This window comes from Emydura macquarii, unplaced genomic scaffold, assembly GCF_026122565.2.
Source record: "Emydura macquarii macquarii isolate MOO-44397 ecotype Brisbane River unplaced genomic scaffold, CSIRO-AGI_Emac_v2 contig_1045, whole genome shotgun sequence".
In the NCBI taxonomy this organism is placed as follows: Eukaryota; Metazoa; Chordata; order Testudines; family Chelidae; genus Emydura; species Emydura macquarii.
The window spans coordinates 7,554,197-7,615,144 of NW_027131182.1; the positions used below are offsets into that span (position 1 = coordinate 7,554,197).

At 39.2% G+C, this 60,948-nt stretch overlaps 1 protein-coding gene across 1 annotated transcript; it reads right to left on the minus strand.

Annotated features, from left to right (window-relative positions):
- Positions 1 to 3,315: 3,315 nt before the first annotated feature.
- MBD2 (methyl-CpG binding domain protein 2) lies at positions 3,316 to 60,514 on the minus strand. Its single transcript, XM_067545416.1, has 7 exons — positions 60,263 to 60,514; positions 40,785 to 40,944; positions 33,879 to 34,016; positions 20,679 to 20,769; positions 19,672 to 19,849; positions 7,978 to 8,119; positions 3,316 to 3,793 (listed from the first exon to the last, which is right to left on the minus strand). The coding sequence occupies exons 1-6, from the start codon at positions 60,373 to 60,375 to the stop codon at positions 7,990 to 7,992; spliced, it is 810 nt and encodes a 269-aa protein (XP_067401517.1). The 5' UTR covers positions 60,376 to 60,514; the 3' UTR covers positions 3,316 to 3,793; positions 7,978 to 7,989.
- Positions 60,515 to 60,948: the final 434 nt, after the last annotated feature.

Below are 60,948 nucleotides of genomic sequence, written 5' to 3' on the forward strand. Positions count from 1 at the left end.
GCTGTTCTCGGTGGTAGTAGATGACAGAACAAGGAGCAATGGTCTCAAGTTGCAGTTGGGGAGGTCTAGGTTGGACATTAGGAAAACGTTTTTCACTAGGAGGTGGTGAAGCACTGGAATGGGTTACCTAGGGAGGAGGTGGAATCTCCATCTTTAGAGGTTTTTAACCTGTGTCTTGACAAAGCCCTGGCTGGGATGATTTAGCTGAGATTAGTCCTGCTTTGAGCAGGGGGTTGGACTAGATGACCTCCTGAGGTCCCTTCCAACCCTAATCTTCTATGATTCTATTTAACTTAAGCTGACAACAGCTATTTCTGGCAGTGTACGGAATTTAAGAGGACCCATCTTCGTAGGGTGGCCATATTTCCCTATGCTAAATATGGGACATCTGATAAAATTACTTTGGGGGGGGGGGGGCACTAAGACATGGGTACATTATGCAGTGTAGACATACATGAAGTTCTTTTATGAATGAGCTTGCAAACAACACCTTAACCCTGAGTACTAATACAAGACAGACACCATTTACTACAACTGTCTTATGTTTCAATGGCGTTTCAAGGGATCCCCAGCTATACATGCTAGAATCCCTTCAATGAAATGGTCTCAGGTGGGCCTGAGCCCAGGGTATAAAGAATGCATATGATAATGCACAGTAGCATTGAGGGGGCACCGGAAAGGAAGTTTTGTTCAAGGAGAGCAGTGAAAACCCCTTTTCTTATGAGGAGAGCTATGAAGTCTTTAATATTCTTGCAGTGCGGACTGGATCTTGTTTAAGATCTCATCTGAAACCAATTACCCTATCTCCCAACACTAACCTGTATGGAAGCCAGTTTATTTTCCTGTGGAGGAAAAGAGGACTGAGTTGTCCAAGAGAGAGGCAGCAGATCCACTTCTCAGGCTAGAAGCCAGGGGAACTGCATTCTGTTCCAAATTCTTTCACCAACTTACTGTACAGCATTAGACAAGTCACTTTACCTTTCACTATGCCTCAGTTTTCCCCTGGGGAAGATAACGTTCACCTTTCAAAAAGTGCTTTGAGAGCCTTAGATGGAAAGTGCCACATAAAGCTGATCCATAGACCACTAGGCCATTCTTATCTTTGTTAAAAACACAAAGCTCAGCCAGTTATTTAGTATTGGAATCCTGCTGCAGTTCAGACTCACAACCAGGGCTGGATGACAGTTTTCAATCAGAACACTTTTTTGTTGGAAATTTTTCATTTACTCAAAAAATCAGTTTTCATGGAAAATGTCTGCTTACCTCAATTTTTTATTTACCAACTCCCCTTAAACATTTGCTCGTTTTCAGCTGCTGTTTTGACAACTCAGCCCTGCCGATTTGAAAAGGCTAAAATGAAGAAAACAAATGGCAGTGGGCCCCACTCAAAAATCAAATGAACCATAGCATAAATTGTAATACATACTGTTTATTACCATTTGGGAAGAGCCCTGACTGCATTCTACAATCCTTCTGCTGTCAGGTTAAGTAACATTACAGTATCTGTCATAAATTGGAGAGCAAGACTCCCCACCTCCTCAGTTTTAAGTAAAAAGGTCTGGAATGCAGCCTGAAGCATTCAAAAAGGGTTAGCACAGTAGCATAAACAAACCATAAACCACTAGTTAAATAATTACTATTAAGAAAAAACTTCCTTTTGAATGAGCTGCGTCTGCTTTTAGGTCTTACATTAAACACATTTAGTTGGGACAGTTTCTTTAAAGTCATCTCTGTGCTGGTTTTATTGCATTTACTTTCATTGTTCACATGAGTGCATATCATGACTTTATATTTGCTGTATCATTTCTACCAACTGCATCTGAGGAAGTGAGCTGAAGCTCACGAAAGCTTATGCCTGCTGAAATTAAATTTGTTAGTCTTTAAAGTGCTACAGAATTCTCGGGTTTTTTTTTTTTTTCTTTTTTATATTTTAGTCTCTCTAATGAGAATGCATTGCACAGCAGCACAGAACTAAGCCTGGATGGAATTTTTGTCAGATTTTTATGAACTTCTTGCTCAATAAGAGTTATCTAGAAACAACTTAAACCAGAAAATCTGCATTAGAAATGGTGAGATTTAAGATTAACTCTTAAAACTAGCATCATTTAAGACACATTCTAAGGCCCCTGGAAGATTTATTCACCACTAAGTCTTATACCTTCCATAAAAAGTTACTGTGTAGAAGAGTATATTTTCACCTCTTATATAGAAATCTTAGTTATTAGATTCAATAGCTATCAGACCGATGATAGGTTCTGCCTGGGGTCTGGTTCTGATCTCACAGCAGTGTAGGTTAGGAGTAGGCCCCAAATCTCTTGTCCTAATCATCCTCTCTATTTTTGAGCAAATAGGACAGTTTGGGTGGAATCTGGGGTGGGAGGAAAGAGATTAAAAGAGACTGCCATATCCAAGACATTGACACACTTTCCTCCATTTCTTCTGAGCCCATGAGGTTCCTTCTGAAGTTGAATAGGAAGCAGGCTCTGCAGGGCAGGAGGAAACAAAGCCAGGAACAGGGTCACTGACCACTGGTCCCCACCATCACCCCAGAAACTCAGCAGGATTGCTCCTGTAAGACACTGCTGACCCCATCAGTATTATCTTAAGTATAAAGAGATACTAAGCAAAGGAACGCTCCCAGTTTGGACAACAGTTGTCAGCAGACAGCTATAAGGTGGCCAGAGAGGCATAGAGACAATGGACTCATTTTGACCTTGAAACAGCTCCGGCTTTTGCCATGCAGCTTAGTCCCCTAGTCAAGATGGAAGGTGTGGGGAAAGCCCTTCCCTTGGATTGATTCATCAGAACTAAGAGAGAGTTCCCAAAGTTAATCCACGTAAATAAGAAACGCCATTACATCTATCATTAGAAGTCCTTGCAACGCTGGAGACATTTGTCTACTTGGATTGTAAATGTCATAAGTCAGGCACTGTGACACCTGCTGTATTTTGTATTGCACTGAGGAAACTTGCTGCTCAACCTTTTCCCTTACAGTTTATATTTTAACCCATGTTCTTTAAAAGCGTTACCTTGTGAAGCCATGTTGGCTACCTATTTTTTCCATTCTTTCTCAGAGGAAATTTAATCTGTAGTACTTTAGCTGTATTTCCTTTTAGGTGTAAATCCAGCAGCTGCTGCTAAGTTCAGACAAATTTCCCCAGGCACTGTGTGGGTAACAAAAGCACATATGGACATATATGCCTTTCTCCGGCTTACCCAATCTCTGCTGAGGGAACAAGGAGGCACTAGAACTGGAAGCAGGGACACAAATTCATTGCTTGCTCTATCCCATAACACAACAATTTTCAGTCACTCTGAATATAATCATTTATTTATCTTTACAGTGATGATGGAAGAATGTACAGGTGCTTTCACTCAACAGCAGTATAAAAATCTTTTTATATACACTGAGTCACAATAATCTTTAAATCTCCTGATCCATCCTTGTTCTCCTGATCCATCATTATTATAAACCACAGGAAAAACAAATATTAAGTACAGGCAATATAATTCCAGTAGGTTTGCAACCTGGCGTCAAAAGCTCAGCTTTAGATTAAGGGTACAGTTTTATATTTTAAAAAAGACTATTTTAAGTCATAGGACACAAAATAAAGTTTGTTTTTCAAATAAGATATATACATCAAAAATAGGCGTCTAAAAAGGCATTGGTTTTAATGCTATTAGAAAGCTATATAAATGTGCATGGGTCCATTTCTTCTTACAATGAAAGACCGAAGGAGAAAGTGCCTCTGTTTTTCAGGAAATTCCTCCTGGGACAAGTCAGTTAAAGTACCTAGATGGTAGAGAGGGGGGTAAATAAAAAAAAAAGTAAAATTATTTCTTTGGAGAAATGATAGGTTGATCACAGTCTGAATCAGAATAAGTTTGTTGAAACATATGGCTGAGTTTCAGTCACACTTCACATTTAGGGCACACTTCTAAACAAAAGGCTTGACAAAAGGCTAATAAATAATTGACGTTTTAATAAATGGTTAATCAACTGTTAGAGTCCAACAGGTCAATAAGTTATTTAAAGCCATCTATAAACACTTTAAACTGATGTGCTTATAACCATCTGTAACTTTACTCACATACATAACATGCTTATAACATCTAACCCTTTATATGCTATTTCAAAATATACCCTTAAGTGGGACCTGCTTTATAGCATTTAGTTATCTTGCTCCTTAACTTAATTTTTCATTTTTCCAATAACGAGCTTCCATTTCACATATATTACATAATATATATGTTCATTTCAATAGCACATTTTCTTCCAGTTTAATGTTTTCAAACAACCAACCACATACACAAACTTATCACTTATTCAAAATCCTACTTAAGTCTGCAGTTAAAAACGTTGTTAGAAGAAGAAAACAGAATAGAAAGATAGCATGCAGGCTATGTATATATAACAAATCCATTTCTGATGCAACTGTAGCAAGGTCTATTATTAAGTTTAAACAAGTCAAATTTCTGCAGAATTAGCCTATGAAAATAAGGATAGTCACTATAAAACACAATAGGTCTCAACACCATAACTTTAAAGGTTAGAAGTTTTGCATATATAAAGAATGCTAAAATTCTTGCATTTGTCAACCCTCCAGAATGTCCATAATTAATGTCTCATCACACTGAAAGACATTATTACCACTTCTGGCAGTGAATGAAAATTTAATGGCAAATATCTGTGGCCTGAATTCGTTAGATCAACTTATAACAACCTACCATTTATAAATTCAAGCCAGTTTGGAAGAAAGAAATGTGAGTCCTCCTCTTTTTGAAAAGTGAAGGACTCTATTTTGGCTTATACTCTACAGAAGAACATTTGGGGTGGATGGGACTCTTTTGAAGGAAGTTAACTGTAGAAACAAAGTTTCCATTCTTGAGTAGAGCAGATATAACTTTCACTCCATAGAGGGTTGCATATGTACATTGCAGCTACCGTATACAGCCTCATAGGATTGCTCTGAGCTTATCTGCGATGCTGAGAGCAGTGGGATGAAGGGGAATATAGAGGAACTATGGAAACAGAAATCACTGTGGGTTTGTCTACACTGCAATTAAACACCCGTGATTGCCTCATGTCAGCTGATGCGGGCTTACAGGGCTTGGGCTACAGGGCTGTTTAACTTGCAGTGTAGACGTTCAGGCTTGGGCTGGAGCCCAGGTTCTGGGACCCTTGGGGCACCAGCCCAAGCCTGAGCCCAAACATTTACATTGCAATTAAACAGCCTAAGTCAGCTGACATGGGCCAGCCACAGGTGTTTGACTGCAGTGTAGACATACCCTATGAAAGCTGCAGATTTTTGTTTAAGCCACATGTTTTGTGGGGATAGAGTGTCATTTCTATTAGATGGGATCTGGAAAAGCCTGAGTCCTGCCTGTTTGCTACACTCTGACGGCTCTTGGGAAGAGGAGAAGCACAGCCCCTGAGCTACCCCCAACTGTACAGCCTCCAATGAAAGCGGAAGAGGAGAAGACTTCACAGTTGACAGAGAAGGCCTGTGTCAGAGAAGTATCTTGGTGCTTACAAAAATATTTATAAAATTTGCTAGGTGATTTGAGTAGAATTAAGCAAAGGAAGAAAAGTATGATCATAATAGTCCATGTAGACCAAACACAAATAATTTCACACACACACACACACACACACACACACACACACACACACACACACACACACCCTCTTCTTTCACTCCCCTCACCCCCACCCCCCAAAAAATAAAAAATTTTTTTTAGAAAAGTCAGTAACCTTTTTCAGTACAAAGGGCTAAAATCACTCTTGTGCAGTAGTGAGTGGTTCACTGGCTTAGAACAGAACCTTTCTGCACAGGCATGATTTTTATCTAAATATTTTATTAAGTTGTGTGTTCTTCTATATCAGGAATTTTTTTTTTAAAGTCTGAGAACCTTTAATATGTACCCAACTCCAATTGGCTTCAGTGGGAATTGTGAATGTTCATGAGAGCAATGTGGTTGTCCTCAAAAAGTTAAATCAAAAAAGCACAAATACAAAATTCGGAATAACCGGCTACGCAGCAGTACTGCAGAAAAGAATCTGAGGGTTATAGTTGATCGCAAATTGAACGTCAGCCAACGGGGTGATGCAGTCACCAAGGCTCATATCTCTCTGGGGTGTAAGTAAGACTTGGGAAGTAAGTGTTCTGCTCTGCTTGGCACTGCTGAGGCCTCAGATGGAGTACTATATCCAGTTCTGGGTGCCACACCTGAAGAAAGATGTGGACAAACTAGAGAGAGTCCTGAGGAAAGCAATGACTAAAAATGTTTAGTCTTGAGGAAAAAAGAATGAGGGGGGACCCGATTTCTTCTTCTTCTTCCCCTTATCCTATCATCTGGGGTTGGGTCCTCAGGCTAACATCCGCCATCTTCATCTGTCCGAGGCAGCACTATCACTGATGTTTACCATCATCTTTGATGCAATCCATCCATTGCTTTTTGGCTGTCCTCATGGCCTCTTTCCTACCACCCACTCCTGCCATTTACCAGGTCCTCTTCATTCATCCTCTGTATATGTTTGAACCAGCAAAGTTGTGCTTCCTGGATTTTGTCAGCTGTATCACAGACTTTGACTTCCATCCTAAGGCTTTCATTTTGAAATCTGTCTCTTTGTGTAACAATTTTCATAGCATGGAGACATCTCATCTCAAAATACCAGTAGGTGTTGAACCTGCCATCTCTTTACTGCCATGCTTCTGCATCATACTGCATTGCAAGGGACACCATTGTTCTATACAATTAGGCTTTCAGTTTCCGTGTCATATGCTTGTCATACACAACATCTGCGATGTTATTCCACATTCTTCCAGCACTCCCCAGTCTGGACTGTATCTCAGCATTCAAGCTCGCTGTCTTCCAGGGACCGGCTTCCTATATTGTGTCAGGGAGGTTTTCAGGGACCGGTGCCAGTCCATAGATTGGTCATTTGAGAAACAGTGCTCTAGAGGGATCTGATAACAGTCTTCAAACACATATACGCTGTTATAAAGCAGAAGGTGATCAATTGTTCTCTGTGTCTACTGAAGGTAGGACAAGAAGCTTAATCTGCAGCAAAGGAGATTTAGAAAGTTTGTCCTAATATCTAATCTAACTATAAGGATATTTAAGGCCTGGAATAGGTTACCAGGAGAGGTTATTGAATCCCTGTCATCTGAGGTTTTTAAGAACAGGTTAGACAAACACCTGTCAGGGAGGGTCTTAGATGTACTTGGTCCTGCCTCAGCACAGGGAGATGAACTATGTGGCCTCACAAGGTCCGTTCTAGCCCTGCATTTCTGTGATTCTATAAATTATATATCACTGCTGAATGAATGAATTAGAACCCTCTTGTCCTGTGGCACGGGACGTTATTTTGGAAGAAACACCAAATGCATTTTTATAAAAGAAAAAAAAAAATCAAACTGGATAAAATGTAAACCCTTTGTAGTTCTGTTAATTCTGTACAACAGATAATGGTCAGGGACAATTGAAATCCAAGGATGAGGAAATTATGAACTCAAGCAATTTTCACAAAGAAAATGGAGAAATAATTAATTTTTGTCGAATGTTCACAATAAGTTGAAGCCTTAGATGTTAGTGTTGCAGAATTTAACCACTATTTTCAATCAGTGCCCACTTTGTATTCAGACAGACTATTTGCATGATTAAGGGTTTTCAGGATTGGGCCAAAGAATAATGTTTTCCTCTTCTGTTGCATTGGTGGCCTAGAGTCAGCATATTTCTGACATTCTGTGCTTTAGTATGCACGCAAAGGGTCCAATTTAGTATTTTGTTAGTCCCAGTGTATGTTCACTGATACTTGTATGGAAGGAAGCAGGGCTCAACTTTTGAGTAAGATGTAAGTGCCCACCAGGTGACTTAGTGACAGTGTTAAGATCAACAGTTGTTCAGATCAACACTGCTAATAACTACAAAGTTTTGCTATCTCAGAAGTACCACCTGAAGTTCTGGCTTTACCTGATCCTTTTCTTATGCTTCATTTCCATTGTCCATTTCCACATCCATATCTTTTGTTGTATCAGCAGCCCGTGACAAGATGTCTGCCATAAGTGCCTCCTCCAGTTTTTTACGCACCTGTTGCACCCGCTCTTCTTGTTTTCTGTTTCAAAAACAGAGCGACAAACATTTGAAATAACAATCCTCTAAGTATATTAACATAAGACTATAACATTTGCCTAAGCATTCACTCATAAGAAAGGGTTTGCAAGACTTGTATTTTAGTCAAAACAGAAACATCTTAAAGCTGATTCCATGAATCCTACTACAAAACTGACTTTCACAGCACCAAGTAGAATGATTTTCTGGCTTCTTTGTGGAAAAGGCTCTCCTGTAAATAGTCAGCTACCATTTTAGGTTTCACAGAGCTATCACTCAAAAACATCATTACATAATTTCTCAGGACTCACCAGCTGTGGCACAATAATGCAAGACCGACTGTATCACAGTATGGAATAGAGGAAAGAATTATGAGTGCTGTGCTAGACTGCATTATTTTTTTCTGAGGCTTTACCAGGAAACATAAATTCTTTCACAGCAAGTGTAAAAGAGCACCTTCCAAATATTCATTTCTAAAGTAATGTTAAAAGCACTGCAGAAATCATGTTTTCCGATATGACAGTTCAAATTTTTAGTCCGCAAATGTGATCTACTTTAGAGAGTTATAATTTGATGGGAAAATTCCTCCAGGTTCTAAATGTCACTCCACAGCTGAGAACATTTTTAAATAGCCACTAGTTTATTAAGCCCCATAATACATATTTTATTACCCATCTAACTTGTTCTGAGCAAAAGTTAAAAAGGAAGCAACAAAATTAAGACCCAAAATCTAAATTTTGCAAGTTTAAGAGGATTTTACAAAACCCAATTTAAAAATAGACAGTTACTGGAGTTTTATGTTTAGAAGAAAATGGGTTAATATTCAAACATTCCCTTCCCAATCACCACAGTTGGAAACTATAGAGTGAAAACCAAACCCTAAAACTGACTGGTTCAGTTTCATTATTCAAGCTGAGTACAATGTAACAGAACAGTATAGTGACTTTTTAATATTTTATATTATCAGAACTGAATAAGCTGAAGTGTTAGTACAACAAGCCAGATTTTAAAAGTACTATTTTTATCTGAACATTGTCTTTAATTGAACCTATACCAAGTTCTATTCTGACTTCAGATAAAAATGTTAGTTCAAAAAAAGGTTTAATGCTACAAAAGAAGCTGCTAAACAGACAGCTATGTTAATTTCAACTTCATTTAAGAGAAAGAAAACAAGCCACCAATACACAGACAATTTACATCTATTAAAAATAAGTATTTTAAAACACTGGATGAAATTCTGTCCTGTGTCTTGTAGAGTTTTCCAAATTTTAAGAGAATGTTACAAAACCCAGTTTAAACAGACAGTTCTCTTAGAGCCATAGCACCGAACTCTTAGCCCAGGGGGAGGGTGACACTGAAGTGTCTGCACTCTCTTGATCCTGGGCTGTCTGGGAGGCTAGAGAGGCCCCCAGTGTAAATTACACACCCTAGGGCCCTCAGTTACAGAAACCTCTCTATAGCTTCAGTGCTGTGGCGCCACCCCTAACATACTGTGATGGTATGCAGAACCCCTGGGGTACTACCTGGGATACCACTGAGCCCTCTGTCTCATCAGCTTGGGCTACCTCTCATACTGTGATGATGTGACAAGCCACAAACTCCCAGCTTACTCCCAGGTATTACACTTACATAGCCCTCCACAGGCAGGGACTACACCCATCTTAGTTCAGTGAATGCTTTCCAACCACTTGTGAGAGAAACTCCAGCTTGTTCCTCAGCCCAGAATCATAGGACCACAACATCTACCCTGGTGAAAGACCCTGACTAGTGGAGATTATTATCCAGTCCACCCTTCCCTCGAGTGGAAGGAATTGCACCAGCTTTTGTTACTGAGCAGTTTGTCTAGACACTTCACTCAAAGACACACTGGTTAAGATAAAACACTAAACAAGTTTATTAACTACAGAAAAATAGATTTTAAGTGATTATAAGTGGCAAGCGTAAAGAGATTAAAAGAAATTACCAAATGAAATAAACACAAGGTCGCAGTCCTTCACTGTAAGCAATCGCTGGTAGTGGAATCTGTCCTAGATGGCCCAATAGCACATCTGGCCATTTCACTATTGTACCTGAAAAGCTGGTTTAGGTGGTTCCCAACTCACAACATGTTCTAGTAGCATTTACAACAATATTTTATAACTCACATCCTATGGTAGCACCTAAATCCAATTGGATATAAATGTTTAGCAGATCTAGTCTTTTTAAATAACACCACACAAGGCATACTTTGTACAGAACATATCGTAATTATATGACATTGGTGAATATGGGGGTTTTGGGGTGTTGTTTTCAGACATAGGGTGTCACAGATACCCCTCCTTGGATTCAGCCCCACTACCAGTCTGTGAGGGGTTACTTAGAAGGCAGTCTTTTGTCTGTCTTCTACAGTGCCCGAACCAGGGGATTCTTTCCCTGGCTAGATACGGGGCTTTTAGAACCTCTTTATGCTGCTCTGACCCTTTTACCCAGGGCCAGAGCAGGGATGAGGATCTCACTCTGCATTAACCTAGGTACTTTATTAAGCTACAAGCTGCATATGGATACCACGTGAGAAAAGTGTGAGATGTAATAAGCTTCATTTCAAGTTTTATGTTAAGTTCACATTGTGAACATTGTGAAAAATGGGTCTGTTAAAGTTTAAATAATAAAGATTGCTTATGTTCACATAAACTTTGGTATCTTTCTGCTCTGTACATCATGTTGGGTTGTACTTTAATAGTGTTGGGTACAGTAACATCAGTGCTAATGAATGTAATTTATTTTTAAGCAAAGCACAGGCAATATGAACTAGCCCTCTAAAGTACAAGTCAGGAAATTCAAAAGAGATACAGATCAGTTAGTCAATGGACCTAAAATTGTTCTCTAACACCAGTTTTACACAGGTGTAGTTCCATTTCCTTCAGATTTTCACCAATATAAATCAGAGCAGAATCAGAGTCCAGTGCATGTCCAGATCCTCTGATGATGGCATTCTCTGCCTTATAACCCAGCCATACCTAGGACATTTTCCTCTGAAAACTTTCAGTTTTGACAAGATTGTATTTTTCAGCAGAAAAGCATTTGCACAAAAAATGTATACCTACAATCACTAGAACTGGTCAAAGGTAGAAGCCAATCTGGACAGTAAGAAATGTGTGCTAGATTACATTCATAGAGGATCCAGTGCCTTTGTGTCCATTTGATATGGTAGCAGAGATATTAAGGAAATCTGCCTCAAGAGAACATATGAGGATGTCATTGGGGCTGCTCAGCTGAACAGATGCACTCCCTAGCACTCCCCAAAGTACTTCTGTGAAGACCCTCCCTTCCAAAAGGAGGAGGAGGAGGACAAAACAAAGCAGCAGCGGTCAGTATAAAAGCTGATATAACACCAGTGACAAAGTTTTTTTTCACTCTAATTTTCTTACTTCCCTCTAGCATATTGACTCAGGCCTGATTTGCACATAAAAGTTAGGTCAGAATAGCTATGAAAAATTCACATCCTTGAGCGCCATAGCTATGTTGACAGAAGAATCTTGCCACTTGGAAAGGTGGATTACCTATAGCAGTGGAAAAACCCCTTCCATTGTTGTAGCAGCATCTCCACTAATGAACTACAGAGGCCATAACTGTGCTGCTATAGCACCTGTAGATATGGCCTGCCTCGGAGTTGATTACTCACAATTACAATATCATTGCAGAAACTATTGCAAGTGCCTGAATACCTTTGGGGTGGATTTTGATGGTATCAGTGGATTCCTCTCTGATAACACATCCTACAATCAACTACTTCAGGGATTACTGCCTAACTCAGTTCATTTTACCTGAAATGCTCACACATTAGCTCTTGCTAGTGACATCTGGTGGCCCAATTTACCAGCTGACGAGATAACAGCAACAGTCAAAAGGGTTTTTAAACACTGTGAGCAGAAAATTGTGTTTTAAAGAGCAATGTGCAAAGCACAGTCTAGGCTGTGGGTTCAAATCTTCCTGTAAAATTGCCCCCTAAACCAGTTAAGCCGAGATGTGAAAACTGGTATGCTGCTACTGAACCCCGTGCATAGTACATTACTTTTTATTCGAGTTTTGTAGAGAAGCAAATGAAAATTTAACAGAAGTGTTAAAGGAGTTGAAACGTCTGCTGAACCATTCAGGAATGTTACAGATTCAACTTGACTTAATCGCAAGGAATAGCAAAGAGCTTGTTGATTTAATCAAATAGTTTGAAAGCCATGAGATTTGTGTTCATCAAGTGTACAGTAAAGTTGCTGACTTAACACATATTGAGCACTTAGAGGTGAGCAATGCAGGGATTCAAAACCTATGTATTAAAATTTTTATGGAAATTGCAGATAAGCTTCCAAACTACTATTTTCACCATCACAGTGAAAGAAAATCCCATTTCATCTAACCAACAAACCAGTTCCTTAAACATCCTTGTAAAGATGTTTGACCCCATGCAAATTTGTATGTTAAACTTGGATGCCCTCTCACTGGATTCCATACCTGGTTTCCACAAGAGATGCAAAACTGAATTAGAAGGCTACCAGTGTTATGTAAAGGAATGCAGCAGTGCCCTTTTGCTGACTGCTTTTTGGAGATCTGCAGAACCATGCTTTCCCTACACAACAAAACTGGCCAAGTGATATTTATCTGTTTTCTACAACTCTGTGGACACCGTGAGAAGTATTTTGGCATATGGGCAGATTGTTCCTGTGCAAAGGCAATCCATGAAAGAAGAACAAGTGAACTGACTAACGATGCTTAACTTAAAATCAAAAATAGAAATAGAAATAATTGAACATTATTGAATATAGTAGACTATATGCTTGTGTTTACTGACAATTTTAGATATAAAATTAATTAAAAATTTAGTTGTAAAATTAATTCCATGCATATTCCACGAAATTTTGTGCTTTCCCTTTTACATTGTCATGGATTTTCTAAAAAATTAAAATCATGATTTACATAGGTCCCTAATTTATATGCTATTCCTATATAATATAGGCTCAGAGAAGAAAGTGTTCATAGAACAGAAAAGAAGACATTAACTTGGAACATCCTAGGGCCTTGGGCTTTCCATGCCCATTCTTCAGTAGCTCTGCTCTCTGAACACAGAAGCCAACAAAGGTGACAGTAAAAACATTCTTTACAAATACCTATGACCTTTCCCCCATACAACTTCAGGAAACTAAAGAGGAAAGATACACAATATTCACTTAGAAGTTTAAGTCATCTTGTCATAACCTGCAACAATTAATTAGGAAATAGTTATTTGATGCCTGTAGGTAAGTATATCCAATCACATTTTAAAAAATCATGACAGATTTACCCTGAAAGGTATGCTTCTACTGCCTGGCCTCAGGAAGTTAAAATTGTTTCCCCTTCCTGGTTTATAAAACATTCCTTCCTTCCACTTCAAAGAAACTAGATATAACTCTACAATGTTAGTCAACTGTTACAGTACTCAGAAATGACCTGTACTGGAGTCAGCCAGTCCTCTCCCCACTGCAATAGGCCAACCCCTTGACTGGTTCCCATACTCCAATCCAGAGGCTAGAATTTCGCACTGCACCACATCTTTCCCAGGTATTATCCACCTCGAACTAGATAATCTCCTAAGGGATCATTAACCAGAGGGCTGCTTCTTTCAGCTTACTTACAGCATTCCTATTCCTGAAGAAAAAGTGCTGGTCTCATGCACAGCAGTCCTTTTAAAAAACAAGTATATAAACAGCTGACCACAGTGCAATGCCTTAAGCATATATTCTTTGGAAACACAGCAAGCGGATTCAGCTTTGACTGTGCAGATTCTATAATAGAACTAGAACATGAATTTTATGCCAAGAGCAAATATATTTTAAAAGCAGCATGATTTGAATTATTACATTTATGGATGAGTTTTCTATTAATATTAAATAAAATTTGCAGCCCTAAAGTAAATGAATTTTCCATTAATTGTTCAACTTGATTTCTTATGCTAATTTATGGCAGCATTATTATAGTAGAAATCCTTCAGTATGCAACTGAATCCATAGAAGTCCTTGCAAAAATAGTATACAGTAGTTTCAGTGAGAAAATGAGAATAGGTCTTTTTTATTTTAGATTTAATTTACCAAAGTAAGTTTGCATAGATTTTTCTTAAAAATCAGTACTTTATAAATATGGAAAAGCAGAACAGCAATTAAAAAGTGCCCTCTGCCGGTGGTTATATGAAACATTAATTATACATAAGCAGCTTGTAATTATTCATTGTTAAATCTCTCTTCTGCTAGGAAGAAAAGTTCCCTAGTCAAGCTGAAAAATGTTTAATCCTGAATACTAAAGATGTTAGATAACTACTTAGAAATGCTTTAGTAAGTGGTACCTTTTGTTTTTAATTTAAGAATTTTGGATTGAATTTCGAATAGGACTGCGTTTCTCTCTTTGGATCACATATAATATACGGTTACCTGTTATTAAATAAATACCTTTCCCAGTTTCAATAAATTCTTTTTTTTTTTTTAAATCGAGTACAGGTCTGGGACAAAATATTGGCCCTATTGAAATCAATGGGAATTTTGCCAGTGGAGCCAGAATTTTACTCTAAAAGCTTTTGTGGAGCAAGACAAGACACATAGGTCATTGAAAATGTGTTCTGGTGGCTATTTTTCTTAACAAGAACCATAAAACACTGGTACTGTGTATGTGGTGGGAAGAGCAGGGGGAAAGCACTGCACTGCAAAACATAAACTGTAAGAATGTGAATGCCTGGGGAATATGAAAAAAACAAACCTTCCAAAAACCAAATTACAATGAAATTATACTAGATTTAGCTTTGATAAAAGCAAAATTGCTACAGCAAGAAATCATGTCACACCTAAATAACAGAGTAATCCAAGATCAAAAATCTTAAACTCTGAGCATACTTTAAATAGATTGTTTTGTTGTCTTGTACAAAGCAACTATCTATCTTTTATACAAAAGCGTACCATTGGGCCTAGCATGATTTTTACATTTACATACTTCATTTCATATATACAGAGAACACAAAAGAAAGTGTTCTTTTATGCAAATGTTGGGCCAAATAATTGTCTATGACCACACTGAAGTGTTGTTTGAACTTCCACTATCATTTCCAACCTCCCCGTCAACACACACACACTTTTTCCATACTGCAAAGTCCAATACGGCTCCATTTGATTTCCTTTCTTGTTTATGTACCAGCATTGCTGTATCTGTTGTGCCAGCAAAAATGTGCACAGCTCTGGGAATAGTATTTAGCTCCTGTTACGGCAGAAGCACAAAAGGTGTCCCAAAAAATTAGTGTCTTTTCATTTGAGATCAGTTTTCGATTTAAAACCCTCACCCCCCATCCCAAACACACAAAACGGTATTTTTTTTCATCCTAACGTAGAAAAGGAATGGATATTCCATCTCTACAAGTGTCTACAATTTTTGTAGGCTCTAATAACTGTTAAAGTATCCTCTATAAATTTGTAATGGTGATAAATATCCTAATAAAGGGTTACCCAAGGCTCAAACTGGCAATCATTTTACTATATGGAGGTAGTTGTTATGCTCTGTCTGCAAAATTCATAGCCATTACTTGCCTCTGATCAGATGAGACCAAAGTTTTTTCTCTCCATCCCGTATGTTTTGAATGCAATTAGTGTTTTTTACAATTATTACCTTTTTTGCTGTGTTATAACAGATAGGCTATGATATGATGCTACCTTTTACATTGTTTTAGTTTCCTTCATGGTCTTTGTGTGAAGTTTGATTTTCATTTCTGACAGTCATGCATTTTAGTTAAAAAAATCCCACACAAATGGGCAGATAAGCGTTCTGTGCTTCATAGTGAACAGTCAGGGTCACGGTTAAGTCAGAAGCAATTTCAATTACTATGCTTGCCCCTGCCCCTGGGTCCTCAAACAATTGTTGTGATTTTACAATTTTGTTTTAAAAAGTGTTTCTTCTCCCTTGTTAAGTTAAAACAACAACAACAACAAAAACACCTCACACAGACTGACAATAACAGGAAAAGCTGCCCTACGATGAATAAAATACTGTCAAATGTGACAAGTAAACAGAAAAAAATCCTCTCCAAGTCCTTCAGCTTTACTGTTATAGTATGATCTTAGGTGTTAATTATAACAATAACAGGTAAAATATTTTCAAACAGAAGTCTTATTTTTAAGTTGCTGTTACTCCCTCGTTTAGAGCTCTGAGTACAGGACTAAAAGTTCAGGGACTCCAGTGCTCCACACTGGCTCTGAAAAACAAGGTTACTTACCAGTAACTGTTGTTCTTCAAGATATGTTGCTCATGTCCATTCCAATATAGGTGCGTGCATGTTTGTTGTCTTTGTTCTCGGGAATGGAACCAGGCTGACCTTGCCTGTCCTGCTGGTTGGCTGTGTCTACCACCAGGGTTCCCGGGGCCTGGTGAGTGAACAGATACTCGAACCCCTCGGCCGGACATAATACTTTTTCTCAGCCACCTTCGACGTAGGGGTGACTGAGAAAGGGGTTTGCCACAGGGCCTTAATAATTTTGAGGACCCTATCATGGACTGGTAGGGCCACTCTCGCTGGGGCAGCCCCTGCCAGCACATTGAAGAGGGTATCGACGGCCTCCACTAACTCCTTGACCTCCAGCTCCAAGTTAGAGGCCACCCTCTTGACAGCTCCTGGTGCGCCTTGAAATCCTCCAGTGGCGCCATGTGGTCCCAGGAGACTGCCTCATCCGGGGAGGAGGAAGAGGACTGCCGAGGTACGTCCTGTGGGTGCTCCCCTGCCTGCTGAAGGGAAACACCTGTAGAGGGGCCCTCCATGGGGTCCAACTCCTCATCCAAGGAGCGGTGTCTATGGGCCTTCTCCTGTGCAGGGGTATGGACTGCACCCCTGCTGACAGGGTGGATTGGGGCCCTGGTCTCATCTGAGTGCCCCCATCTGGGGCCAAACCAGGGCTGACGGTGCCACCTGCTGTGACGCCTTGTGGGGGCATCGGCTATCCCGACGACTGTCCCCCCTGCGGGACCGAGCCACTATACCAGCCGTGCTATGGCCGTCCTTGGTCCCGAGCCGTCTTCCCGCCGCCTCCAACATGGAGGACGACAAGGACCGCCATCCATCGCCACGAGAGGCTGATGGATGAAGGCGTACTCCAAAGAGCGCTCAGTACCGGAGCCTCGGTACCGAGGACTTGCGGCGCCGCTTACCCCTTGGTAATCGAGACCGGCACCACTCCGAACTCCGCAGTGCCGAGCCTTATTCCGGTGACTGGGTTCCGCGTCAGGGACTGCGCGGTGCGGGGTCCTCGAATGGCGACCTGGTTCCGCACCGCCTCAGTGTGGGAAAACCCCTCGGTGCCGAGCCTCTGACAGTGACCAGGTTCTGTGCTGCCTCGGTGCGGGCAAACTCCTCAGTGCCAGGCTCTCCGATGGCGACCGGGTTCTGTGCCGCCTTGGTGCAGTCGAGCTCGATGCCAGGCTCTCCGATGGCGACCAGGTTCTACACCGCCTCGGTGCGGGCAAACTCCCTGGTGCTGGAGATCGGGAACTAGAGCTGTCCAGGTGCTGCCTGGCAGACCTCGACTAGTGCCGCCTCCTGGCATGTGTTGCCTTTGGTGCTGGGGATCGACGTCGGTGCCGAGAGGGAGACTCTACGTTCCATACTGGTGCAAGTCGGCTCAATGACGCCGACCTGGAGCGACTGCTGGGGGAGCATCCTCGCTCTACCCCCGGTGGCTGTCTGGTGGGAGATCTTCCTCCCCGGACCAGGGATCTCCACCGCTCTTTGGGGGGACCCAACGCAGGTTTGCCCCAGGACACCGGCCCCTTCTCCCTCGGTGGAGGGGGGGGTGGTGGAAGTGGCGTAGGCAGGCCAACAAGACTCTTGCCGCCTGAAAAACCTCCGGTGTCGACGATGTCAGCAGGGGCACTCTCCCACCCCCAAGAATTGGCAGAGGCTCCCTGCTCGGAGATGCAGGCACTGGAGAAGACTCAATGGGCCGTGGCCAGTGCATCTCCGCCTCGACCCTGCCCGTACCAACAGCACAGGGGAGTGTCCGCGCTCTGCGCGCTGTCTCTTCTTCTTCGGCACCAGGGATGTGACTCAGTGCCGAGTCAAGCCCGGTGCCTGCGGTGCACTCTGCACCGAGGTGACGCTCGGGCCAAGGTGGAGCGGGACGGCTCAGACGCTGGGCGGAGTGCTGCCTTCATAAGCAAGGCTTTTAACTGATCTCTCTGTCCTTCTGAGTCTGCAGTTTAAAAGCCCTGCATATCTTACACTTACCTTTCCTGCTCTTCCCCCAGGCACTTAAGATATCGATCGTGGGGCCAGCTTAAATCCAGGCGACCAGGGCATGGCCCGGCCATTGTAAGTCCCTCAGGGACTTCTTATCTAACTACACTACTTAACAACTACTTAAAACTAACTAAAGTACTTTGAATAACAAAGAGTTCAAACAAGGGGAATGGCACTTGCAGAGAGCAAGTGCTAGTTCCAGCAACCATCACGGGTGGAAAAAAGGAACTGAGGGGCCGTAGGGTCGTGAACACACCTATATTGGAATGGACATGAGCAATCACTCAAAGGAGAACCAGCTCCCTGTGAGGACTTCAGGAATTTATTTAGTCTCTCTGCCTCAGTTTTCTCATCTATAAAACAAAGGCAGTGAAATCGCAAACATTATATGAATGTAATATTTGTTCACTGTTTTGGAAATTAAAAGCACAATAGTGAATAGGATAATTAATCATTAATAAATAACTCCTAAAAAAAATCAGTTTTATACTGCCCAATTCAACACTATTCAGGAGACATCTTAACTGAGGGAAGAACTGTTTAGAACTCCAGAAGTTGAAGTGCTTCAAGTGGCTAAAGCACAAAACCGGGAGCCAAAACTCTTGGATTCAATTCCCAGCTCTGTCAATTAGAAAAACTGGAGTGCCAGGCTGCAAGGTGAAGAGCTTGCTAGCACAAGGACCCAGACTCTAGCTTTCAGTCCTGCCTACTTTATATACATAGCAAAAAGCTAACTGGTGGCTAGAATAGAGCTCAGATCCTCTGTGGCTCAGATCAAAAAGAGGTATCATTGCAAATATTCAGGTTTTGCAAACAAATTTACCCATAAAAATCTAGCCACGGTACTTATTTGGGGCCCCCATTGCCAGGGTATCAGAATGTCTCAACATTTTCAATGTATTTATCCTCACGACACTCATCAGGTAGGAAAGTGCTATTATCCCCATTTAACAGACAGGGATCTGCTGAGGCATAGAGTGACAAAATGAGTTGCCCAAAATCACACAGGAAGCCTGTGGTACAGAAGGGATTTGAACCCAAGTCTCTCAAGTCCCAGGCTAGCACTCTAACCATAAGAGTGTTTTCCTTGATTCTGTTAAATGCAAATATATTTAGGAAGTAATCAGTTTATTCCGCAGTTTAGCAGATACACTTAGGTTCAAATAGAGAAGTACATGATTCTGTCCAATGTTTTGGAATATACTGTGTTTTTTCATGAGATACGAAGAGCAAACTCAGTATATGAAAATGCACATTTTAGTGAAAACTTTATATCTCAACTGCCTTACCTAATGTCCTCATCTGTAACAATGAATGCTTTGCAAAGGGGCTGAGATGTATTAAGCCACACTGCTGGGTTCTTTTCCACTGCGGCAGAGAGTTGCCCTGTGATAGGTGCAGAACTGGTGTGCAAAGCGCTGGCGACAGCAGATAAGAGGGTCTCGTCATTGTTGCCTGGGCCAACTCCTAAAATATAAATTATTAAATAATATATTTATTTAACTTGGATGGCTTACTTTACACGTGACTTCAAATGGCAGACTTTCTCTTGTTTGCAAGACAACTATGCATAAGATAATATCCAGATGTATGAGCATACACTTTAAGACCATATATCTAATGGAAATAATAAGGACAATGAAATACAAATGATATTTTAACAAATGACTTTGAAATCCGGTTAATGCAATTTAACATATAGTAAAAAAACCCAAACATATACAAAGATGCTAACTTTACAAATTGGCTACAGTTTCCTCAAACAAGGTCAACCAATGTAATGTTCTGGGTTCCTTCTCCAGCAATTATCTTGTTCTCAAATACCATTATTAATGTAACATTTGGGTCTTGAAATTCAATTTATTTTTGTAGCTTTTAACATTAATCTATACCAGTATCTCACTTCTCTTTACTTCAGTGCCACAAGGAACGATGCCGATGTTGGCAAGTAGTAGTGAAGTCTTTCACAACTCTTTCAGATTCTTACAGAAGTTTCCAATATGGTAGAATAAATAGTTACTAACTGTGACCAACAACTTATTGAATTTCAGATCAATTGCACTTGTACCAAGAAAACAGTGCAACTCTAAAATGTTCTTTGTATTAGTTAAGTAAAAGAGAAAACCCTGTTGAGGAGACAGGTGTGTTCCTGCCAGCAAGCACATGTCAAGGGTTACTAAAGTAAATCACAGTCAGATATGCATAACAATTTAAGAATATCTGAAAGGTTAACATGATCATTTTTTTATACATTCCACTTACTAGGCATAGCATAGCTGCTAAAGGCATACAGTACCTTGAAGACCTTTAGGTAGCTCCATGGATTTTATAATTTGTTCACTAACATCAGATGCACTTAGGCCTTGTAGCCTTTTCTCCCAGAAAAGCTGAAAGATGGAAAGGGAGATTGCTTGTTAGCAAAGAAAAATATACGTGAAAGCACAGCACCAACAGAATCATGTTTATATTACCATACAGTTTATTCATGACAAAAACCATTTAGGACACACACTTAAACAAGGAAAGTGGTAACTGATGGCCTACAGCTGCACCTTATTAAATAAAGAAGAGTAATATCAGCATTTTTAATAGCTACACGACTTAGTACACAAAGACTGGGGCTTGATTATACTTCCATTGATTATCCCCTCCATTGATAGGGACCATGTCAGTGACTTCCATGGGAGGGATCAAACCCTTAGCATTTTCTAATTAAAAAACTTATCTGAAATATAACTCAAATTAAATCCACTTTTCTCTACCTCTGCCATTATTTGTTTGTCAGGCAAAAAAAATGGATTAGTGGCCTGAGATACTCCTACAAGTACAAATTCCTTCTTTTTTACTCCTATCTACCAATTTTATGCTTTTTAAGATACGTCTACATTGCATTTTAAATCGCACGGCAGCAAGTCTCAGAGCCCGGGTCTAGAGACTCAGGCTGGCAGAGGCTTATGCTGAAGCTTGGCCTCCGAAGCCTACCTCCTCCTTAGGCTTCAGAGCCCAAACTCCAGCCTGAGCTGCAAAGTCTACACTGCTGTTTTTAGCACCGCAGCACAAGCCCAAGTCTGTAGAACTGAGCTCGGAGTCTCACTGCTGTGAGTTTTTAGAACGCAGAATACACATATTCATAGGTTCCTTCTGCCTGTACTACTGAGTTCTTAATACAATATCAAATCAGCCATACTATCAATCTCAGTGAGGTTCATCCAGAAAACTAAAAATTCTCCACAAATTGATTGGAGGCAAGCCTGCACACAGGTTAAGATGGAGCACTGCACAATGGAACATATAGTCTCCACAGCCATCACTTCTGAAAACTGAAAGCAGGTAGCAGTAAGTTCTATTTTAAATAAAATTAGGTACAGCCCTCATTCTTGATAAGTTAGTAATGTACCACTTAGTCGGGATCTCTGATATAGGGCACTAAGTGTAAGGGATTAGTGACTTGAACATTTGATTTTCCCCCTCCTTCACCCAACATCTATTTTTAGAATTAATGAGTGTACTCAATGCGCTGATGCCTCCATCATTAAAAAACAATCAAACTCATATTGAAATGCAATAAACTTCTGAACAGGAATCATTAAAGAGAAACCATTTTCTCAGGGATGAAGGGCACTATCCATGGGGAGGGAAAGGTTAATGAGAAAGTCAATTGTCTATTTAAGCAATGACAGGAAAATGTGACAGGAAATTGCTGTGGGGATTCTTGTGCGAGTTCCATCATGACATTTGGACTAGTGGGTGAATGATACTTGCATCATTCAGGGTAGGTAAATTAAAGAATTAATTTTCTACAGAAAGTCATCCAACACCACTGTTCTCTTAACTGAACAACAAAACATTCATGATCGTTTTACAAATTGGATCTTAACTCAGTAAGACCTTTGGATCATCCAGTTTGACTCAGCATTATTGTAGGACTACTTGACTACAATAGTTCCACTGATACATTATCTAACCTGTTCTTGGATATCTTTGTGACCCAACAGTTTCCTTTGATATCCGTCACTCCTTATTTGCTCATAAGACTAGGAACACTTAATTCTGAATCCTAAAATTTTTCTTCTGAACTCTCACCTAATTTCTGAACTCTTGTTTCTAGCTGAAGATTTCCTTTCCTCAATTTCAGGGCAGTGGTTTCGTCTTACTCTTTTTTTAAATAGATTACCTCCCTCCCTTTAGTTATCTTATTACCTTGATGGTAGTTGAAGACACAGATTATTTCCCTTGCATCTTATTTTTTTAACTGTATACAGTTAGCACCCTTTGTCTTTCATATGTATTATTTTCCATTCTCTGTATCATTAAAATATTGTATTCCAAAGAAGTGTAATAGATTTCCTAGAAGAGCCAATACCACTCTTTGGATATAGTGACAATGCCTTTACAATTCTAGAATGCTGAAGAAATCCATGCTTCAGTTATTATGAAAGTGTAAGTAGCAACTCTATATCTAAAAGTACACTGAGATATGCATAAGCAGTGAAAAAGGATTAAAACATTTCTAATTCAGCTTAATAATGGATTTTAGTCACTCAGTTTGGCACAATAACTCTTCAGAGGACAAATTAATTATTTTTTAATAAAATATTTACTAATTTCTGCAAAAGAAACTTTAAAAAATGCTCCCTTTCTAAAACTGTGCCCTGTTACTCTACCTAAATACTCAAGACCCAAGAACTTCCATCTCCATACACAGAGATTACATCACAGGGTTTGTCTACACTGCAAAGAAAAACCTGCCATGCCGTGTCTCAGAGCCCAGATGAACTGATGTGGGCTTGCAGGGCTCGGACTGTGGGGCTAAAAAATAGCAGTGTAGATGTTCAGGCTTGGGCTGGAGCCTCAGCTCTGAAACCCAGGGAGAGGGGAGGGTCAGAGTGGGAACGTATACACTGCTATTTTTAGTCCTGCAGCCCAAGCCCTGTGAGACCGAGTCAAATGACCCAGGCTCTGAGACTTGTCATGGGCTTTCTTGGCAGTGTAGATGTATACTCAGATGTTACTGTTCTGATGCCACCACCAGCTTGCTTCCCCAACTCACTCTTTCTACTCCTCAGGTAGACCATGAGGTGCCAGGGAGGAAGATTAGGTAATAGGGGATACATGGATGTGTGGAACCACTGGGGGAAACATGGCTGCTTCAGGATGGGTATCTGGAGAGCACAGATATGTGAAGAGCTTGGAGTAGGAAGCCCAGTACCCAAGGAGATTATCAGTACTTCCATACTTCACAGGGATATTTTGAGGAAAAATACTTTAAGAGTTGTGAGGCGCTCAGATACTATGGTGATAGGGACTGTATAAATACCAAAAATAGATAGATCATCTAGTCTGACCTCCTGCATAACAAAGGCCATAGGACTTCCCTGAATTAATTCCTGCTTCAAGTCCAATACAGTGGATTGAACTAAACACGTCTTTTGTAAAAACTATCCAGTAGAAAAATTGCCAGTGATAGAGTCCACCACAATCCTTAGTGAGTTGTTCCAGTGGTTAATAACCCTCAATATTACAAATTTGCACCTTATTTCTGGTCTGAATTTATCTAGATTCAACTTCTAGTCATGGGATCCTGTTATATCTCTTTCTGCTGGATTAAAAAGCCCTCTATTATCAAATGTGTGTTCCCACATAGGTAATTGTAGATTGATCAAGTCACCTCTTAACCTTCTACTTAATAAGCTAAATAGATTGAGCTCCTTAAAACTTTTGCTAAAAGGCATATTTTCCAATACTTTAATCATTCTCGTGGCGCTTCTCTCAAACCTCTCCAATGCATCCACAACCTTCTTGTATTGTGGACACAAGACTTGACACAGGATTTCAATAGTCGTTGCACCAGTGCCAAGTACAAAGGCAAAATCTCCTTACTCTTACTCAATATTCCCCTATTTATACAGTAACCACGTTAGCCACATGGTCGCACTGGGAGCTCATGTTCAGCTGATTATCCACCATGACCCAAGTCTTTTTCAGAGTCACTGGTTCTCAGAATCCACTGTTAGTAGGGCATACATTCTTTGACCATTCTCCCAGCATTCCTGTGAAATAAGGAAGTACTCTTTTACAGAGAGAGAATTGAAGGAAAGAGATTAAGTGACTTGCCCAAAGTGACATAGCAGTCTGTGGCACAGTCAGAAATTCAGCTGAGATTTCCCGACTCCTTGTCAGCTGTAAGACCACCTTTCCTCTCTGGTGGGAGAAGTAATGAGGGAATGTGAAGTGACAGTTGTAAGGGTGGGTAGAACTTTATTTCCTTGCTATTTTAGGCTTCTATTGGTACTCTTTTGCAAGTCATTTACACTTGTACAATTGTTTTGTTTGGATTTGTTTTAAGTGAAGTATTTTGTTTGGCAAATCATAAAATAATTTTGCTTCCCCAATATGCTTTCACTCTTCCAGGAAAAATTGTGGCTAATGTCTCTCTCTCTGGCCCAAAGACTATTTAAGTATTTATCTACAGTAGAACAGTCACTGGGCCAGGGAGATCAAGACAGTGAGAAGAATAAGAAGTATAGTCCCCCTGCTCCAATCACTCTTTCATTATTTATCCACAGTGCAACAGCTTCAACAGGAGAGATTAAGGAAGCCCACATCAGACTATCCTGTAGCTCAATGGCTCGAGCACTCTTCTGACAGCTGGGAGACCCCTTTTCTCATGGAAGTCAACAGGACTGCCCACAGCAGTTATATTGTACAAGATTGGGCCCCAAGAGGACATGGCAATCTTACTTATTATAATGTAAAGCATAAGAAAATTTACAGCTTAATTACTGAAAAGCTACACTTTAATCCTTCTATTGTGACAGCTACAGAAATCATTTCTTTTCCTGATATTCCTCGCATCAGTAGTTAGAAATTTAGATTTTTTTTCCCCAATTACTATATAGTTTCATAGAGAGGAAAACTGTACCAGTTGGCTGGGGCACTGGCCTGGGATACGGGAGACCCAGGTTCAATTCCCTGCTCCACCACAGAGTTCCTGTGTGATCTTGGGCAAGTCACTTAGCTTTCCTGTGCCTTAGTTCCCTGTCTGTAAAATGGGAGTCCTGGAGAGGAGACTGGCACCACTGGACTAAAACTGCCCATCGAAACCACATTTAAACAGCTCCTCAGCCTGAAATGAAAATGACCCCCCTGCAACCAAGTCAATCACAGGCTACAGGCTGTTTTGGGATGGAGCTTGAGCTCTTGGACTGTCCCACCTCACAGAGTCCTAGAACCCAGTCTCCAGACCAAACCCAAACATCTACATCACAATTGAACAGCCTGGAAGTTTGAGTCAGCTGGCACAGACCAGCTACAGGTTTTTCACTGCAGTGTAGACTTACCTTCAGACTTTCTGTCCAGAGGTCAGAAATCTCTAAGGGTTAATCATAATTTTTAAAAAAAGGTCATCTACTCTATCCACACCAAAAGAAGGATTATTCTCCTACAGTATATATATTCCAGTGCTTGGAAAAAGCTGCAAGTAAATATAAATAAGCATAAGGAAAGATTTGAAGCCTTTTAACAAGGTAAGATTTCCACTTTGTAATATTTAGTGAAGAATGCAGGAGTGTCCAGATTGAATCCTTATACAGTAAATGTATGACTCATGAATTCTATCTACTAAATGAGGTCACTGCAGATGTAGTTGAATGTGCTTGTATTTTTAAAGGAACAGTGAGTTCTGAGAGATCTACTTTAATAGACATAAAAATACTCCGTTAAAGTAGCCCCATGAATTGCCTAGTTGTTTCTCAAAAACTCAGATCCATTGATATGATTTATATCAAGGGCAAATAAGGAGTCTTCCTAAAGATTTTCAATTTAACTTTTAGACACCAATTGTGCAAGTTACTCCAAGCAGTGTGCCCATTCAGGGGTCTCAATGTTGTCAATGGGATTCTGTCTGCTTGAAGCAATTTGCAGGGTTGGGGCATAAGTTTTTACTTCATAACCTGCCTTCCATTTCCTCAAGGCTTTTATTACATCTATGAGCAGTAGCCAGTACAAAAAAACCTGACATCCTTGTTATTGTCACATGTATTCAACTTTTTAAGTAGTAGCTTGGGGCAAAATACTGATAGCAGCTAATCAAATTTTAGGGCCCGGGGAAGTACCAGTTGGAAGATGGAGTCTGATATTCTGTTTGATGTAATCGTGTATTTACAAGGAATGTAAAAGTCCTGCTTCTCCAAATACAGGAGGAACTAAAAACAAAAGGAGCCTTTTCTTAATTCACTGCTATAAGACTCTTTAGTCAACAGACCCAAAAATCTCTCTAGTTTTTTCCAGGACCACATTGTGCTCACAGGCTACTGCTTTGCTTTCTTGCCTCTCCCTCTTTCTCTGACTGTTCTCTCTCACTTCCTGACTGCTTTCAGTTTCTGTGTGTATACTCTCTCTCTCTCTCCAAGTGAAACCACATGGTACTAGTTTCTGAGCAGATTCTATTAGGCCTTGTAATCCATTACAAGGATTCATCCATCTCATAACAATATAAACACATGCAATGGTTTTAATTTAATACATTATTCAATTCAGGATCAGCCACTACAGACTATTCTGTAATACTTTTCCTGATTAATTACAGATTCTCAGAGTCCGAATCTCATTTCAGTGAGCACGTATAACCTTTAGGTAATATTATAAGGCCCATCTATTTGCTTAGAAGTGGGTGGAAGCTAAGAGGGTCAACCCCCTTTGCAATTTCATTTTGGGAGGATCTAAGACATGAACTGGGATATATCATCTGATTCCTTAATTTCTATAGTAGAGGATTTTTTTTGGTTAGATTGTTCAACTTGTAGCTGTTCAAAAATCCAGCAGTTTTCATGGATGATTTAAGCCAAATGAAACAAGAAGGTACTGAGCTGGAACATTTGCAAGACAAATGTTATGCTTAGTACTTACTTATGTCAAATTTTATCAGCATGGATAAACATTTATTTAAAAAATATTAAAAATCAGATTTTATTTAAATCAGACTTTTATTTAAATTAAATACAGGTTTTATTAAAAATATTTTAAAATAAATTTGAGATTGACAATTTATTATAATATATTTAAATAATTTACATTAAATCCAAAAAAATAATGTTAAGCAATATATGCTTGCTGTCAAACCACTGAACTGGTGAAAGTCACTAGCTAAGCACTTGGAACAAGAGTTTGTAAAACAGCTTTTGACAGCAGTAGCCTCTTCTATAGGTGTGGAGGGAATATTTTTTTCATTTCAGTTTATTCATCTAGTTAAGTTCAATGACTAGTTCATTCAAACCAATTGGAAGTTGAAAAAAGCAGGAAAGCTTGTTTTTTCCCCCCAATCTATTAATAAAATCTAGGTGTGAGGGGCATAATCTACTAGGTTTAGAAGGACATGGTGACCACAAATAATCATTTCATTTCACTAATTAAAAATACTTTCTTTAATAAATCAGTTTTAATTGCAAAACATATTTTGATAAACTTTTTTCTAATTATCAAACAGTGAAGGCAATTTTTTTATTAAATAAAACTAAAATGCTGGTTTTGTGCATATTCATGGAATCTGAATTTCCATCCAAGCTGAGCTTGACACAATAATCACAAGTAAAAAATTAATCATCTAGTAAATAAGAAATGCATCATTCACCATTTTCTAATATAATAAAAATGTAAAAACTAAGAATCTGAATAAATATAAGTTATATAAGTGCTTAAATGTGTGTGTGTGTGTGTGTGTGTGTGTGTGTGTGGTGAATCCTGATTAGCAAAAGGAAGCACCAATTTTAGTATAAGTGCTATATACAGTTGCAAATCAATACGTTGTAATGGTTACCAACCTTTCTTTAGGAAAATACCCAAAATATACAAATGCACAATGATTAAAATCTATTATTTAAATCAAGGTTTCCTGCTTGTTGAGTTAAATCATGATTAAAATTGGTGATTTAAAAATCACTTTGATTTAAATCAATCCACCCTGAAAAATATAAACAAAGCGATTGTCCTTGGCTCTAGGCACCCTTATATTTAAAATCACCATAGTCATATAACTCCAGCAGATAACTAACTGTTCGAGTCTCAAAATATCCACCACTACATTAAAGACTCTATTCCCTATGTGAGTCCTGTGTTCAAGCTTTTGGGGAAGAAACAGATGGGCTTTTTAACATGCCCTGGAGGTCAAAAAGTTCAGGCGAAGTAGCACTGAGGAGTCCTGTGTTTTCAAGGAGAGAATATGTGCTTTACGAATGGTACCGCTTTTGATTACACTTTGGAGCAGTAACCTCTGGAGGTTGAAACAGAGCATACACCTAGAGGCAGGGATACTGAAATCCATGAGGAAGAAAGGAGTTTGGTTTGCCATATTATTGAATATTCTTCAGTCAGATGTAGAATACTGAATAGGCAGCAATACTAACTTAAGCAACTGATTGGCTAACTTACTGCCTGTAGATTTTAGGTCTAGGTCTTGGGTTTCCACTGGTCTACATTGTTGTTGGTTTTTTTTGTTTTTTCCTTTCTTCTGGGAATCCCCACTCCAGGATCAAAAGGAAGCATGTGGCAGGGCTCTAGAGTACTGCCACGTCTGGTGTCCTTTTAGATGAAAAAGAAGAAGAGTAGTAGTTGGGAGAAGGTGCAGTTTCCTGGCATCAGGCAAAGTCATACTAGCTTTCAGCAATGATGAGGCAACAGGCTTTCTGCTTTTTACTGAGGAAACTGCTCTTGAAGCCAACAGCTATTCTGACATTTTTCATCCACAGAGAGATTCTGGGTAGCAATCCAACACCGACTGCTTATTTGGCCAAAGCTGAGTACAGTGCAACTCTGAACCAGTAAGACAAGAACTCTGGAAGACTCAGAGTTTTTGGTCCACCTAATGGAATAGGCAAGAAAATGAAGTCAGCAAGAAGGGAAACAAATGCAAGTAGTAAAAAAATAAAAATCAAAGGAGTGACTTTATTACATTGTACCAGGTCAGTGAGACCCCAAAACAGGTTTTGGGCATGAGGATAATTTAGGAAGATAGTGAAGTAGCTCAAAGAAGACTGTGTGGCTGAGACAGACAAAGTTTGGCAGCATGTGGGTGAACATACCACTGTGCTTTGATGACAAATATAGTTTTAACGAAGTACCTCTAGATTGATTGGCGTCAGTGTATGAAAAAAAAGTTGTTTGAGGATTTTAAAATGAATTATAGAAGTTCGAAGTGCATTCACTGGTTCAGCAGTGTTAAAAAAAAGAGTAGTCTGTCAGCAAGGTGCTGTCTTGAATTAATAGATTCAGTCCCCAGCTAAGGATACACCCCAGTTCTGGGACCCATGGGTGTGCAGCTCTTCCTTCTCATACCAGCAAGTGTGGATTCCCCCTTCTTGATGAGCAAGTCAGCTAGAGAACCAAGAATGTAAGGTTGTATGTATTCCAGAGGTTCCTGAACTGTTGTCTACAAAGCCCTTTCCAATGGCACGTGAAGAGCTGCATGCACAGCCTCATGACAATCCTGGCTCCATCCCTTGTGTGCAGCTTCTGCCAGGACACCTAAAAGCATTGAACCACAGATGCCACAAGGGTATGTTACTTCATAAAAGAAGTTCCCATCTCTAGCAACAGCCAGCTCAGAAGGAAGCTGCTGCTACAAGATCATGCAAAAACTACCACCAGAGACATCTGCTACTCGAAGGAGCTGCTGCCAAAAAAACTCACTGCACCACCACCTATGGAGCCACCAGAGAGATTACTTCTGAGACTACCACATGACAAAGAAACTACTGAGATTGTCAAGGGTACAGCTACTACAAAAACTACTACAGAAAGGAGCCACTGAGACCACCACATGAAGAGTCAGGCCAAGAAGGAATTTTGGAAAAGTCTGATTTCAACTTCTACTGCGAGGAGGGAAGTAGATGGAGGAAAAAAGTAGACAAGGAGGCAAGACCAAGATCCCTAGAAAAAGAGTGGCAGGGACCTAGATGGAGATTTGGGAGGCTTAGGGTGCGGGAATGGAGAGGAAAAAGTAGACATGGAGAAACCAAGAAGCCTGAAGATATTAGGTTGATTGAATTTGAGTTTTAACATGGGGGAAATTTATACACATGTCAGGCATGTGGGGGTGGCAGCATCAGCAGCAGTTGGAGTTTATTTTGAACTTGTGTGTGGAATGGATTTTGTCTGGAAGGTAAACTGATTGTATGTGGCAGGAATTCATTTTGATTTGGAAAGAGGGACCATCACATTGCCTCACTACTAAGAGATGCTCCACAATATGAAACATTGGGAAACCCTGATGTATTCTCTCAGAGTCTAACTGAACCATCAGTCTCCAGTCCTGCCTCATTATTTTATCCCGTAAAAGATCCTATCAGGAAACCAAATTCTTACTTTGTGGAAAGCAAGAAGGCCTATGCACTCCATTGGATTAATTCTGCAACATTCTATTCAGTATGGAAGAAGAGAAACTGAGTGTGCAAATCTATTCAAATGCACAATTAAGATAAAATCTATTGTATGCATACACACACATGCATTGCAGATGTGTGTGATTGCAGATGTGCAGTTGCACACAGAAGTGGTGAGCTGAGATCCCTCTGGACCATGTGGCAATTGATATACAAAAAAGACTTCTATCATCATCATGTGACAGATCATTTTTCCATGGGAGGAAACTAATTTCTAAGAGATTTAGATCTCCTGTATCACAATCAATTGTCAAATTGTTTCACTAATATTTGTTACAATGTTGACAGCAGCAATCTATTGTCTGTTTTGAATTGCGACTTTCCTGAAACATAAAGCACAGGGAAGTCTTTATAAATTCAGTCTAACATAGTTTACCTGGAAGTCTATTTATCTGCATAGCATTTCAACCCAAAAAAAACCGTCCCCCAGTTTTAAAGATGGTTTTAGAATTCCAGATTATTTTCTTTCTTTTTCTTTTTTCTTTTAAATTATTGTACCAGGATAATCTCTAGACATAGTTTGGAAGAAAGTTTTATAGTATCTAGTATATATTATAGACTACTGTACACTGCTAAATTCTTTTTTACCGTACTGTAATAAAAAATGAACTGTTTAGAAATTTTCCAGCAGGAACTTTTACAACAATCCAAATTTATGGTTTGAAAATTTAACAATAGACAGGCTGGGAAGGAGTACAAATACTAGATGATGGGAAATCTCTAAGCTGAACTTCACTCCCATGGGGTTGGTTCCCTCAAATCAATTATGTTAGCTATTGTGAAAAGGATCATTCTTTGTTATTGTACTCCACCAATACAGATTAGTGAGTTTACATAGTCACAGGGTTAGTCAAGCAGTTGCAGCAACTACGAATTTTAAGCTTTTTGGATCTTCTGCATACAGTTCACTCTTCAGTACCCAGAACCACATAAGCTTTACTGAATAGAAGAAAAAGCTAGAATCAGTGCCTTTAAAGTCCCAGGGGAATGGCAGACAAGCTGAAGACACACCAGCTTGTGCTTTAGAGGTTGGATTGACTCAAAAAGAATTGAGTTTCCAGGTTCTTGGGATCTGTGTGACTATTCCAAAGAGATGAGGTGCATTAGAAAAAATAAGAACACTACTTTAAGTTAACATCAGCCTTAGAATTCTTGTCTGAAATCAGCACTAGATAGGGAAGAGGGGATGGAAAGCTTTTTTTAATAATTTAAAAACCAACTCTCCAATAATAATAAAAAACATTTTCACCAATCTTTATAGAAAACTCTTCTGCCCAGAACACCAACATTTTGTTTAGAGATTTTGTTCAGTATGTCCTCTTCCCAAGAAGTGATGCTGTAAAAGATGAGAATGGAATCTGTTCAAAAGTAACCAGGATGTCCAATATAGCAGGTGTGTCTTAGCTTAAGATCTCATTCCATCTTCTTAATTTATTAAACCCTCTCTTAGAAGGCAAAGACCTTGCCCAATTAGGTACTGAAAGTGATCTATAATGGGAATCTTTAGGAGGAGAGATTACTCATTCATATAATGATCAAGGGACTAGTTGTAGAAGACTTCAGTTACTACATTTGTGGGAGGTAGGGGAGCAGACAACCAGGGAAGGACTTTGAGTCATTCATCAAGGTATGAACTGGCAGAGATTCCTGTCTCTTGAATGAAGGTGCTATAACTGACACCCAGTTTGGTGAATATTACTGGTGCAGTGGCCACACTGAAAGGAAAAGCCTGGCACTGGAAGTGTAGTAGCTCAAGGGAACCCCAAAGAACATGTGGTGATAAGAGGCTGTAGACCCATGCAGTTATGTATCTTTTAGATCTGGATGTGACACACTTACATGGCCCCTGCTGAACTTCGTGGGACCAACAGTGAGGCAAGTCGAGACCTTCAAATCTTGCTGAAAGACCTCTATAGCAAGATGATCCAATACGGCTCCAAATCTCTTCTTTTCTGGCTCACCTGAAGAGGAAGAAATACTACACAGGATGTGGGATCCAAATTCTTTAAGTAGCCTCTTTAAGAAAACAAAGCCCAATCATGTGTGATAGTTTTGAGCTATTTATTACAAGATCTGCACACAGGACCCTTGAGGGAGAAATGCTGATAGAAGCAGTCTGGATTTCATAGGGAATGAATGTTAAAAGCATGTTTGTCCCCAAAACTTAACTTTGTTCTACAATAAAAAAGGGGCCATGAGAGTGTACCGAACACACAACTAAATGCTATAAGTAATTTCTTCTTAAACTGCCAATGTATAAGGCATCTTTACTTGATGGTAGCAACCTTATAGGGACTTGATTAGTAAGATTACTTTGATCCTTCAGGTATTGTTTTTAAAATCTCACTTAGATATGCACAGCACTAATAATTAGCCAACGGGGAATTCCTTGTGATAGACCTTACATTTGTTCATTTTCTTTTCAAATGAAGATCCCTGTGATGTGAAGAGGCAAACAAACATCAGTATAAAGAAAGGGATCTAAATGAATTCCTATACAAAAAACAGAGTTTATAATAGTTTATTTTACTATTTTCTGAAAATGAGCATTCATCAAAAGTCTCCTTAAAAGGGATTTAATGAGTCACAAAACAGCGTTTTTAATGTTTTATGTAAAGCTTTCTTCCAGTAAAATGCCTTTTACAAAGGTATATTCTATATTCTCCCCTTTATAAATAGCATACTTTTAGGAACAAATGCTATAAAGAGGGCAAATATAATGACGTTTGATGCTTCATGTCAAAGTACAGGGATGTGTTTTAAAAAAGCATTATAACGGACTGAAATTCTCTAATTGTAGAACCATGAATGAAGGTATGAATTAAAGAGTTAGCCTCCTGCACACTTACTTTAACATGTACGGAATCAAGTCTTTTCAGTTTCTTCTCCATTACACTTTTTTTAATAGAAAGAAGAGATACTTAACAGAAATTGCATTAAGGATATAATTCTCTCCTGGAATGCAAATTATTCTGTCTTAAATTTAAACCAAGGTCAATTAGACCTCAGGTCACAATACCATTTTCTGAATAGTAACAAGAAGAAACTGATGTGCTTCTTACCTGTCGTGGCTGTTCAGTCACTCGTTGTGGATCCGATCTCACTTTATTGCTAGGATGGTTGGTAACTTTGGTTACTGGCTGTTTGAAAATGGATGCAGTTTGTCTGATTGGCAGTGTTGTATTTAAGTCTGGTTTACCCTGTTTAAAAAAAAAGTGAATTAACAAGGACCATATAACAGATTGCTGTTGGAATAACCCATTTTTACTGACTTGTGAAAAAATTTGTTGTTACAGTACTGATTTCTCTTGACTGAAGTTCTTGGATAGCTAATCTTTCACCAACTCACTTATTTTAAAGAAAAAAAATATTGAGGTTTAGAAATTTCAAGGCTACTTGTATCCCATGTGAAGAAATAAAAGAGTATGAAAGCCCCGCTTTCCTTATTGTAAAATATATGTTATTTATTTAAATGACTTGTTGCTAAAGTGATCTATTGTCAGAAAGCTAACAACAAATTCAGTCCTCCAAACCTGTATGAAAACGTGTTTAAAGCAAGTAATTTAAGGTTCAAATAACCAAATATATTATTCAGACATTCACAGATCTTAAACCCAAAATGGACCAATATGATCTAATTGAACCTCCTACATAACAAAAATCATAGTACTTCCTACATTAAGGAACTTCATAACTTTAATTGAGTTACAGCATCTCTTTCAGAAACGCTTTAAATCTAGACTACATGACTAAGTGACAGAATTCATCACATCTCTAATTGTTAATTGTCCTCACCGCTGTGAAAATAGCTCATCTGTATATCAATACCTTCTATAATATTTTTATTTAATATTTTACATGGGTTTCATCTTGATGTACTTTAAGTAACGTCTATATCAATCTGGAGATTTCAGAAGATAAGTTGTCTGACCTATAAACTAGTTACAAACTAGGATGGTTACTGTAAATAACTTGTTTCCAAGAAGAATAAGGAAATTACCGTTTTTAGATTGGCTCAGAAGAAAATGGAGATAAAAATGTATGATCTGAATTTATGTTTATTTTACTGATAAATGAATGTTTGTGCAACTGCCTTTGTTATGCTCAGGTATTTTCATTAGGTATTTTTATAAGTAGATTACATTTTATTTCTCTTATACTGGTGACAATGTTTTAAAGACATATTACCCAGATAAGACCATGCCAGTTTCCTCAAAAGTGGTATTATGCTTGATATTTGGGCGGTGGTATGTCACAGACTGAAAAAGCTTCTGTAATACATTATGTACCAAATACTGAAGAATTGCTGACTAAAAAATCCCACATACCTAAGAACATCCCAGTCTTTTATTTTCAGGGTATAAAAGTGAAAGTATGGCTGGGTGCATGCATATCTATGCAGACACTCATTAAGCCCACATAGGAAATGAGCTGGAAAAACAAAGTTCTCCAGGATTAAACAGCCCTATTTTCCCACAAAGTGTGTTCTGTGTTAAAAAAGTCTTAAGAGATTGGATACTGTCTGCAATTTCTGATAAATATGAATTGTTAAACTTGAGCTTATCAAGAATGTTCTGTTAAAGATTGCATTATATAATCTGTGCTGCAGGGGAGGAAAAGGACAGCCATCAAAATCATGTAAGAAGGAAGCTTTATATTGGCTCTGAGGTTGTAGATCAGATATAAATTAATAAGTAGTTTTAATATAAACTTCAATATGAGTATATATACACTTAACCAGATTGGAATAATAGATATGATTGATTTGGTGAAGTTCTTTTGTTTAGTTATACATCCCAACTAAAACTCACAATCTTAAACTCCTCAGAATTTATATATGGGGATTTTTTTTTGTACTAATCTGATGATTTATTTCCAATATTAATACTAACTTATTTAATTTGGTAATTTGATAGTGCTTTATTTTTGTTTAGAATTTTTAAGGTTAGCTCTGGTGATAGGTTTTCTTGATTACATTTTAGTTTTAGAGTTGTAATAAAATTTATAAAATAGAAACTGATACTGAGTTACAATTTCAGAATCATATTTCCTTCAATAAGAAACCTGGGTCCAGAACCTTATAAGGCCTGGGATGGATATCAGCAAGTCAACCTAAACGCCTGACCAGCTCCCTTAACAGGTTTATGTATCTTAATTTTCTTATTTTTAGTCTGAATGTGTCCCTTTCAGCTTCTAGCCACTGGATCTTGTTATGTCTTTGGAAACAGTTTGGACTTGTGTAGAAGAAATATTTACTGAATGTGATCTATTTACATTTATGTCTCCATGTCTGTATTAGTGCCATAGTATTATAGTAATGAATACTCTATGAATATGAAAAATAGTGAAAAAGGGAAGACATCTCAGAGCTTTACTGGTTTCCTTTTTTAAACATTCAGGAATTTGTCACTTATTGCTCACACCCTACTGAGCAACCAGTTTCCAGATTGTAGAACTAGATCTCAAATTGCCTGATCACTTTCACAAGGCAAGAGCTACAGTAATCTAAAAAGATCTTGGCAAGTTTGTATGTCCATGCATTGCATATATGGACATTCTGTGGTTTCAAGTAGGAGGGCACTCAGAGGTCATTATGCTCCCTTCCACCCAGCTCTCACTCAGGAATAAAGTGGTCTCTTCTTAGGGGAGGAATAAATTACAGCAAATTAAGGCCACTATACTCCTGAGTGACAGACGCCACGTAGGAGTTAACATTTTTTAAACTTATGTGCATTGACTTCAGACCATTCACTGATATGCCCTAGCTTCCCTTAGTGTCTTGGTGCAGACATGCCCAAGAAATAGCCCAATGAATAATAACAAATTAACATATGGTAACTTGCAAATCTCATCTTGAAGATGTTTCCAAGAGGGAAGGATTGGGAATTTTAATGGTGGACTGAGAGCATTAGTTTGTCATTGCTAAAATCTGAAATATTGTTGTGCGTTTGTAATGTAGTTAAGCAGCTTTGGACAACGTTCTTACATTATGCACCTCCAATTTTCTAGCAGGCAAAGAAATCAAAGTATAAACATTTCCATCAAAAATAGTTTTTTTTAGATTTTAAAATACTGTGTTGTAACCAATTTTTTTCATATATCACAGATCTAAAGCTTGCACTGAAGTCAGTGGAGTTAAGATAACAGATGAATTTGTCCCCATCATTTCTAAGTGCATTATATTCCCCAAGCACTTTCAACAGACATGAACACCAGTTTTCCACAGCTTTTCTAAGAGAATGTCAAGTCTTTTGACATTCATTCCAGAGTCTTTTAAACCCAAACAAATTTGGAATTTCAGAAATTGTACATTATAAACAACCAGGGACAATTAAAAATTAATTAAATAAATAATTAAATAAAACAAAGGCATTCTGAGTCGCATGTTCAAGATATCTTGTGCTTGCAATGTAAGTACCTTTTTTTAAAGTGTTCCCTCAAAAGTATGCAGTGAAATGAAATATACAAATGGAAAATGCTGTGTAATCTTTCATCTAATTCTAATTCCAAATTTTATTTTAAAGATATCTTTCTTTAGTCTTAGACATCTTTCTACAGGCATACATGAGAGGGATAAACAAACCAAACTGTGAAACTCCAGTGCCCTACTAAGAGGCAAGTAACAAGCTATTGTATCTTTCGGACACAATTTGTATAGAATCCAGGGTTTAAAAAAAAATCCATTCCTACACTTAAAGGCAGTGAATAGAAAGTTTTCCCTGGGGAATGAAAGAGCTTAAGCAATCAAATTCTGAAGCTAAGATTTCGTTTTAAAAAAGTTTTTAGCCCATACAGTTGCAGAAAAATGTGAAACAAGTATAAACTATGTGGGAGCTTCAGATTTACCATACAGCTAACTAGCCAGAAGTTCAGCCAGGTTTGGTCTGGTCTTCAAATGTATGTGGTGCCAGGGCCCTGGTAAACTCCCAGGCCCTTTCATATCAACCACTTTCTAGGAGGTTTAGTCTGATAGCTAGCAAGTGTCTGTTAGACTGTTCAAGCGAAGAGTGAATCAATTTAAAAGCATTCTGTAACCACACTCTTACCCTCTTCCTATCCTGCTTTTAGTGTCCTTATTATCCGCACTTCAAATGTCCTATCTGTACCTTCCATTGACTTCAGTGGGCTATGGATTAAGTCCAAAGTTTTCCACCGACTTCAGTGGCTTTGGGTCGGCCCTTTAAACTGTAAGCAGGGAACTCAACTTTACTTATTTCTGTATAGCTCCCAGCATACCTCAGGATGTTTGGAAAGTCATAATTATAAATATGCAGTACAGTGTTTGCTTGATTTTCAGCATGCAAACTGAGAATTTTTAATGAAAATCATAAACTACCATTCATCCACGGTTCATTTCATGGTGTTGGATTATGCTCCAACTTTTACATCCTAGTGGTGGTTGAAGTAGCACCTTTGTATTTCATATAATGGTGTAAATTTTTATAGCACTTTGGAATCCTTCACAATAAAGGACAGTATGTAAAACGTACTGAAACTGCTATGAAAGTTCTAATAAATATCACTTCATTTAAGAGATATAAAGTTATGGTATTCAGTATACTTGTTATAAAAAGCTCAATATTCTTAACCAGAATGGGCTTAATGGCCAAAGACTTCTCTGTCAAATTCCGCTATTGCTTGATTACCATCCTTTAAACACAGCTCTCCCCAAATAAAGTCTGGGAATTAAGGTATTACATCATCTGCCAGGAATGTCAATGCATCACTGTGCCACATATATGCTCCATCCAGCTGTGTTCTTCCTTACATAATGTTTCTATGCTAGCAGAAATGGTTTCCAGAAGGCAGTTCACTATCTTCTTTGTGGAAAAGATACTTCATTCTGAGTATGATTTTAAAAGCTATAACAATATTATTTCCAAGCCTTTCATACCAATGATCCTTAGGTCACTCGTATAAATGTTTGGTTAGACAGTAACCTAATACACATTTCTTTCAGAATAAAGCCAACCACCAATTTAAGAGGGTTGATGAAGGCATTTTTACAGCACAACAGCAGCAAACAACTGCATTTATTGGTTCTTATTCAAAACTACTTTGAATCTCCTATTCAGTTCTCTCTTCAGGAACCTCTCAAGTCAGCAAAATACTTAAAATCTCTAAATTAAAGGCATTAACAATTACTGGACAAGATTACTGTAAGACTGAAGCAACCCCTCCTCCCCCCACCCCGCATCAATCAAAAGACTTTTATTGCTAATTCTGCAAACTCAATAAGTGCACTGATACCTAATCAGGATGCTTTGCAGTTTGCATAGAAGACAGTATGCCAGATTGTGAGTGACCCAAAAATGCTAACAGCACAAAGAAGAGAATTTATTTGCAATATCTACATGCTGGTTTAAAGCTAAAGATATCAGAAAACATAACTAGTATGTTAAATTAATGATGGCAGAGACAAAACATTTTTAAAATGAGAGGATTTTTCCATTGCCATCTGTATAAATATTTAACTGCCTCATATGGTTGAGAAAGAAGGCTTAGCTGCAGTTTTATACTTCTTCCCGTGAAAAAATATAAAACAGAGGCAAATGATTTAGAAACCATTCATAGTAAACTGTTTCTACACGACAAACAAGCAGTACAGTATGCGTGAATAAATTTATGCACAAACATGACAAGGTAAATCTGTTAAAGATATTGTATGAGAAGATTTACTAGAAGATAACACCACAACTCTCTGCACGAACAACTCTGCGAAAGAACACACAAATAGCAAACTTCAAGATTAAATTTAAAGTCCTTTTTACTGAAGTAACTACTGAAGAAATAATCTAGTAGTCCATAAAGTAAAGATTTTAAGCAGAACAGGATATTAACAAATGATATTTGCCTAAGAAACTGAACAAATAGGGTAGATTAGATCACTTACACTGATGTAAACCCAGGATATCTTCTGTGATTTCAATTTGCACTACTGTAAATATCAGAATCTGGCCCAGACTTTTATATATTAAATTCTGCAAAACTCATTGAATTAGTTTCCTGGTACTATTACTTGCACTTTTAAACAAGATCACGTCTGTGGTTTAAAAAAAAAAATAAAAAGCATACATTAAATGTAAAAAAATCAGCATGAACCGAGTGGTCCATGCCTTTGGTCATCTGCCATTCATTTAATCTTGTAAACCCATGTACTAGAAGCCGGCTTATTATGCATATTCATTCACTGTCTAGATATATAATTGCCAATTTAAATGAAAACATTGCAACTTGTTTTAAAAACCGAGCAGACAACTTTTGGAAAGAATCCTTACAGTATAAGCATCCCTATTGCATCCATCACCATGGTATCTAGGTGTCAACAGTAGGGGCTCTATAGGTGTGCTTTAGCCCTTTTTTTAACCACTAGACAGAAGAGGAATCCATTTTCCTATTAACAAAAAAGCCTGATTCAGTCTCTTTTCTCAGATCCAATCTTTTAAAAATTGCTTTTTTTGGTTGCATAATTTTCACAGACACCAAGTATAAATACTATGTAATTGCCTCAAAAGACAAGCTTCCTGGCACACATGAAAAAATATGAAACATTTTAGCTCAGAACAGGAAGATGAACATAACTGGGGCAAAAGCTGGACAAGTGAACAGGATAATCTCCTGGCATTACCTAACTAAACAAGTCTAATTTAGAAAAATGTCAGCCTTATTGTTCATCAGATGAACAGTACTGAATTTTGTTCTCAATCTCACACACATGCCAACTCTTGAATTATTGCTTAGATGTTATGTTGCAAGTTTAGTCTCACCTTGATTTTTCCTTGTAGAAGAATATTGCTACTATTAAAAAATACCTAGATCTCCATGACAACTAAAAAGATAAATATACACAAACACACACCCCTGAGCTGCTTTAAGCAGAAAAATTGCTAAATGCTCTAGAGGAAAGGGCAATTTTAGGATCTGAAGTAACAGAGATACACTTAAACACCGTGTATTTACTAACAAACCTTATTTTGATTGAGAGAATCATTCCTTAGTCTCTGTTTGTTCTTCTGTAATTTACTGGGCATCATCTTTCCCGTTCTGAAGTCAAAACTGCTGAGATCAACAGTGTTTCCCAGGTATCTTGCCAACTGAGGCTTGCTTCTGAACTTCTTACCACTTGGACTAAAAGGAAGAAAATACTTTAGTATATTTTGTTGTACGAAATGATATATCCTTGAGTTCTCGGAACAGGTTTCATACCTTTTTAATCTATACCTTAAGAAGCTTCCATATCTTTATTCCACGCATCATGTTCATTATGATGTATTTATGTATTTATTAGGCAAGTGAGCCGAGGTATGATTCCTCACCTAAAATCCAGTCCCATCTTTGCTCAGGGTTGTAACTTACGTTTCATGCTGATGGGCACACATATGCACTATATCCTGGAAGTTTCAAATTCAAACTATATGATTGCTTGATTTATTCTACTTAAGTATAAAAGCCCACAATATAAAATATATTATATATAATATAAAATATAAAAGCCCACAACGAGAGATTAGATTCTGTCCAACTGCAGAAAGTCACTTGCTCTGTACAAGATGAAGGGCAGTAGAGGAGGCTTCAGCTGACCACCCAATCATTAACACACCAACTATCTGAAACCTCTAATGCCATTAGTTTGACACAAATGTATAAAAATAGGGTATGATGCAGCAGGACACCATATTATACATAATTCACTCACTAATGCCGGTATCAGAGGCTAGAGAAATTACTGAGCAGTAAACAAGCAAGCAGCAAGATAAATGATGCATGATATGAAGCTAACAATCACAGCATTGGACCCGTATGTACCATATCAACATTCAGACCCACAGTGTCAAATGAAATGATGCTATTTGTAGCAATATTTTGTCTCTGAGGCTTTATTTAGAATTACTCCATTTGCCTCATTTGGCTGATAAATTATGAATGCTACCCTGTCCCCACCTGCTCTTTTGAGCACCATCTGCAAAACATTAGGTTTATAATCATGCTAAAATAATGTTATTTCTGTCAATCGGCATGCTACAGAGCTTTCTTTTCCCTTATACTTACAGCCCTTAATTTTCAATGTGGTGCACACAGATGCACTTCTGCACCCATGTAGCCCTCCACCATCTTAAATGGAGCTCCATTGGGCATAGGATTTTGCCCAAATGCACCTCTTTGCAAGACCATGGCCAAGCCATTGTTCACTGAAAGAACGTCAACTTAGAAAAAATTAGTGCTCCCTTTGATAAGACTCAGAAGTTTGGCAGAAAGAAGGTATTAAGAGACTACAAACAAACTCCTGGTCTATGACACAGTAAATTGTAAATTTCTGACAGCATAGCTGTGAAACATGGATAAAATATTGTTACTACATCAAAGCAATAAACAAGTTCCTTATCAGGTGCCAATACAGCAGTCTTATTGAACAATGATTCAGTCTGAAAAACAGTAGCCACCAAGATACTGAAATATACAAATTCATTTAACTGAGAACATGGTGATATTTTCAAACAAATTGCTTTGCACTGGAAGTAAAGCACTTCAGAAGTTGCCTAAAGCTGTTTGTTCTTTCAAAACCATTTAGGACAAGATATTCAGCACTGTAGAATATGTACTGAATTCTGCAAAGGAATAGCAAATAAGACAAATAGAGGAAAATGGGTATTATCTTAAATAATACAGCATTATGGAGACCTCTGATCTCTGGAGAGGATGGGGTGCGGGGAGGAAGACGAGACATTATAATCTGAAGCCAATCACATGAATGTGGGTGTAGGAAAAAATGAGGACATCTTTTAGGTTTGCTAAGCTAACAGCAACACAGACAAAAGAATCCAAGCTAACATGTGAACAGAAAACAAAATAGCTTCCTACATTTTTAGTTCTAGGGCTCGCTGTCATTGTTCTAAGACAATGGTTCTCAAATTGGGGGTTGTGAGCTGCTGGCCGGGCGGTGGGATGAGCAGCTCCAACTCCCAGCCGGGTGCGGGAGGCTGTGAGCGAGCAGGGACCCCCGACCAGGCAGCATGGCTGAGAGAGCCCCAGCTGGGATTGGGGTTGCCAGCAGCCCCGAACGGGCAGCAGAGCCGTCAGCAGCCGCCTCTACCTCCAGCCGGACAGTGGGTTCTCAGCAGCTGACCACCAGCTGAGTAGCGAGGCTGTGAGAGCCCCGGCTGGGAAGCAGGGTTGCCAGCAGCAGGAGGTGGGATTTTAGAAGACCCAACCCCAGGTAGCCCTGACTCTGGCTGCTGGTTACTGCCCCAAATTTTGCCCAGTATCAGTTTCTGCAGTCCAGACTGCCACCGGTGAGGCTGTGATTGAGCCAGGAGCCCAGCCAGCTTTGAATGACCTCCCCGCCAGCACTGCTCCGCCTTCAAAGAAAGGGCACCAAATAGAAGTTTGCCCAGGATGCCATTTTTTCTAAGGTCAGTCCTGGGAGTCCTGGACTGAAACAATAACATTACAACATTAGAAGGCTTGATTTGAAGAGTACTTTATTATTTAACAGTCAGAGACACAGGTGCATACTTTGTCCTGAAAATAATGACCACTTCCACTGTTAAAACAGCTAAAATCCAAAAGTATCTGGGGTCTTACATAAAACACGGTTTTACCAGTATTGTTAGCTCTGGTACTGAAAAACCACAATGCCTCATTGCTGCAAAGTTTTGTACACACGTGGTTAAAATGTCAAATAGTTTGTCTCTAATGTGGAAGCCGTATAAGCAACTTGCTTTTATGTCTGATCTTTGATGCAGTATTTTTTTCCCATTGATTGCACCACAGGGCTAGTCTACACTTAAAACCTACAGTGGCATAGCTGTATTGGTTCAACTGCGCTGCTGTAAGAGCCCTTGTGTAGCCATGTTATGTTGGCGGGAAAGAGCTCTCCCACCGACATAATAAAATCACCTAAATGAGTGGCGGTAGAAATGCTGGCGGGAGAGTGTCTCCCACCGACATAACGTTGTCCACACAAGCGCTTATGCCGGCAAAACTTATGTTGCTCAGGGAGGTGGGGTTTTTTTACACCCATGAGAGACAAAAGTTTTGCTGGCATAAATGCTAGTGTAGACAAGGCCTTAGAGCAGTGGTTCTCGAACTTTTTGTATTGGTGGCCCCTTTCACAGAGCAAGCCTCTGAGTGCGACCCCCCTTATAAATTAAAAAACATTTTTTATATTTAACACTATGTTCAATGCTAAATTTAAATGCTATTGCTTAAAATGAATTGACCTTTTCTCACTGCTTTTAAATTAAGACTAAAACACATTTTATCCAATTATTGTTATAAGCCTAAGTTATTTTTAAGTGGAATTTTATTTTAAAACTTTACAGCAAGTAATCATCAAAAGCAGCCAAAAATCCATTGTATGTCAACATCTTGAATACTGCATGCAGATCTGGTCGCCCCATCTCAAAAAAGATATATTGGAATTGGAAAAGGTACGGAGAAGAGCAACAAAAAAGGTCAGGTGTATGGAACAGCTTCCATATTAGGAGAGAATAATAAGACTGGACTTTTCAACTTGGAAAAGAGACGACCAAGGGGGTATATGATAGAGGTCTATAAAAGCATGATGGAAGTGGAGAAAGTAAATAAGGAAGTGTTGTTTACTCCTTCTCATAACACAAGAACTAGAGGTCACCCAGTGAAATGAATAGGCAGCAGGTTTAAAACCAACAAAAGAAAGCATTCTTCACACAACACACAGTAAACCCATGAAACTCTTTGGCAAAGGATGTTGCCAAGGCCAAGATTATAACAGAGTTCAAAAAAGAACTAGACAAATTCATGAAGGATAAGTCCATCAATGGCTATTAGCCAGGTTGGGCAGGGATGTAAAACCATGCTCTGACGTGCCCCTAGCCTCTTTGCCAGAAGCTGGGAATGAATGACAGGGGATGGATCACTTGATGATTACATGTTCTGTTCATTCCCTCTGAATGTCAATGTCAAAAGACAGGATACTGGACTAGATGGAACATTGGTCTTACCCATATGGCCATTCTTATGTTCTTATGGATGACGAAAGTGACCAGTAGAAGCATGTGACTTTGAGAACCAGGCAAAGGGGGGAAAAAACTGTCTAGAGAAGGAGAAATAGAACTTAGAAACAGGTTTGCTGAGATTGAAAATGAAGAAGGGGCACAGCAGGCAGTGACAGAAGGTAAGAGGACAAGGAAGAACAATGGAAGAGTGGCTAGTCTTACAAGAGGGGAAGAGTCAATAGAGATAGCCAGAGTTCAGACCCTCAGGAGGATAGAGGATGACTCACAGAAGATTGCAAGTAAGAACAAAAGACAAGAGGACTTGCAGTCAGAAAGAACAGAAGGGGGAAAGCTGGAAAATTACACCAATACCAGGAAGAGCCAGGTCTACATGACTGGGGACTCCCAACTAAGAAGAATGGAGAGGCCTGTCAGCAGAGCTGATCCAGAGAACAGAAGGGAGTGCTTTCTGCTCCTTATGAGAGCAGGAAAGAATCCACTGATTGTCCTTCATGTGGGAACAAACGATGCAGCTAGATTCTTTCTGGAATACATCAAGGGGGACTCTATGAGTCTGGAGAAGAGAAAGAAATGGAGGCTCAAGTGATCTTCTGTGGGATTCTACCTTTCATAGAGAAGGAGAGCGAAGCAGAGACATGATTATAATGATAAACAGATGGCTCAGGCAGTGGTGCTCTAAGGCAGAGGGCTTTGGGATGTTCAACCAATGGGAGGCATTCATGGACAGAGGACTGTTCTCATGGATGGACTCCACCTGAATAGGGAGGGTAATAGATTTCTGGGATGGAGGTTGGAACAACTAATTAAAAGATCTTTAAACTAGATATTTGGGGGAGATGATTGGGAGATGCTCATGAATCTCCACTTGTTTCTAGCATTGACCGGGAGAAAAATAAAGTAAGAGAGAATACAAAAATCGAGAAAGGAACAACAGAGAGTAGGATAATGGATAAGAAAGGTAGTGTACTGGCACTAACAGTCAGGTAGGTGATACTGGAAGTAGAATGACCGTACCTAACCCGGTGAGGAATCTGGGCAAAGCTGAGCAGAAACATCTAAGATGTCTGTACACCAGTGAAGGAGCATTGGTAACAAAATGGAGGAACTAGAACTACTGGTGCAAGAAGTGAAACCAGATATTATAGGGATAAAAAAAGCATGATAGAATAATAGTTATGAATGGAGCACAGGTACTGAAGGATATGTGTTGTTCTGGAAAGACAGACATATAGGTAAAGGTGGTGGAATAGCATTATATATTAATGATGAGGTAGACTAAAGAAATTAAAAGTGGTGGAATGGATAAAACAGAATCTGTTTGGGTCAAAATCACTTTGAGGTGGAAAGGTTAACAGAGGCTATAGTTAAAGTATAGTTATAGAGGCTGGAATAGTGCTTGGGGTCTGCTACAGACCCCCAGAATCCAATTTGGAAATGGACAGAGACATCTTTAATGTTATTAATGAAATAAATACTACTGGGAATCGAGTGATTAGCCCAGATATTCCTGGATGTGACACCTGACAGACTTCCTCACCAAACAGTCACCGAACCAACAAGAAATGATGCTTGTCTGACTTCTTGTAAACCAGTGTGGTGAGACAGAAGTTTATTTTTATTGCAAGCTTGGTATATCTTATGGAAGAATAACCACCAGTCTGGGGTGTGTTTGCCCTATTTCTCTGCAGTTTGTCCTTAATCTGGTATCCTCAGCTGTGACCCACTGACGCACAGTGAAAGAGACACCCTGGGGTTTTTCGCCTTTCTCTGCAGCATGGGGCATGGGTCACTTGCTGGTTTAAATTAAGAGTAAATGTAAGAGTAAATGTAACAAAGTCTTTAAATCATGATTTGACGTCTTCAGTAACTCAGCCAGAGGTTAGAGATCTGTTACAGGGGTGGGTTGGTGAGGTTCTGTGGCCTGTAATGTGCAGAAGGACAGACTAGATTATCACAATGGTCCCTTCTGGCCTTAAAATATATTAGTCTCAGCCCTGGTCTACACTTACTGGGCGATTCGGCGGCATTCAACGGGAGTTATGCAAACTACGCAGAGTAGCTTGCGTAACTCCCATCGACTGCTGTGCTTCGCTTCTGCATGGCGTCTTCACCGCACTGCGCCACTTGAGGGGGTGGTTTTATTGCATCGACTTCTGGATCGATTGAATGGGTCTTCACGGACTGCTCAGTCGATCCAGATAGGTCGATCTGACAGCAGCGACTTTGCCGCCATCAGTGTTTACCAGGTAGCCTTATTCTCTTCTTCCCATTTGCTGGGAGTTAACATCAACTTGCATTCTGAAGCAATCAAATACACTGAACATCAGTAGTATTCTCATCTTCAGATACTCTAGAAAAAAATGCTTTGCATATACTATGGAATAGCCCAAATTTCAATAGCTGGTGGCCAGCTACTGGTGTAACTGCACTGCTGAAAACCCTTGTGGAGAAAAGGAAAGCCACAATTTGTGCCAGTGGAGCTTATTCTGGCTTTTAACCAGCATTTCCCAACTTCTGAATGCTTGACTTTACAGCCTTAACATTTTTCTGTCATTTCCTAGTTTGATTTTTTTTTTTTTAAAGACTTTAAAACTATTTTCATCATTCAACATTAACCGTTTATGTGGGTCATCAGCAGGAGTGGAACCCAGGACCTTTGAACCTAAAGCAGACTTCTACTACTTAAGCTAAAGGAGAAACTGCTAGTAGGTATAGGCTGTTATCCATTAGCAAGACTACCTATTTTTCTCCTAATATCAACCTTGGAAACAGCTGATTATTTATTTATTTTGGAAACTTTATATATATATATATATGTATGTATGTATACCCTGAGCCAGAGAGCAAACATGAAAAACTTCACTCCAAATAGTTAAAATCTGGCAAAGTTATAAACTACTGAAAAAGGGGCTTAAAATAGAAAGTGTTAAGTAACCTAAACTAAAGATTTTTTTCCCTGCTCTGCCCAAAATACTTATAGCAAATACATCTCTCTCCACCCCTTCTCCCCCTGTTTTGGCAGGTGTGTATTTACGAGATGAGGAGTTATCACCAAGAATATCCTACCCCTGGCTCCATCTACTTATTACAGTTAGATTAAGCACTGCACATGGAGAGAAGGCGCAATCATGTGGTGGCTGTAATTACCAGATGTTCAAATAAGTGCTACTGACTGAGAAAAAGTGCTATTACAGGTATCTGTTTACAGAATCTCCTGTTTGGTGTGTTTAAGTTACTGCTGTAACTTGATCTCCTTTTTGGTGTGTTTAAGTTACTGGTGTCCATGTACCCAGCACCTAGAAATAATGAGGGTTCCCCCCCAGTTTTTTAAATTAGGTCATTCTTAGAACAGATGCAGGATGGGATTTTTCTTTTAAAGCGCCATTCTCTTTGTAGTGTGACTTCCAGTAAAGTGCACAACAAGATGTTTTGTTGCACCCATTCATTGAAAGGAAAAGGTTAAGGGAAACTATCAACCTAATCTAGCCAATTTGAAGAAGTTAGAATAGTTCCAGGTACTACACCTCTTGTAGCAGTGTCTATGCTTTTACATTCACATTTCAGAGTTTCTGTCCTATGCTGCTGTGAGAAAGACCTATACACACAGGATAAACCAATTCTGATATTTATCTTTGATAATTACCCAGCCCCCATTTATGTAGCAACCAAATGTCTCACAACATTTAGTGTATTATCACCATTTTACAGATGAGGAATTGAAAGAGAGATTTTTTTTAAAGGGTATTTAGGCATTGCAACACTTAACTGACTTAGGAGCCTACATGGGGAAAAAGCCCACAGCAGCTGATGTGTGCTATTTTGCACTAACTCCCTGCGTGGACACTCTTACTGTCCACAAAAAGTGCCTTGGTCTGCATAAGTTTAATGCACTTTAGAAGTCTATTAAGATAAACCATCTGAAGACATTTTTAATATGAAGTGAGGTAGGATGTAAATGTAGCTACTCCACACTAACTCCCCATGCAGACATGCTAACTGCACACTAAAAATGCCCTAAGGCACTTCCAAAGAGCGAATGTGCACAAAAACACCCAGTGTGCAGTAAATGTCCACACAGGGAGATAGTATGGAGTAGCTAGTGCACTTTAAATTCAAACCATACCTCACTGTGCAATACCTTGCCCATGTAGAGAACCCCTCAGTCTCATTTTCAAAAGGCTCCTAAGTATCTAAGTCTCTTTTGAAAATGACACATAGGCTCCTAAAGTCATCTAGGCATAGCAATGCAGAGTGGAGCAATGCCTACATACCTTTAAGAATCAGGACCTAAGTGACAGGAAGTCAGCTGCAAAGCAGTGAGTTGAATCTGCATCTCCCAGGTCCCAGGCTAACTCTCTAATCACTGGAGCAGCCTTCCCCTCACTTGCTGCTTTTTCACATCAGTGTAAATACACTGACTTCAGTGGAGTTGTTCCCAAATTATAGCAGCATATGGTGAAAAGTACAATAATAGAACAAAAGTTATATAGGACCCCACAGTCATTCATACGGCTAAAAGGCCATTGGAAGTTCCTTGTTTGGAATGTCTGCTAGTAATGTGTGGCTGAGAAATTATTTTAAACCTGATTGAAAAGATGGCTTTCCAAGGCTCCCCAATGCCCCACGCCTTTGCTAATTCATGTTATGAAAAGCCTACCATTGTGGCTATAAGTAATGGAAAGTGATTATTCTTAGTGGCTATCCCACAGTAATTTGGGACACCCGTATTCCACATTTCAAAATTTGTACAGTTTTTGAGACATAAGTGAGATAATTAGCACATATGTCCCACTCTTCGGAGCAACATAGGATGTATGTGGTATTAGGCACATGTAAACAATCTCACAAATAATGGAACATTGAGTTATCCGAAGATTCTTTAGAACTTTTAGATATGCTCAGGACATAAAGGCTCAAACTGAGACATACTAGGTTCACAATCGTTAAATAGGTCTTCACAGGTGTGAAAGTCAAACATAGTTTCCTAAAAGAGTTAGAGAAAACTTACACAGCTAGGAAGAGAACCAATACAATTTGCCTACATGTATACATCATAAACATTCTATGATTTTACATGCAAATTACTTCATTCATGCAACAAAGTCATAGCAAATGACAAACCTGTATCAGGACATTCGGGCACAGAGGAAACATTAATATTTGATTAAATTACAGTGTGTCCCAAAAACAGAGAATTTGGATTTCCAAGATTAAATGAAATGATGTAGAAACATGAAGCCCAGTGTATGCGAAATATCAAATTCAAGTTTATACAAATGACATAACGAAACATCAAATAATGTGCACCAAAAAAAATTCTCCAATATTCTGAAGCCTAACTTTACTATAAAGACAATTAAGGAAACAATGTTTATGTCTTAAAAATAAAAAAGGCTTAACTGAAGTCAGCTTTCAATAAAGTTTTTATGTACCGAATAAACATTGTGTTTGCTGCATCACTATTTAAATAAAATCTTCGTTATCTCAGGTTTGATATATACACTAACACCTGAAGTGTTCTAAATTTACTCACAATCAGAATTCAACACAATGCACAGTATATCAACATGACCAATTAAAATGCACAAAACAAAGATTTTTTATCTGGAATAACATCTAAAATACCATTTTGGCTAATATTATGAAGTCTAGAATTGACATTACACAACACTGAAATGTGAAGATATTTTTCCCTACAAGCTGAATGGCTGGATGGTAATACAGTAGAACCTCAGAGTTAAGAACACCTCAGGAATGGAGGTTGTTTGTAACTCTGAAATATTCATAACTCTGAACATAATGTTATGATTGTTCTTACAAAAATTCACAACTGAACATTGACTTAATACAATAATAATTATTTATTATGCAAAAGAAAAATGCTGCTTTTAACCATCTTGATTTAAATAAAACAAGCACAGAAACAGTTTCCTTACTTGGTCTATCTTTTTTTAAACTTTCCTTTTTTTTTTTCTTTTTTTTTTAAGTAGATCATGTTTAACACAGTACTGTATTGTATTTGCTTTTTTGGGGGGAGGGAGGGGAGGGAGTGTCTTTGCTGCTGCCTGATTGCATACTTCCAGTTCCAAATGAGGTGCATAGTTAACGAGTCAGGTCGTAACTCTGGTGTTTGTAACTCTGAGGTTCTACTGTATTTCAAAATGAAGTTTTAAATATCTTGAGCCAACTGGGAGGGTTAAAGTTATTATAATACAGTACAGGCCTCTAAAATGCAAATTATGTAAATACAGATGTTTTTAAAGCTATTTTCACAGCTCCTCCCCAATAATCCAATGACCTGCCAAGAAATAGTACAATTTAACGTTTCATGGTACAATGAAATTCAGTTAATATACAGAGTAGTTACTCTATTTGACCCGCAAGACTCAAGATGCACAATATAAAATTATTAAGTTTTCACAACACTTCCTATTTTAAGACACTGTTTCAGTTGCTTATAACTTTATGCCAAACTTTAAACCATTTGGGCTGAAATTTTTAACATTGGGTGTCTCGCTCAAGTTGAATTTCTTTGGAAGATTTCAACCAAAATGTTTCAGCCATTTCTGAGACTAAAGCTAGTGAAAAATATGGTGTTTTACTCATATTAATAAAATCTGGCAACCTCTAATTTAAACAGCCCTAGCATCTGCATTCTCTCCAGCAGGGACTTGTGTCAGAGCTGTGCCTTGTGCTGTCTCTATGAAAATCTGTCCGACTTTTACCAAGTTATAAGCCTTTGACAATTTTTTTTAATGATTGCAGTTCACATTCAGTAGAGAATTCTTAAGAGCTTAATAGCTACAATCTCCAAAGATTTCATGTGCACTGCGCATACTCAAGGCTCTCACAGTTCCTTGTGCATCTGCCATCCCCACAGAACAACTGACCACACACCATCTTCTCACAGCTCCTACCATCAGGACTGCACATGTGCCATCCACACTCTGACTATTTACTGGACCACCAGAATCTGCCTAAATAGTCTTGCTACACAGACCATGTTAAATCAAGAGCAACCTGAAGTCTAACTGTTCAGGCTGAAAGATGGAGTCTCCTTGGTGACATTTAGACCTCAATGGACAGAGTGCACACAATAAAAGGAAGACTGGATATTAAAGCTCAATAATGTGACAGAAAACCCAGGGTCCACTCAAAGCCTAATATTATGCATCTCTGCATAGGTAGCAGAAGCACTGAGAGATACCTTTGGTCAGATAATGTGGATAAGTAAATTCTAATGTCCTCTGCTACTATGTTAAGAAAGATTAACCAGTCCTCCAGAATCAAAATATGATTTCTTAAATATAGTTTTAAAGAAAATCCCAGTGCCAATCATCCATTGTTTGCTTAGCATTAACAACGTGTATCACTGTACATTACACAACTTTTTTTCAGAACAGAAAGGTCTTTAAGAAAACAGAACATACTAGAATTCCAGAGGTTAAGATAGAGGGTTTTTGTCAGGTTTTTTTTAAATAAAATGTGAGTTTACAGGTTTAAAAAGAGAAGTACAGAGTTTTAGAAGAGATTTGAAGAATGAGATAACGGTGGCTTTTTAAAATGGAAAAAGGAGGTAATTCAATGAATTGGGAACTGTGTGGAAAAGAGATAACTGACAGAAGCAGAGGAAAGAAATTTACAGCTGGTGTGAAGGCTGGCATTTTTAGCCAAGTAGATGGGGTAGGAGACAAATTCTAAATATTTAGCCCTCAATTCTGTAACTTGTTCCATGCACGTGTCGGACCTCTGCACCTGTGTGGAGCCCCAGTGACTTGAATGAGGCTTCCTGAGAATAAAGGGGTCAGTAGCATTCGCAGGACTGAGGACTTAGCTAACAGTAAATGAGCTAAGAGTAATTACACAAGTAAGTCTATTAAAGAGATAAGCAAAGTTGTTGAATTACCTATTGTTTTGGAAGAGCACAGAATCATGCTAATCCAAATGTTGTTGGAATGCCTATGTATTTGCTTTCGAATCAAACACACAAAAAACTTCCAGAAGTACTGTCAAAGCAACGTCTATCTGCCTATGTGTCAAAGTAATATCCAAAGCAATGTGCCTATATTGGTCCAGCTTCTGTAGTTGCACTTAAAAGCCTATTGGAATCCATTAAAGAGGGTGTTAATCTCTGAAAGTGCTACTTTCAAAACAATAGCAGGGTAAGTAAAGTTACCACTTGGTCTTAATTTGTTTACAGTTTCTTTTCAAGAAATAAGAGCTACTTCAAAATTTTAGTGGACAATATCAAACTGTTCCGTTTTTAAAGCAACTTATTAATATGTAGAAATATTTAAGGTCCTTTCTACACTATGAGGGTTTTACTGTCTAAATATTTTGGCAAAATCCTCCTAGTGTGGATTCAGTGCCTCAAACCACCGAAAGGTATACCAGTATAAGCACAGTTATTCAGGTAAAACTGCATCCATACTGGGGTTCATATAGCTATATTGAGTATAAAAACAAAACAAAAACAAACAAAAAAAGTCATATCCCTAACCGACATAGCTATACTTAGTGTAGAACAGTGCAGTCATTTTTATTACCTGTGTTTGGATTTCAGACGAGGCACATTATAAGCAAAATATACATACATGCACACACATACACATACACATAATCTGGGGAGCCAGGTGTCCAACATCCACTAAATTCCCCCAGAATTTCACTTTCAACAAGCTTTTATTTAAAAAAGAAAGAAAGATCTACCACAAATTTGTAGAGTTAAAAGGAAGTCTATGAATATCTGTTACAAAGCTATTCAAGAAGATATGTTTCTTTTTGGGTATTGATATAATTAATTATCCCATCCACCACCTACCTCAATAGGATATAAATTCACAATCTGCTTTATGGCATTGGCAGTATAACCACAAACTGATTTCATATATTCTTTTAACTGTAAAATTCCATTTGCACTTTTAGCACTGTAGAGTAAATAAATATATCTAATGAATATAAGAAGCTGTTAGTTTGTTTCAGTAAGCCAGAGAATCTTTGCTTTATTTCAAATATTTCTTATTTCAAAATCAAATCTCAAACATTTAATATTTTTAATATATTTATCCATGTAACCATGGATATGTGCATATATATATTACAGATAGCAACCTGATATATGGATTTAAAATTTTAAAGTGTGGGTTTACTCTGAATATGACACCTCGAGTTTCCAAATTTTCTGTCTCTGATACCCTGTTTCTTGTCACAATGATTTCTGTATCATATAGGCTGAGTTTACAAATAACATTTTTTTCTCCCTAAACATCAGCCTATAAACTCAATTTCAGCTATGAAAGACCTGCATTTTTTATTCCCATGTATCATCATTATTAAAGGTTCTGCAGGCCAAACTAGGCCCTCAGTGACACCCGTGCAAGTCCCCTTATCTTATCATCAAATTATGCCATGAGTGATACCTGTGCAAGCCAATTTCTTTCAATGGTTTGCACAAACATAACTGACTGAAAATGAAAGTAAACAATTCTGTCGATGACACATGAGAGAATACAATTAAGCTCACATTTTCATAGTTGTACTAGCTCAGTTTGCTAAAAGGAGGAAAAGCAGTACACATTTATTTTTCTTATTAAAAAAAGATCTGGCTCTGAATACACAAAGGGAGCAGATCTGTTGAATAAAAAGGAGCTATTATTAAAAGTCAATTTTTCAGAATCTTATCAGCATTAATCTTTACTTGGCTACAGTCAAATCCTGAAAGTTTATATTTTATTCAACAGTTAATTAAGATTAAAAAGTTCAGATTAAATACAACTGTAAAAGGCATGATAAAAACAACTTCATACCCAATTACCATCATTAGCAATACATTCATTCATTCATTTCTGTAAAAAGAGGTGACAATCAGGGTCCAGACACTCCAGGGAAGAACAGGAGGTCTGAACCCCAAAGAATAGGCAGTAGAATCAACTGACTGTATACATTACTGTACTATAAAATAAGTGTATTGAGTAAGGTACATAAAAACTGGTGACACGCTGGTCATTGAGTGATGTATATAAGGATAATGTGAGAAGAGTTATGAATGTGTGCTGGAAATATGTTTCTAAAATATGTTTTGTGGGCAGACTTGATAAACAAGCCTTCCTTAGGCAAAATAATGTGAATTTTACCTGTCTGAGTCAAGCTCTGTAAGCCAGAGAGAACGAAAGTACATTTGCATTTAAGCTAAACAAAGTATTCAAGCTTATCAAGAAAGCAAACTGACCAGGGGATGAAAAGCGGATATGGCTCCTGTAACTGAAAAACAAGCAGTAAGGGAAAGGAACTTTGTCTGGGGTTTATTTTTCAAAGAATACATTCCAAAGGTTTTCTGAACTATAAGAGGAAGAAATGGGAATTCCTTTGTTATCCATCACTTAGGGAACAAAGGGGAAGCACCCTCTGATTCTGTGAAAGTTGATCCTCTGGCCTGGAGGGCTAGAGATGCTGGTAACCTGATGTAAATGATAAAACTGCTTACACAAAGATGGTAACTTAATTTTAGTAAGTTTTAATCACTAGCAAGTGTGTCTTGTTTTATTGGAACCAGACCTGTCTCTTTTTCTCTTGCTTAGCATTATTTAAATCTCTGATCTATATTAAGAAACTTATCTTTAGATTTACTATAAGACATTTCAGTGCTGTTACATTGACATACAGAGTGAGTTCTCAGCTAACCTAACAGGCTGGTGTGTACATTGTCTCTTCCAGAGGGACTGGACACTACAGAGAGAGGTCTCGGGGGAACTCGGGCACTGGGGTTCACTGATCGTTACCTGGAAGGCAAAGTTAAGATTGGCAGAATCTTGAGGAGTTTGCTGGTGAAGCAATCAAGACCAGTGTGGAAGGTAGCTGATACAATCTAATCTCCAGCAAAGCTAACTCTCACCAAGGCAGAGGGGTGTAACAGTGGTTTAGGGTTCTGAGCTGCCCTGAGGAAAGCGTCATAGAAGGACCATAGTGTCATAGGCTGTTTAAATGTATTTGACCCATGCTAATTTACCTTACTGGATTTTCTTTTATTTTAAATATGGTATTACTGACATTTGCCTCACAGCTGTAACTGAATGGAAGATACATTTCCTAGACAATCAGTATGGTCCCAAGTGTTAAACACATACACACACACTTTGCATGAATAGTTCTATTGACTTACACAGGAATACAGTTAAGCCTCTGTGTAATGTAAGTTCAAGTGCTATACATCTCACTGTAACCATCTGCAAGATCAGGGCCGAAGAAAGGGAATCTACTGTGCATGGTCTATATTTTTGGTATTACTTCCCTTTCCTTTTCAAATTAATGTCTTCTACGCTGCTGATTAAAACAACAACGATAATGTATTCTTATACAAAGGCGCATGCTTGCTGTGTCCACTAAGTGAAGGCAGACCACTTATCTTTAAAAAAATAAAACAAAATAAAAAGAGCATTCCTCACCACCCTCCTCCCCAATATTTTAATGTAATTATAATTTAGCACTTCACTAGTGTCATCCGTCTGATTATTATAAAGCACTTTAAAAATATTAGATATCCAAATATCCCTATTTGATTGGTAATAATTGGTATTATTAGAGATGGGGAAACTGAGGAACAGAGATGTTAAATGATTTATTGAAGGTCACATAGCAAGTGAAAGAATACAAGCTATTTCTCCTTGACATAAATAACTGCTCAATTTTAACGCCCTAACATATATAATGAAATCATCAAATTGCAAGCCATGAGTTGCCTGGTTAATTTTTCATTTCAATTTTGTGGTGGTTTGGCAGAAGATATGCATCAGTGCTGACAATGCTGGAATTAGTCCTAACATTTGAACCATTTACTCGTTACACTTTCTCAGATAAAAAAAATTAAGCAGATTTTTAAAGACCAGATTATAATGCTCTTCATCTTTAACATATATATTTAGATATATATATATGTATTTTTTAAAAACTCACAGTTTCTTATTATGGTTTCCAGCATGAGTGAAAACCTTTATCTTATTGAGATATGGACCATTGTGCACAACTAACTAAGAAATATTGTACCAGATAAAAATGTAGCTTTAAGATTAAATAGTATTTACAACCCACTCATATTTTTAATAACTTTTATAACACAACTATTTAAGTCGGGAGGACTAACTAGCATCTATCTACAAAAAGGGGCAAACACCATTCCACACAAAACTGCCAGAGGAGTCTACACAGTATTATCAGCTTGTCCACATGACCAAAATATTATAAAACTACGTTATGTGAATTTGATATTAAAATTCTGTAATGCAATGCTGAAACAAAGTGGATTTCAAGAGGTAAATCATATTGATTGCAACATACTGCAATCCCGTAAGAGTTCTGCTAAACTACCATCATTTACTTAGTTCGTCATGGGAACTGAATTGCTTTTAATATGTTTCCTGTTTTTTTCTTGCCTTTAAAAAAAACAAACAAATAAGCCTTCAATTCTGCAATGAGCACAACACAAAACCACAATGAAGTCAATGAGGTCACACATGGCTCATTGCAGAATCAGGGTGAAAAACTGATAGTAAAGGCCCAGATGCACAAAGATATTTAGGCTCCTAACTTCCACTGACATCAATGGAAGTTAAGAACCTAAATATCTTTGCAGATCTGGGCCATAATGTTTATTTCAATTAACTGTTTTGTCCCACCCCCTATTTTAACCAGGTGCCTAAAATACAGAAAATTGAGCATATTAAGATCCCCAGAGTTCTGACAAAATAGAAATAGTTGGATAGAATTAAAAAAATTAAATAGTGTTTTTCCAAATGGTTTTTAAAGGTATATCTGTAATCATTTAGGTGTTCCGAATCAAATGCACCTATTAAAATAATACTGTCAGCAATGAACATTTGGCTTAAACAAAATCTGGCATTTAAATCTGTGAACACTGACAATGTATAAAGTGCATCACCAGGTCCACAATCAACCAGGACCAACTCAGAAAATAAGAATCATATTATAGGCTTCAAGTTTAAGCTTTGGCTTCACAATAAGGTAGTACTGTAGCAAGGAAAAGCTGATACCAGATGCTATCCAATCATCTGCCATCATATTAGCGTGCAGTCATAGCTCAAATCAGACAAAGGCAGTAATACAAGAACAATAGTAAATGAACCTCCTTTAAAAACGTTTCCAATAAGATTTATTCAAAAGGCTAATATAAATCAATGCTCCCCTTCCACATGTATACACACTTCTTTTGTTTAGTGGCAACACGTGATGAGTCAAGTGATCCTAATTGCATTACTAATAGAAAACGGCTTCTAACCAAACAGACAAATAAACTACCTCCTGCCCCCAGCAGGACAGTGAAAGGCTAAGTCCTTAGCCCTTCACTGAGCTAAGAGAGGAGAGCCAGCCCTGCTCCAAATCACTACTTTAAAATTAGGGAGGGGCCCTCAGGTGTGACTCAGAGACAACTATAAACAGAGGCACTCTGGGTGAGGGGCTAGCCCTGACAGAAGAGTTTCCTTCAACATAGAGCAATGTGGACTTGCAACTGTATGTTCTAAGGCTAAAGCACTAAGATTTATAGTTTGTTTTCTTTCTCTTCTGAGAAAAGAACTAGGTTATTTTTCAGTGCCTCTAATATGGCACCTACAAAGAATGAGGGTAAAATGAAAGACTAAGAATTTTTGTCTTATTGTAGTGATTGTGATAATAATATCTAATATAGTTATAGCTACAACATTGTCCGTTTAAAACCCATGTTATCACATACCCTTAACTTACTAACAAAGTGTTTTAGTGTGTTTGTCTAAAAGTGAATTCTTCAGAGAGTTCAGCAACTTTAGAATTGAAAGTAAAAACATGTAAATTGACAAACTTTTACTTTGTCAGGATGACAAACTCACTTGTGAACAGTATGTACTTTAAGTTTAAAAATATGGGTTTTAAAATAAGATCCAAGTTTGTGACATGTTTTTCTTGGCACAGCTGTGAGTATTACATTTAGTTTTCTTTTCCCAAAAGGAAAAGGCTGCACAGTTTACCTGCGGCTCAGGAGCCCATTTAGCTTTAAAGATGTTCTAAGTGTTTTAGGAACTGATTCCACAATAAGCTGTTGGGGACAAACCATCACTGACTTTGTTGGGATGTTGCATGAGTACATGGGCTCCTCCACGTGCAACTGCTCCAGTCACAAGGGGTGCACTGCAGGACTGGATCCTTAAACTACAGCTGATGGCTGCACTTGCAGTACAAACTCTACTAGCTCTTGCTGCAGAAATCAAGTTTACAACACCCCTGCTTCAAAAGCCAGGCTTGATGATTTCTCTAGTTAAATACCTATACTGTTAATAGCCTGTACATGCCCACCACACCTGTCTTTAGGTGCACAAATAGCTTAGTATAAAGTATGAACTTGGAAATGCACACAGAATTCAGATAAGAATATATATATGAGGGTGGAGTGTAAAATGATACGCTCAAAGTTGGCACTAATTCAAGCCTGATTAATCCAAGCTCCAACTGGAAGAAGTCCCTGTGGAGAAGACAGGTGCAGTGACTTAAGCAGGAAGTACAGTACTTTGTAAGGGCCAAACCAGGCAGGAGGACAGCATGTCAACTTTCCCCAAACCAATCAGCTGCACATCAAAGACACGGCTGCCTGAGAGTGACTTCTGAAATGTGTGCTTTTTAACAAGTCACTTGCTTTCAGTTCTTCCCAATGACGTGTGAGAATGTGAAAATGTCCTGTTCCCGTGGACGTGTACATGTCGGGGGGGGGGACAGGGGCAGAATGCCTAAAGGAGGACTTGCCATGGAGGCAAGCGTATGTCTGGGTGGTGGTATTCTGACCCTGTTTAGGGGGCAAGAGGGCCCCGGAGGGGGGTCCTGGTCCTTGGCCCGGTGGTGGTGGGGGAGGGAGTCTGTCTGACAGGTCCCCGGCCGCAGTGGAAGCACCGCTTGGGAGGAGGAGTGCTGAAGCCATTACTGGGAACTGTATCTCCTCCGTGGGGAAAGTGGACGTTGTCCAAACCCCGAAGCCGTCGTATGGGGCGGAGAACTTGTGTGTGTGGGCGGCGGGTGCCCCGGGGGAGAGGCCTGTCCGGGGAAGGATGGGTGTGCCCGGTCTCGGTAGGGGTAGGGCAGAGCTGTCCGGGGGAGGATGGGTGTGCCGTCCCCGGAGGAAAGCGGCGGCGGCGGCGGGGGGGGGGAGGCTGTCCGGGAAAGGGGATGTGCCAGCCGCGGGGAGCCTGTCGGAGGGGATCTCCCGGCCCTGCTGGAGGGAGCGCGGAGCCTGTCCTATTTGTGACCCGGGAGGTGTCCTGCTCCCGGGGATGGAGGCGCGGAGCTGGCCGGGGGAGAAGCGAGGGGTGTCCCTGCCGGGCGGAGGAGGAATGGGGGCCTGTCCGGGGAAGGAGGGAGCGGGTGTCCCGGCCCCGGAGGCGGGAGCGAGGAGGACGGGGAGTCGGTCCGGCCGGTACCTGAAGTAGTAGACATCGCTCTTGCCGGCGCTGAGGCCCGATTTGCGGATCACCTCCTCTTTCTTCCAGCCGGGAGGCAGCGCGGGGCAGTCCATCCTGCCCCGCCTCTCCATGCACCGGGCCCGCAGCCCGACGCGGCAGGGGCACGGGGTCTCAGCACAGCTGCGCTATGGTTCCCGGACACAGCCGGGGCCGGGACCCCCTGGCGATGGCGGCCGCCGCGCTCTCCTCGGAGCCTGGAGCCCGGTCGGGCTGCGCGCGCAGCTGCCTACTCGCCGGGCAGCCGCTTCCGTAACTGAGCCTTGGAACCTGTGACATCGGCCTCCGAACGGGGTCATAGAGCGCGTTCTAGAGGGGCCAGAGCGGCCAAGCCATAGACTTGACCCCGCTTCAGAAAGGCCAGCGCAACCACTGAGAAAGTCCACAGCTGCCAACAGCAAATGGGCCCTAGAGAGTAATCAGGGAAGTTAGTGTTTCAGGAGTTGTAGGAAGCTAAGTGAGTGATTACAGCAGCCAAGACTGCCAGCATTGTAAAACTCCTCCTAGAATGGCCAGAGTGCCCAATGGTTGAATGATTTTAGGGTGCTGTAGCATTTTTAAACCTACCCAGATCAAAGAATGCATCCTGGAGCAGCCAGAGTTACCCAGTTCATAGCCAGCACTCTGACAGGGCCAGCAGTTGGGGA

Coding starts and splice junctions, on each gene's coding strand:
- MBD2 (XM_067545416.1), bottom strand. CDS start 60,375: ATGGAGAGGCGGGGCAGGATGGACTGCCCCGCGCTGCCTCCCGGCTGG. Junction 19,850..20,678: donor GCTACCTAAAGGTCTTCAAG/GTACTGTATGCC, acceptor TTTATATTTTAG/GAGTTGGCCCAGGCAACAAT. Junction 8,120..19,671: donor GTTACAGATGAGGACATTAG/GTAAGGCAGTTG, acceptor TTTTTGAAACAG/AAAACAAGAAGAGCGGGTGC.